We start from the raw sequence: 72089 nt of genomic DNA on the forward strand, positions 1-72089 counted from the left end.
CCACAATGGTTTTACAGGAGAGATTTTTCAATAGACCTTATTCTGACAGAATTTGCCTTTGAGGGCTTAATAGAATTGATACATCCTTCCATGCCTTGCTTGAATGAAGGTTCTTTGAAAATATAAGGGATTATTATATTAAGTCCATAATTAACCAACCGTCGCCTTATACTTCAGAAACCCTGGCTCTTTTGCTTAGTGATAAGGATCCTAAATTTACCTTTGCAATTACAAAATATGTTTCCGTCCTTTTAGCCTTTTCATCCCAAAAAGATAAGGAATAAGTATTTTCCACTGCTCAAGATTTATGAATCAATGAGCTTCTAGGGGAATAAAATGATAAAATGAAAAAACAGGTAATTGTTGTGTCCAGGTTATCTTAAGTCTGCTGCTCCACAGCAAGGATTCTCAACATTGCCTTACTACCACTGCAAATGCAGAGCTATGGACATTGGTGAGGGAGCTTCCACACATGAGTTTTTTCTGTGTCCTTTCCTCTGCCCTCCCCCCCCCCCCCCCGTTCCACATGTGCTCTGCAACATCTTGGCATTGGGTCTTGGGGGTGTAGGCATCACGGCTGCTGCAGCGACTCACAAGCCCATTTTCTGTTCTTCCTGTTTGCACTGCTCTATAGAAAACTGAAATGTATAACTGGCAATGGTTGACAATGGACTATTACATACAAGTAGTCTCTCTCTATAGATGTCATACATGTTCCCCATCACATTATTTTACAGACAACTGGGACAAAAGCTGCACACATCTTTCCCTATATCTCCCCAATGAAAAGGGCTAGAGATTTCATTTTTAAAGAAAAAAGACTGATTTCAAAGGAATTAAAATCTGCGGAAATGAACAGGTTAAGCAGGGACCAGTCTTTGCAAGTGGGGACACAAGAGGACTTGTGGAGGGCATTTCATTTCCACCTCCTCCACCATGTCCTTTCTCTTGCATCCTCATAGTCTCTCCCCTTTCCTGCTTCCTTCTCACCCACCTAGGGTTGTCAGGGATCCCAGTGGGCAAAGCGGGGGTGAAGGGAGCTTCGTTAGGACCCCTTACCCTCCTGATGGGTAGAGGGGGACCTGGACCCCTTACCTGTTGGATATCCTCGCATAAGTGCTCCCTGCTTAAACTTCTAATGTTCAGAAACCAAATGCAGTCTCTTGGATAATACTGTACAGTGCTTATTACAGGACACTGCCACCTAGCGTATTTTAAAGTGAGCCTCTTGCAATAGTGATAAGATAGTGATAAAATACTTATCACAATAGTGATATCACTATCACTATTAATATCACTATCACTATTAATATCACTATTAAAAAGAATAGTGATAAAATACTTATCACAATAGTGATAAGATAGTGATAAAATATATTTGTTGTCAAATATTAGGGGTGGAAGGAATGTAGCATTCTCATACAAATGAGAAAGGAAGGCCATGCAAGAAATTAGGCCTCCCTCTGCTGTACAGAATTTTGCTCAGAATTCCAACTAGTATGGAAGTTCCACAATTACATGAAACGACAACAAGATATTGCCTACTATCACAGCCTCATTTGTTGCACGTGAAGAGCTGTGCAGACAATTCTGCTATACAGAAGGGGGGAAATGGTTTCATTAAAGAAACTCTGGTGTAGACTTCGGGCTGGATCTGGCAACCCCATCAGTAGAAGAGTTACAGATCTCCCCCGTTTCCTCTTCCCCAGCAGTCCTTAGCTATGCAGGTTGTTGGGCTGCAGTGACAGGGGAAAGGAAGCAAACTCCCTTTCAGACCTCTTCCATCAGGAGAGGTGAACTGATGGAAGAGGAGTGATTCCATCCCATTCTGTTCTCACTGCAGCCCACCATCCTCCATGGCTATTAGTTCACACAGGTCCTGTGACCTTAGGGAAATCAACTTTTCTGGTTTAAAAAGAATGGATGGGGAAAAGGGAAATCTTTTCATGTGTTCCTTGCATAAGAGAATTTTGCTATGTCCAACCTTATGCAAAGTTGTATAAAAAAGGCACATGCAAAACAAAAGCAGAAGTCACTACTACTTGGAATTTTATTCCTTATGTGAAGAAACTGAAGAGATTCATCCATAGCAAAAGAATTTATAAGAACAAGCAGAGTAAGAAAAATGTGAATGGATTTTAATAGTTCTGTGTTCCTAAAATAAGCTCACCCCCCTTAAGCCACTGTCATGCAAAATAGGATTGTCCATTACATATTTGTCTCACCCTAAAGTGGCATACATGCTTCTCCCCTTCATGCCATCTTCACAAGCCTGTGGGGTAGGCTATGCTGAGTGTGAGAGACTGCCACAGTTAGCATATTGAGCATCATGGTAAAATGTTGATCGAACTCTGGTGTCCCTAGATCAGTCGTATGCCACAATGGCTTTCAGCGAACTCCGTTATGGAAAAATGGTTCAAGAATTCATACCATCACTGCAAGCAAGCATGTAGGTATTTTATGGGGTTCCTTGGGGCCATCTGCTGTGAAGAATGACTTTGGGGGAGCTCTCTAAATCTAAAAGGATTCTGGGCTGTTTGGTGATAAGGCATGAGTTCGGCATAAACCTAGGAATATCTGTAGAACAAGATTCATGACTCAAATCAGTATGGCAGATCAGTGATGCCCAGACTAGAAATTCATCTGAATTGGAGAGAAGGAAAACCCTGAGGATGGCAGATGACAATGTAAAATTTTGGCCTGGCTCACACATACAGATCATCATTGTTTATTGTACACTTGCTGTTTCACAACTGAATGTGTGAACTGATTCCACTGAAAAGCACTTGAAAGTCCTCTCTGAAGTATTAGATCTGTGATGGGGTTCTCTCATACAAGTTATCAAACAAACTATTTCTAGGCAGCACCAAGAGCACTCTCACAAAATCAGAGGGCCCATCTTGCCCCAACGCTGAGGACCTCCAAGCTTGGATGCCCTTGGACTGCCTTCTAACTCATTAGGGGCGATCTTGCTTGCTGAACAGCTCAACTACTTGGCTGACACTGAGCGAACGCATCCTAAGAAGGCAACAGGATTTAACAAAGGAGTTACAACCACTCTTTTAAAACGGAAAATAAGTCTGTGTGATCCTGTAGAGCAATGAAACCTGATTTTTTTTAATGTAACAATTGAGGAGAATCTGTTACAAAGAATGGAAGCTGGCAAAGACCAACCATACAAAGAACAAGGACTACAGGAGAGCTGGTTAAAAACAGGAGTTGTAAATCAGCACAAAAAAGACATTTTCCATAATTGCAGATAAACAAAGCCAGCAGGCCAATCAAAAAAGTCCCGTTAGACAATTTTTTAAAAAATATAGTTCTCTGAAAAACGTATTAATTTGAGGGGTTTCACAAACATGCACAATGCAGGTCAGAGATTTTTACAATTTGAATACGTTGCTTTAAGTGCCCACCAAAAGCAAAGCTCCAGCTTTCTGTTATCCAGGTATCCAAACATAAATGTAAATGATCAACAATCCCTCATACAGAGACTTGCCAGCTACAAATTCTTCTTTTCTACATAAAAGTTCAGCCATCATTAGGCAACAGTTTATTAACCCGCCTTTATAACCAGAGCTGCTTTGCCGCCTGTTCTTCATGGTAATTAAATATAGTTCTCCTAAATCCCATTCACACACTTGTAAGTTGTGGATACACAAATTAAGTTTGGTAACAGTTCATGATGCACCCACTTCCTCACATGGTACTCTCAGGATTAAAGTTGTATTCATCAGCCTCTACACTTCTCTATTTGAACTAATTTTTTTAAACGGTTCTGTGCTTTACAATAGCATCTTGGGGCCAGATCTGATAGAACCCTGGTTTGCCCATTCTAAGCATAGTATGGCATATGCACAGAGTGACCCATACAAATCAAAACTTACATAGACAGATCATGACACTTGTCAGCTCTCTTCAGTGTCAAGAACAAAGCACACTTCCATAAGGGACTTACTAGCTTGTTTGCTTAACTAGTCTATAACTTGCTACAGAAAATGATACGGTAAACACGATTATCTACTTTTCACTGATAGCCCAGGAAATGGCTGCCTCAGTGTATGGTCCAATGTGCTGAAATTCCCAGTGCTCCCAACAAGTTTTTAAATAACCTCATGAAGGTGCAGATAAATTCCTCTGCCTGTTTGCTCTGCTGGCCCTTCAGGCAAAAATTAAAAATGCAAGAGCAATCTTTATATAATCCTGGTAAACTATTCAGCTACATCATTACAATTCAGCCTTCCAGTGGGGAGGGGGGGGAGGAGAACCTGAAGGGAGAGGGTTGGGGGGAGGGGGGGGAACAGGTTTAAACCATGTCATAGTTCAAAAATGTATGGCAGAGGGAAAATCACACTAGAAAATAGCAGGGCTGCAAGCCGAAGAGCAGAAGTCTTTACACAGTCTATTGTGTAAGTTTGGGTCCTTTTGTTCCAGCTGAAGCCTTACCAAGCCTTCTTTCCATTTCTAGCCCTTTAGCTGAATTTTCTTACCAGTTTTTCAAATTCTTCTCTTCATCTCATCCCATTCACAGCACTGGGACTTTGGGATAGAATGTCACATAAATACCAAAGGGAACGGTTTCCTTGTCCTTAACTTTCCTTGTGTCGTGGCATAAATAGCCACTACCAAGGAGTTTTACTAGCCTAACTGGAACAATCTGGTCTAAAGATTCCAGTAGCTAAACTTCTAAAATAAGATTTGCACAGAACCACCAGCAACCTGGGCTTCTAGAAGATTATTTAATTATAAAAATCCACACAGAGACTATAAATCTCCAGTTCACACAGCCAAGGAAATATTTCTCATTCTTCTGAAGGAACCAAAACAAAGAGGACTCTGTGATCTTCAAGATACGGCTTGCTCTTCTTTGGCTACAGTCTACAAAAGGAAGCAAAGTAGCGTTAGGTTAGAGCTAAACAGGAAGCAGAAAGATTCTTTGGAGGGCAAGGGGGAAATCTCTCAAGATGGCAAGCTCTCCATTTCTGGAAAAGTAGATCCTGTATTAACAAGCTGAATAAAAGCAAAGCAGTGCATACTGCTGAGGTGGCCTCAAGAGGAGAGTTCAAAATGAGGTCTGCGTGCCAACCACAGCCACAGCTCCCAAGAGAAGTTTCAAATACTGTGAATGAAGTGAAGGGTGGGGGGAAAAATCACCCTTATTAGAATAGCTTTTAGATGTGCACTTGCCAACTAGAAGCTTATTGTTTAGTGCTCTGACTTTTCTTTTTAAAATGAAAGCTAACTGAAGATCTGGGACCTCATTTCTCCTGTATTATTTTATGATGTTATTTATTTATGTTATTTCTCACTGAGACACAAGGTGGACTACACAGTGTAAGTCAATACAATCAACGGCTGGTACATCCAAACAAACAATATAATGGGGTATGGATTGCAGAAATGTGAAAACAAGCATAGAACCAAATACAGATATGAAACACTGCAGAAACAAAACGTAAGTATTTTTACATGAACATATTAAATGATGTGGAAACTCTCAGTAGGAGCATATCTATACCAACAGACAGTACCCAGCAGTATAGTCTATAGGCCCTGCCCCTTTCCCAAGATATCTTCCAAGACCTATTTCCAGAGTTTAAAGCCCTCCTGAATAATTCAGTTTTGTACAGTTTGCAGAAAACCAAGAGAGTGGGAGCTTTCCTGACATCTTCAGGTAGAGGCCACCACAGTACATGTATAGGCAGTAACTGATGGGTAGCCAATGGAGTAACTGCAGAATGGGAGTAATATGCATGCACCACCTAGCTTCTGATAATAATCGAGCTGTGGCATTGTGCACCAGTTGAAGTCTCTGATTTGACTTTGAAAGGAGACCTATGTAGAGTGCATTACAACAATTTTATCTCAATGTTACCAAGGCATGAATCCAGGTAGCCAGATCAGCCATGTCAAGGTAGGGGGCCAGGTCTGCACTGGGAGAAGGCCATTTTTGCAGCTGCGTTTACTTACTTCTCTAGCAGCAATGCTGGATCTAATATAAACTTTATGCTCCTAACTGAGTCTGCAAGGGTCAACTGAATCCTGCCGAAAGTGGGAAGCATAACGTCATTCAAAATCTCCACCTTCCCAACCAGCTGTCTAGGATCAGTTTCAATTTGTTTGCTTTCAAGCCACCTGACCACAGCTGTCAGCCAGCAACTTAGGACTTTGACTGCATCACCAAGGGATTTGGATAGTGAGATAAAAAGCTGAGTATCATCTGCATATTGATGACATCCAATTCCACAGGTACAAATGATTTCTCCTAAAGGCTTTACATAGAGGTTGAATATTATGGGGAATAAGACTACACTCCATGGAACCCTGCAAGATAATTCCCTCGGTAAAGGTAGCTGATCATCAACAGCAACCCCCTGAGTCCATTCCATAAGGAACGACTTAAACCAGTGGATGTCGGTCTCCAAGGTGAACCAGGAAGCTCACTTGCACTGAAACAAAATTTCAGTTACTTCAGGTCAGAACTGACATCCTACTGGACCTTAAGAAGTCTTACAATACAGCTGAAGTAACCTGCTGTATTTGTTGGAAACATCAAAAACTATCTGAAAGCTAATCAGCAGGGCAGTGGAGGCACCAACAGATACTGTCACAGGGAATGTCTCCAAAACCAAATGCAGGACAAAACACAGATGGGTGGAAGTCTGGATTAAGATGCAAGAAGGATGCCCTAAACACAAGAAATGTAGGGAACTGATAGGTACTCTATGATTAGGTGTGGTTGTTTCTTTTGGGGTGGGTTGCTAATTAAACAAATATGTTTTGTTTAGTTCATTCCTTGCTCTTTTACTTTTAAGTTTTGTTCGGCTGCTTCAGGAAGATACTTTTATATAATACAGAGGGGGGTGCTGTTAGGTCAATTTCATTGGTTATTTATGACAGGGCTCAACAAATCCCAGGTGCCAGGTTGCCATGGGGCCTAGTAATTTTACTGTGAGACCAGTATTTTCAGAAACGGTTTTATTGTAATACCTCTTAGTGATCCTTGAAAATTCAACAGTTATTTATCATTTTACTTATCAGAATGTTTTGTTGCATATTAAATCATATATACTTGATTTTTAAATCATGTATGTTCTGAAGCAGTTTTCTTAACCTCTCTGAAAGTTCACCAGATGGTCAGATGAGCTCAGCATAGTTTTAATCTTCGACAGCCAATTAATGTAGTTAAACAGTAGATTTATTGCCTTTTAACTGTAAGAATTTAGTTATTTTAATCTCACTACAAAAATTAATGAGCATTATCAGATATATCTCAGTGCACCTGTGCTGTTTATCTCATAATCTTTTCGGGGATCAATAATTATATTTACAGGACTATCTCCTCTTAACATTTTAAAGATCTGTCTACGTTTGTGGATATCACACTTTCTGCAAAAAGTGCCATACAGAGAGCTGATTAGGCTTCTATTGAAGGCACTCAGAGAAGAATCTAGGTGAGGCATTTCTGAGTGCTTGTGTGTTGGGCTTAAAAAAAATAATAAAAACATTTCACAGCATTCTAAGACAGCTGAAACCTAATTCACTATAAACCTTATGTATTCAACTAGTAACAAAGTCCATTGTCAGAAAAAATACAACAGGCTCCAGAAAGGGGAGGGTGGGCAGGCGAGGATTGCCTCCTCCTCTGTGACTGATCCCGGCCAGGTGAAGGGGGGGAAGGCATTGCCATCTGCTCTACTACTGATCCCAGATGGATGAAGTGGGGGCAGGAATTGCCTGCTGTTCTGCGCCTGATTCCGTATGGGTGAGGGGGGGGGCAGGTATTGCTGCCTGCTCCATGTCTGATCCCCACAGGGTGAAGGGAGGGAGGGCATTTTGGCTGGCTCCGCTCCTGATCCCAGTCCAGTGAAGAGGGGTAGGCATTGCTTCCTGTTCTGCACCTGATTCCGTCCGGGTGAGGGGGGGGCAGGCATTGCTGCCTGCTCCACTTCTGATCCCAGCTGGGGGACAACAGGGGGCGAGCATTGCCACCTGTTCTGCTTCTGATCCCTGCTGGATGAAGGTGGGGGGCTGGCATTGCCACCTGCTTCGCTCCTGATCCCAGCTGGGTGATGGTGGGAGGGCGGGCATTGCCTCCTGCTCCACGCCTGATCCCAACCTCGGCTTCCTACCATGGTGCACTTTCTGGAGGGACGGGCTGCATTGCCTGGGTTTCCCTCCACAGCAGCGCCCTCTGGAGGCACACCTGGGTAGGAAGTGAGTTGTCAGGAACACGCTTACCCTTTTATATAGAAGATTTTTCACTTTGTGAGCTGCCTTATGCAGTTCTTGGAAGAGGCAGTGAATACATTTTCCAAATAAATAATAATGCCTATCACTGTCTGGGCCAAAACAAGTTGCCCCAGAAAACATACAAAATGTAAAATCAATTCTTATAAGGAGATAACACAAATACAATATTCAACATTAAGAATAAAGTCACAAGAAGAATTGTCTCCTTGCTATAGTTGGTTTCAATACAGACAGATAAGGGATCTTTATAAATCGGACTGTTCAAGGGGAGGAATAAGAATGGAAAATACAGAATTGGAAGAAGTAATGCTACAAGAAGGCAAGAAACAAATCTCAAAGATCTATAAGATACTTCTAAAATGGTACACTGAGGATGAAACAGTGAAAGTACAGATGGTGATGTGGGCAATAAATTTCCATAAAGAAATAGCAATGGAGGCATGGGAGCACTTGTGGAAGAATACAATTAAGATTACAACATGTACGAATATTAAAGAAAATGTATACAAGATGATATACAGATGGTACCTAACACCGAAGAAAATTGCACTGGGGAACGCTAAAATGTCAGATAAGTGCTGGAAATGCAAAAAGCACGAAGGATCATTATACCATATGTGGTGGACTTGTGAAGTAGCGAAGCAGTACTGGGGAGATATAATAGAAGTAATTAATGAGGTGTTACAAACCCAAATAAATAAGAACCCAGAACTGCTGCTACTAAATTTGGGAATGGAGAATGTTCCAGTGCAAAATAGAACATTGTTATTTTATATGACAGCTGCAGCAAGATTACTGTATGTGCAGAAATGGAAAGTGCAAGAAGTACCTACTGTAGAGGACTGGATTTACAAATTGCTGTACATGGCAGAGATGGATAAAATGACAAGAAAACTTAAAGACCTAGATCCGAGACAGTATTTGGCGGACTGGGCGAAACTGAAACAATTTTTGGAAAAAAAATGGGATGTGAAAGGAGAACTGTGGCAGTTTGAGAACTTTTGAAATAAGACATTTTAAACAGAAGAGAGAAGTGACTTTACCATTAAGAATTTATATCTATTTTAATCTAAGCTTGGATTATAATATAGCAGAAGAGGGATGAAATTTAGAACTGATTTTTTAAAGAATAAGATAGGGAGGTTATGACAAGTAATACCTTTATCACAGTATATGAATAAGGGAATAGTTAAACAAATATACTGATGGGGCATACTATATATACTATTATGTTGGTAGATTAGATTGTATATTATATAATGAATGTGCAGTATGGTGCTGTGTGCGGTGCCACATTGGTGGCAGGGTGCACAGTAGGGGTGTTAATACATATTATAATGACAATAGTATATTTGATAGAATATATGTTTAAAAGAAATAGAATATGTTTAAACTAAGACTTTTGTTATATATCATATCATATCATATCATATCATATCATATCATATCATATCATATCATACTGGTCTATATTGAGGGGTATAAGATTTATACTATATTGATAGTATAATTGATAGATGTATATTATACTGATAGAATATTTGATAGTATAATTGATAGAAGCATGCTATATTGATAGGATATTTGATATATATGATAGAATACCTGGGAAAAAAATTAGAATGTGCTTAAACTAAGGGAATTATCAAGTAATAAGAGGGGGTAAGGGTTGGAAAGCTGTTGGATAGAGAGTGGGGGAGGAAAAGGGTGGGGGATAGGGTTAATTAGATATTGAGGGAATGTATGTATTGAATTTGAAAAGTATACTCACCAATAAAAATTTTCTAAAAAAAAAAATGTAAAATCAATTGATCAACACCAACACCAATTGCCTACTGAGACACCAGCATCACACACTGATGGCTGCTTTCCACTGATGAGTTAAATCTGGCAAGTGTTCTGTAGTTGCACACATCTTGCAGAAGTACCTCCTTACAGAGGTAAGGAAAGCCACCTAATTGGCAAGTTTTTAAAATCATGCTTATAAAAGATGCTTTTTAAAAAAGGCCTTTAAACTTTGAAGTTGTCAGTGAAGGTTTGGGGACAGGCGCTGGATCGTTTTATTATCATTGGTTTGAGCTGTACTGAGTGAAGGAAGAAATACAGATCTCTCACACATATACACACACTGACGGCAGGAAAAAGGGTTATATAAACAAAATCAGAAGTACCTGCCGCAGGAACTGTTTGCCTAGATAGGAAGTTGCCAGGCTGGTCAGATTCTTCCTGCTGCCCACTTTGCACCGGATATAGCCATAAAGATTAGCTCCTTGTAATGTTACACCCAGGATCACCACTGCCTATGAAAGACATAGCACAAAACTGGGGTCTTACTACAGTCAGCCCACAGAGGGATTAGTCTAGTCAGGCATTTACCAGACAACCAATTGCTCAACTCACCAACCACTTCACTTTGAAGGAAAAGAGGGCGCTGAAAGCAAAGATCACCCAGAGCAACGGGCATGTGATCAGTCCTAACCAGAAGATTCTGGACTCTGCCTCTGATGCGACTTTTTTCCCTGGAGTAGATGCCTAAAAATTTTAAGAAGTAAAACTATAGTTGCACAATATTAAAGCTCAAGAACTCAGTGCCATTTGTTTCCTATAAAAGACTACATGGGCTTCATCTGTGTGGTTTTTTTAAGCAGGGGAATGGGGCAAGACCAGGTATCAGCTGTTGGTTACAAGAGACATGTATACATACAAATTCAGCTGTTGGTCAGAACCTTGTGTGTTCTGAGTGGTCGGCAATGCAACTCTCTCTCAGCCCCGATGACCATCATCACCAAATACACATATATTTAATGCCTGTGATAACAGGGAGATATTTACCTTCCTAGCTTCAAACACCCACTGGCTCTTGCCATCATCGTCAACCTGGTTCCACCAACGAAGGCCAACCATCAACCTCCCTGTGATATTCTAGAGCGAGGGGGCAACAGAGAGGATGTGAACTTACAGCATTGCAGAAACAACCATACAGTGTTCTTAACTAAATGTCTAATAATGCTCATCAGTTTTTTGTTTCATGCACATAGCAGAAGAGGACCAATTTTCCCATTTCTTCCATGCTATTCAGTGATGCAACCAAAGGCAGCACAAATATAACTGTACATGTATTTGCTGCTCTTCTTGCAATACTAGTCCTTTGAAACACGCTCTCAGCAACCCCACGGGGGTTGATTGACCTGGACACTTAGTTACCACACACCACCAGAGAAGTGGCAGCACATTCGCACCCAAAACAACTTGGCTATTGTCTTCTCAAAAGGACCTGTCAAGCCCACTTGTTATTTTGTGGTTGTCAAGAACACAAAGGACTAGGGGGGCCTTCGCAAAGGACCACCTATCCCCAAAATCGATAGATGCCACCTGTTTCCCTACCAAGCCCTAACTAAAAGCTGGGGAATAAAACCTCAGGTGTTACCGAACAGTACCTGGGGGTCAGCTGTGCTGAGCTCTGCCAAAAAGTTACAAAAGGTAGCAGAGGGCCGAGTTTGCTCAAATATGGTTTTCAAATTGAAGCCACCAACAAATAAACCACCACACAGAAGTAAAATATTATATTTATTAAGGTAAATACTAAAATACTAAATCTTAGTATGCAAAAAAAGGTAAAATACTAAAGAACTAAATATTCTAGTACCTAAACATACCTGACATGATCTTACGCCAGTCTAATGTATTATCAAAGTTTCCAGGATTTAAGACAGTTTTAAATCCAGGTGGCCAACGGTAGGGATCCTGGCTGGACCCCAAACTTAGGACAAATTTATTTATTTATAGCCTGCCTTTCTTGCTGCAATTCAAGGCAGATTACACAGGCCAAAACGCTCAACAGCTGTATAAGGATTGCAGAAATTTGAAAAAGCAGAAATCTGATACACAGCTGAAACAATGCCAAGACAAAATAGGAGCATACTTACAGCAACAGACAGTACACAGTAGTATAGACCACAGTCCCCATCTCTTTTCCAAAGCATTTATCTGAACCATTTCCTTACAGCACAGCCCTATTACCTGTATAAAAAGCCCTCCTAAATAATTAAGTTTTGTATAGTTTGTAGAAAGCCAGGAGAATGTTACTAGACCTCTTCAGGTAATGGGAGCCACCATAGAGAATGCACATGTATGGGCAAAACTGAACTGTCCATTTTTATCCCATATTCCATAGCTACATGAGGTGATCTGGTTTACCAATCAGAGCTTGGCAATGATGTAAGAGGATGATACTCCACAGTGGTGACATGCCTGAAGATTATTGCACTAGCTCCCTCCTGAGAACCGAAAGCGAGTTCAGATAAGCTTAAATGGATAGAATGATCTCTGCTTTGTATCTCCCATCCTCCTACCCAGGGCTTTTTTTCAGCTGGAACACAGTGGAACGGAGTTCCGGAACCTCTTGAAAATGGTCACATGGCTGGTGGCCCCGCCCCCTGATCTCCAGACAGAGGGGAGTTGAGATTGCCCTCCACGCCGCTGAGTGGCGCAGAGGGCAATCTCAACTCCCCTCTGTCTGGAGATCAGGGGACGGGGCCACCAGCCATTTGACCATTTTCTCCGAGGGCAACCCACTGAGTTCCACCACCTCTTTTCCCAGAAAAAAAGCCCTGCTTCTACCATAAATGTTTCTGGCTCCTGGACAGGTAACGAGCCTGCACATAACTCTGAAAATGCACTCACTCAAAATTAACAAGCATACCTGTAATGTTTTGCCATGTAAACTGTCTATTTTATTTCTGCTAATTAAGATAGGGTTTTAAAAGTACGTTTACTCTGAACAAAAATGCAGGCCTCTAAAGAAAGAAGGAGGTAGGCTGGATGGGTGAGTGAAGTGTGTTAGGATTAGATGGTAGCTGTATCCTAGTGGGCGGAGTGAATGGCAAGCTTTTAGAGAGCAGTTCAGTCAGTTGGTGTCTGTGAGAAAGAAGAGTTATTCCGTGAAAAGTATGCATGTTTGAGTTTGCATATAAAATCAGCCTAAGTGGCAACTGGGAAAAAATAAGACTTTGTGACTGAGACATTTTATAACTGTTTGAAGATCTGTACTTATCTTGAAACCATCGTGCTTATGAATTACTCTGAAACTATTATGCATAAATAAACTCTATTTCTGGTTAAGTAAAACATCTAGTTCATCTAGTTTAAAGTCTTTGGACCTGTGTCCCAACAACGTTTGTTCTTGTTCCCTTCTTTGATAACAAGCATGATGAAGAACCACCATACATCAAAGGAATGATTTACCTTCACTGCCCAGAAGTCACATGACAGAAGCAGGATGATTGTCACCACACAGGCAATGTAGCTGTTGCTGAATAATTCACAGAGTAAATAGACAAATACTGCGCTGACCCGGAAGAACAAATGGAAAAAGGAAGCTATTGGATGTCTGTGAAAGATACGGGAAGACAGCAATTCAGTAATTGGTTCATGTTTACTCAACCATACCCCAAACAGCTTAGAACATGGCTACAGCTTCAATCATAATTCCCACACAGTGGCACTTCATAAAGTCAGCAGTGTTGGGCCAGACAGAAAAAAATAATAGAGTCTATAAGATAGGTCATTACAAGAAGTGGAATCTCTCAACAAAATACATCAGCATCAAGTGAAAGAATAGCAACTTGATCAGATCTCTTTCTATTTAATGCAATCAGATCAGTGACCAATCTAAGATTATCAGTTCCTTGTCTACTTTGTATAAATCCTACCTGGTCTACATGCACCAAGGTTCTAATAACCTTTTGAAGTCTGTTAGCGAGAATGGCCATTAATATCTTAGCATCCATATTCTGTCTCATACATTTTGAAAGAGAGGGCATACAAGATGCCCGCAGCCCAACCCTGCATTTTCCTACAAACATTCCTACTAAAACAAGGGGACAACGCAACCACATGCAATGATGAGCTTGTTGTAGTTTGACATAGACTGTCTGATGCCACTGTGCTGCATCAGCACTTACTTTATCTTTGATTTCTTGGGCCTCCTGGACGTTTCATCATCAGCATCAAAGAGTGACACATCTTCCGTATCATCATTACTCTCCTGTGCAGGCAAGGATTAAAGGAGACATAGCATGCATGAGTAATGTGCCATCAAGTTGCAACCGACTTATGGCAACCCCAGCAAAGGGCTTTCAAGGCAAGTGAGAAGCAGAAGTGGTTTGCCATTGCCTTCCTTAGCAGAGTCTTTCTTCGTGGTTGCCCATCCAAATACTGACTCTGCTTAGCTTCCAAGATCAGGCTATACCACGCCACCTTCCCTCCCACAGGAGACATAGATCATCTCCTTTTTTGAAATGTTGTGTGCAAGAATCAAGTCAATGAAGTTTTAAGTCAGGAAATCTTGAAAAAAATCTACAGAATTTAAAAAGCCATGGTGGTATGAGCCTCTCTGTGGACTGATACATAACTTGAACTTGTATAGGAAATATTACCAAATTGATTAAAAATAGGGTGAAAAATATTCAACAGTATATCTAACCAACTAAAATTTTATTTGGATTACAACTAACTATGGGGCAACTTTTAATGAGGCTGAAATCAAGGCACATTTGCTTATTTTTAAGGGTATTTTTAGTTCTACTAGTTTAACAGTTTAAAATATCACATTTCCTTCAACTTTTACAATTCTATGGCTTTGGTAATATGCAAATGAGTTGACATTTAACCCACTAACCAATTACGTAGTTAAAATGCAGTTGACTAATCAATTATAAATTCTTTAACACAGAAGAGAGCTCTGTGCAGATAGCCCCATTTTAAACATCTCATTTTCTTTATGAGGATACTGTAAACCCTTGCCCCAGAGTCTCCCACATTTCAAAAACATTTCACTTATTATGGATAAAGAATACTTTTAGAGTTTCCAGAGGAAATTCTATGGGTGGACACCTCAATTATGAATAGTGTTACCTAGCTCAACAAAATTAGAGATATTGAAGTTACTGAAATTTGTGAAGGGCCACTGTACTTTTGAGCACATGATCCTTCTTTAAACCCAGTGAGAACATTGGTTTATCAAGACCAATATTGTCTTCTCTGACTGACAGCAGCCTTCAGAAGTCTCAAATAAAACCCTTTCACATCACCTGATCTTTTTAATTGAGCAGACTTGGGGCTTTTACACGCTTTTGTCTAACCCCATAATTCCTTCATTTCATGGTCCTCCGACACTGCGGTCTGCATTTTTTTTCTTTCAACGGTCACACAGAATGTCTACCTAACGAACACCTACGACCTCACACTTCTGAGAAAGCGGGCGCTAGACTAGTCCACCTCAGATTATGCTGGAACAAAAACCGGTCATCTTTGAGGTTCCTCAAGATTTATTTATTTTGACTGCAAGGGACGCGCTCGCCTACTCCTCTTGTCTAATTCTTTGGAAGTTTCAAAACAATGCGATTCAAATAAAATATAGACCACCTGGGGCAAAAGAAAAAGCGCGCACCCCGTGTGTTTAGCGGACTGGATGTGAGAGCAGAGAGGGTCCGTGACTGACGGACCCCCACAACTTCTGCCGCCCTTCGCAAAAGCCGTCCCCTCCCATGGATCTCCCGCAGCTCTCGGCCCTCCTCAGCATGTGGCGGCAACCTCCGACCCTGCAACGGCCAAAAGGACAACACCACCTGCTCCCCCTCCCATGCCCACCTGCCGCAGCATCGCTTCCGCCTCCCGCCACGTCACACCACCGTCCACTCCGCGCAACCGTCTACGTTTTCAGCACGCGACGCCCGCGCTGAAGGCTAAAGGGAAACAAACGGCATTTCCGGTGAAGCAAATAGAAAAATAGGCGGCGGCCATGATTCTGTCGGGCACTCTAGCCTCTAATATCTTTATGGTAAATGTCCTCTGTTTTCGCTCAGTTTGAGACTGGAAGTGTGTGGCGCGCCCTCGGTGTGCTTTGTTTTGATTGGTTGCTCTCCCGTTCGACCGAGAACGGGAAGTGCCGCTGGTTTCATTAGAGTTGCATAGATGGGGAGGTTCAGGTCGGCAGTGATTGGGACTCAGGTGCACCATGTCAGCATGAGTATTATTATTATTAATTGGAGAGGGATTTATTGGAGATGTATTACGTTGTTGAAGATTTAAAGAAACAATGTAAAACGAAACCCACGCATGCAGAACAGCTAATCTCTTGATTTATTGCATTAGCGGGAACTAGGGTTGCCAGCTCCAAGTTGGGAAATTCCTGGAGATCTGGGGGGTGAAATCTGGAGAAACCTGGAGAAAGTGGGGTTTGGGGACGGAGAGGACCTTGGCATAGCATAATTCCATACAGTCCACCCCCCAAAGTATCCATTTTCTCCAGGTGAACTGATCTGTGTGGCCTGGAGACCAGTTGTAATTCCAGGAGATCTCCAGCCACTACCTGGAGTCTGGCAACTCTAGCGGGAACTCCCACCAGTTCAGCCTTCCCACAATATTTCAATAAGTATTTTTTTAAAATTTAGCTGAGGAGTAGTAAACGAGCAGGGGAACAGCTCATGAAGCAATCGAGTTGACCATTATTTTGTCTGCAGCTCAGATGTTCATGGTTATTTGTGAGAATTTTTTCTTTGAGAAGCGATAGGTTTTCATAGGAGACGAAGCAGAAATCCATGATTTTATTATTATATGTGATGTATCCCACCCCCCTTTGCTAAAAAGTAGAAGAGACTTCATGCATAAAACTTTTTAAGGGGGTTTCTTTGGTTTGCTGTTTATTTAGATTTCATTGTTGTTTTTCATATTTTTGCATGTTTTAAAAATTAATGATTTGTAAATGCTTCCTTCCTGTTGTAGAAAAAGAGAAATAAACTGTCAAGTATTATTTTTATTTATTTATGCCTTTTATAGTCTGCCTTTCTCACTGAGACTCAAGGAGGATTACATAGTGTGAGATTAGTACAATCAACATCAAGGACATTTCCATACAGTGTCTGAGCCTGCTGATGCGGGAAGGACGGAATATAAATCAAATAAATAAACAAATAATAAAGGACATTTCCATAAACACTGCCATCAGTATCAAGGACATTTCCATACAGTATCAAGAAAATTTCCATTGCTTTTGTCATATTGCAGATGGGGGCCATACAGTGAAGGAAATACTTAATACTGCTGCAAAGATTTAAATCTAGTTCATTTGTCACCTGTTTCAATACCCACTCCCACCCACAACTAGCACTTGATTGAATACCAACAGATGTATATTTACTGCTTGATGTAGGACATTTACAGTAGTTTTTGATAAATAAATCATATGTTGGCCCCAGAAATCTAATTAAAGGATTCCATGTTTGGGCCGTTAGCAGAGTTTATCGTTTAGCAGTGGAAACATGATTATAGAGGATGGTGAGCTTGTTCTGCTGGCTGGTGTGTGTGCAGGAGAGAAATTAACATACACTTGCTTATATTTAGAAAGGAAATAAGAGTTCTCTATGGTAGGAACGCCATACTCTGATAAGAAAGAGGAGAGAGAGATGGTGTCTGGAGCAAAGCCAGGAAGAGAAAAGCGAGAGGGAGAAAGTCAGGAGGTGGCAATCCTGAGAATAGCAATCTACCTATCAAAGGATAGTCAGAGTAGTAAACAGAGTGCCCTGACCGCTCTATCTTTCTAACGCTGGCTTGTCCCCCTCTGAAACCTGAGGAAAGGGACAGCGCTGATTCCTCCTCTTCCAACAATTTTCAAGTTCTTCATACTCGGAATCTAGTGAGCCACAACCGTGAAACAGGAAATCACATGACAGCAGAGTAATTACAGGAAGGAGAACAAAAGTTATAACCTAAGTGCCTATAGGTAGGAGTCTGAAAGAGCTGGGACAGAAATACAAGCCAAGCAGTAGGAGGTATATCACAGGGAGGGATGAGGTAAGGTTCAGAGGAATCCTTCTCTACTGAAAGACCTTAACCTTGTTGTTCTGCAGCTCTTCTCAAAACAAAGGGCAGTGAAAAGAAAAAAAATGGCAGCTCTGTAAAAGCTTGCAACCCAGGAGGAGGGACTCTGTAGCTTATCTGATGGTCCCGATGTACATACTGAACATCACTGCCCTAGTCCATTAGTTGTAATTACTCATCCTGTTCGGCCTCTGCTGAACCATCTTATTGTCATCAGTCCTTCCCCTCGCAAATATGAAGAGGACTGAATTCTGTTCACACTTGAAATTTAGTCCACTGAAGTCCACAGGACTTACTTCTGACCAAACATGGATAGGATTGTCTGCTTGGTCTCTTTTTCTCCTGTATTGCAAAATAAAACCATTCCCTCCCCCACTCCCACCACCTTCATATATAAAAACAGACTTTAAATATTTGAATTTTGTTTTTTAAAAGTAATCTGCATCCAAGCCTGTTGCCCCAAGGGAAGCAGGGACAAATCCTGAGTTCTTCAGAATTTTGTGACAACCAAGTTGTAAGTAAGAACTTGCCAGTATATATATTGGTAAAATTAATCCATCCTATTTATAAATCTAATAGGTACTGCTGAAGGATTATATAACTATTTATTTATTTATGTCATTTATAGTCTGCCTTTCTCACTGACTCAAGGTGGATTACAGTGTGAGATTAGTACAATCAGTATCAAGGACATTTCCATAAACAATGTCATAGGATTTTACAAAGACAAAGCATTAGCAAGGATCCAATACAGAGTTGAAGAATTGCTGAAACAGAACATAATCAATTCTAGGACTGACATTAGATAACATGAAGCACATGTTAATATTATGTAATTGTTATGTTTTTTCTATATTGTTATATTTTTCTATCCATTATTGACTGATCTTACTGTTTTATTTATGTTTAATTGTGCATGAAGACTGTTGTCTTTGAGTAGTACAGTCAAAATAAATTTACAAGCTACACATAAACAACAATTACATACCTAAGAAGGTTTAATGTAGCTGCTGGATACATAAACCCTGTATGATGCATCGGAGCCCCAAAACTATGTATACTCTTTGAGCAATTATCTCTTGGAGCTCTCTTGGCACAAGAACACGCAACAGGGCAACTGTGGAACTGAAATTAAAGCCTTTCAAGTGACACTGGACACATTCGAAGCAAAGCTTATTGATTTTAATGGGTGAAGTTCAAGTGTGTGTTTAACTCTCTCACTGGTATCAATATGACTTTAAATACTAAGCCATCATATAATCAGGCGACTTGTATGTCTGACAGTCTTGGATGATTGGATTGCTTAATTTTTCTTTTAAAAGAAGGTAGTGAAACAAAGTCCTAAGAAAAGAAATACGGGCTCCAGATTTGGGTCATTTTTACTTTCCTCAACTTCTCCCCAGACATCTTGGTATTACTCATAATCCATACATTGTGTTTTCTTCTGTCTGCTAATTTCTAAACAGAGGGGAACTTCCATTTATTTAAAGCCTTGTGGCTGGCTGAGGGTTACCTGATCAGTCTTCTTGTGCGTTGCGCCACACAAGATCGGTGTTGAGAATGGGCAGCTAAAACCAATACTGTGCTTCCCTGGGACATGATGGGTCTGCTGATCTTCCTGTCAAGAAGATAAGGAATCTCCTGCCTGCCGATCACAAACTGGAAAGCCCGTTTTGAAGGGATGAATTTAAGGATGCTGTTAAAGGAACAGTATCAAATGTGTGAAGGCCCTTGCCTGTTCTTTCTGTGTGTGTTTGCCAGGCAAGAACAATATTTTGTGTCCAAAGTGAGTGAGTCACCCAAGAAGCAGGCTTAGTACACAACAGGAATCAGAGAAAACAGTTGTCATCGCAGGGTGTCTTTATTCTGCGAAAATGCATCTATTGGTCGTGCTCTCAGACAAGTCACTGGAAAAAAGCTTGCAAACAGAATCATTGTCGTGTCATGCTAATAAGCCTTTCTCTAGTGACCAGGAACAATTTTAAACATGCACATGTTTGTTTAGGGAAGAAAGTAGATTCCCCAGCTGAAGCCTGGGAAGCACCTACCTTATCAGCTATACCTGTATATAATTGGGTAGAATTTGTCAGAGTCTTCTGAAAGAAGGGGTGCAGCTGAAGGCAAACATTCAAACAGTCCCCAAACCCTCTTTTATCAGCTTTCTTCCTTTGTGTTTGTTTAGAAGAGCTAGTGGGTGCCTTTGAAAAGCTAAGTTCAGATGAAAACATTCTCTCCAAGTTCAGGGGCTGCAATTTTGCCCTCCTTGGTGAAGCCGTCTATTGGAAGACCTTTAATTTTCCTTAACCAGGCATGCTTACATTCTTTTTGTCGGTCTGCTATAACTTTTGTTTGGTTGGCTTGATACTCAAACACTTTAGTTTCTTCATACTCTTTCATTTGCTGTGGCGTCAACAGCCTGAATCCAGTATTGAGCCTGTATGGGTTTGGCATGCAGGTAACGACACATTTTTTTCTCTGCGAAACTGCTTCGACGTTGGGCTGGGCGATCTTCATTTGGGGTACTTTGATGGATTCATTGGAGCTTGTAAAAAAACCTATGAGCTGCCGCCCACCCACTGGTGGAGATGGGATCCTGGCATGGCCAGAATGTATCTTTGTCTCTTCTAACAGGTTGCTGCATGACTTGGAACGTGTAATAGATGGAGCGGGAATGAAGGACTGCACGTTATCCCCAAGCAGGGAGTTCTTTAAGTTGAGCTGCAATGTTTTGGTTTCATAAGGGGTGGAAATCCTATTGATGCCCAGAATGCCACCCGCAGCCTTCAGTTGTTTCAGCTGAGCTGATGGATCCATGTCTTGCTGCTTTGGGCTTTTGGGAGTCTGTTTCGGCTGGTCTTTCTGGAGCTGGGTAGGACCCCAGGCATCTTTGACTTTCATGTTGTATGCCATGTTGGCAGAGACTTGGTCAGCCTTGTAGGCATGATGCATTGTGCTGATTGCAAGGAGTGCCTGGTCTTTAGCTATGGGGGTGCCAGCATTCCGCATCTTCATGTGCTTTAGCAAAGCCTCAGAATTCTTGGTAAGGAAAGAGGGAGGGACTAGAGACTCCTGTTCTGATGCATCATCTGTTTCCATTAAATAAAAATGGAAAAGATAGACAAGGTTAGGCCCTTTGGGAGGTTATCACGAGGTGAATGCAGTGCTATTGAGAGAGTCGGAAATGCTCCTGTTACAGCCCTGGGCCTCTAGGCCTCAAAGAAGCTAGAGGCCTTAGAGTAAATTTCCAAGAGGCCTGACTGCCAATTCCCCTGCAGGCCTCCCACTTCCCCAGCAAGGGCCTGACTGGCAGTAAAAATGCTGCTTAGAGGCAAACAACCATACTCTGAGGTTCACTCCCCCTTCTCATGAAAGGTAGGGGGCGGGACAAAAAAAGAAGCCAGGCTCAGAACCACAGCCCCCACAACCAACACCAGCATCCTAACCAAGAAAGTAGTTCAAAGAAGGCATGCCTTCAAGCAGCAGGCACTCCACTGCAGCCCTGACATCACCACTAGCTACATGGGGCAGGGTGCAGAGACTAGTGCAACAATAGGCATAGTTCAGTGGAAAGGGCTCTTGGTTCAGTTTTCACAATGGAACAGGACAGTGGCAACAAAGGCCGCAGAGCTGATGTTTAGCCCCTGCACACCACCAGAAGGGGAAACAGAATGGCCCAGTTGATGGGCCTCCCTAGGGATCTGTTATTTTGCTGCCAATGCAGCACAGGAGCAACAGGATTTCCCTGCCCAAATCCCCAAGCAGTAGCTTCCACAACTTCTACTCTCAACCCACCAAGGCCCTTTCAGTTATTTTTTTTAATCGGCAATTTAATATCATTATAACAGCAGAACTGAATCCAGCACAAATAATCTAAGTCAAAAGGTCCTCATCTCAAATTATTTGGTACATATAAAATCTGAATCATCTTCATCATCATCAGAATCTCCATTCAGCAGCCTTGGTCCACAACTGGATAAAAGGAACATCCAATGCCTTTAATGTATCTACTATATTTACTGAAAAGCATATCAGCGCTTTTTTTCAGGTATGCCATAAAAAGGTGGGGTCATCTCAAACTCACAAGTTACAGTTATTCCCAGTAATTTTAAAAATTGCTCTGAATAACATTTTTAGGGGGTTGTCTTAATTTAAGGGTCATCTTTCTTTTGATTAATTATGATAACTGGTTTCCATACGCCAAAGCTCCTTACCAGAAGAGCCTTTTAGAGTTGATACAGAGTCCGAATCCTTTAGGTCACTCTTCCGCTTCTGTGACTTGGCAAGATAAAGGAGCCTTTTTCTCTCAGTTAGTGGAATGTCCTGTGATCCTATATTCCTGCGCATATACGGACTGGTCCTGGAATGAGGTACCTTCACCATTTCATAATAAAGGCCTGGAAATTAAAATAGTCTAAACTAGAATCCAGAGCATGCTTACTGTGAAGTAAGACCTATAGAGCTTCTGAGTAAAACAACGTGGAATAGGCTGTACAGCTACAGTCTTCAAATAACTTCACTCCATAGTTGTGCTTTTTAGATCAATGGGTCAGTGTTATAGTAAGCATAATAAAATCAGATCTGTTTCATCTGCAGTGCTCAACATTTTTCTGTAATATACCTCTTGATGGCTATTTTTTCCTTCAGCAAGTCTAGCTGACTTTAAAATATTGAACTTGTTTGTAATACCTGAACATTTCCTAAACAATTACTGAACTTGTTTGTCAAAGTAATAATACTTGAGAATTTTCTAAGGAATTAACCTGGATGTTATGGTTCTTATTGGTCTGATCTACAAAGTTTTACGCTATGGTATAGTGCATCAAATAAGAAAGTACATCGGGTTTTATCCAGTAATCTTCTATTTTATCCAGCGATCTTTGCTGCATTCTCCTCTCCTCAGCCACCCCTTCTAACTTCAGGAAAATTGATCTCCGGAGTCATGGCATTAATGTAAGCTAATAGCCCTATGATTTGGGAGGCTGCAGAGGAATATTTAGAGGATGCTAGAAATGCACATTCTTTATTTCTATCATGGAGGAATTCAGGTATGTATTTTTTTTCAAGATGCGAGAGGTTTTAAGCATTAAAAACAAATTGTGATAAAGGCAGAAGATGAAAAAATATTACTTTATAGTTTAAAATCTTATTGACTATATTGATAAAGCCAGGGCAGGACATAAAAGATCTCACTCTGTACACTTACGAAGCTGCCTCATACTAAGTCAGGCCATTGTCTCTCCAGGTCAGTATTGTCTATTCTGACTGGCAGTAGCTGTCCAGGGTCACAGGTAGAAGCCTTTCACATCACCTGCTACCTGATTTTTTTTGTTAAAGATGCCAGCGGTTAAATCTGGGATCTTCTGCATACAAAGCAGATACTCTCTCAGTCACAGCCTGAGACTGCTATTTAATTTTTAAAAATCAAGTATCAAAAATTTTATTAGAGAATTAAACTCTAATCCTTTTAACCTCTTATGTTTTTCAAGATACATAGAGGCTTTAGCATATCTGGTTATAGAGCTTGAAGAAATATACTGGTATGTAGAAACTATCATCGATTGGCTAGAGTGGAATGTAATTGAATGCCAAAGGATATATGGATCAAACGCAATCCAAAGAGAACATTAATCATGTGAAGCTGAAGATCTCCCACTACCAATGTACAGGAACACACCATTCAAGCAACCTACTTCAAAGTGTTACAAGACTTCATCCAACTTCAGTGACTTATGCATAGTGAGAGTTAGAAGTACCTGGAATGCCACAGGAACCTCTTGTGGACCGCTTAGTAATATAATAGGAAAGCATTGTCTCTTCAGGCTTGTAAAGTTTCCAGTTCTTCTTTTTGGCGATTGTCTTCCACTTTTGGAGTGAATGTGGAGGTGGCTTTACTGTGAATGGAGTCTCATCAACTTTGCTCTTATCTTTTTTTGTTATTACTCGGTCTGTTGGCAGTGTATAGTCCCACTCCACCTTCTCAAACTGGAACAAAACAACAGTGCCTTGTGCATTGATCAGCAGTCTAGAAAAGAGAGAAGAATCATAACAAAATATATTCTGGCCTCCAGACACAAAAAAATGCCCTACCAAAACTGCACAGTATTATGAACTCAGGAGTGTTGTATCGATCAGGCATTAAAATTGTCACCTTGTGGGGAGCAAAAAGTAGCAAGAGGTTAATTTGCTGCCGTTCTGCTTTTCATTACAATTAATGATCAAACACTGTAATGTAGGTAGAAGACAGTTAATTTAATTGCTTCTGATAATATGCCATCAAAATTACAACATGCATCACAACATGTAGCAAGGGGCATTATTGTGAGAACAACAGTACTGTTGGAACTGGGAAGCTAAGCAGTGATGCCTGAAGCTATCAATATTTTTAAAGGAATATTTTTTTAAAAACAGCATAGCTACCCATAAGACTCAAGAGATAAGTGAAAACGTATTCATTTTAATTCAGAACTTCATAATAGGAGAAGAGGTTTATAAAGTTTACATTCTAGAGGCAAGGATATGTAAAACCATGCTAAAATTTCAATATTCTTAGCAAAGAATAAAAGATAGTGCCAGGGAAAAATCCAGATGTCCACATTCATATGTCATGTGAAATCACAGTCAAGATTAACTGTGATTAATAAACTAAATCCAAAAGATGGTTTCAGTGTAGCGGCCTACATTTAGATGATCATATTATCCAGGGGTCATATCGTAGAAAAAGAGCTGAAGGAACTCATTAGCATAACTCATTAGCATATGCCACGCCCCCTTGACATCACCAGAAATGTGTAATTAGCATGACTGATTTGCATGTGCCACACCCCCTGACATCACCTGACTGCTTTGGACCCAATCCTGGCCATTCAGGGCCAAAATTGGGCCCAAAATGGCAAAAAGGGGCCCAAAAAGGCCATGATCGGGCCACTGCTGAACAGGAGAGTGATCCACCACCCATCAGAGGCCCGATCCAGGCTGTTTCAACCCCAATCCAGGATGAAACGGGTCCAAGAGTGGGCGGGGCCACCTGACATGTGACCTCTTTGGGGAACTGCTGGAACTGCGTTCCTGCGCATTCCCCCTCGAAATGAGCCCTGATATTATCCATAACATCAGAAAAGAACCAAAAATTTGTTGGCTCTAGTGTAATATATATATATATATCTTAATTTTTATTTTTTACAGACGAGGGACAGCTAAGCAGGCTGACAGACAGCCTGGTTAATGTATTTTATTGTGTTTTTTTCCTTTTGTTTATTATTCTGAAGTGTAAATAGTACTGTGGAGGGTGAAAAGGTGAGTAAGTGCATCTAAGCACCTCCTTGCCCAACGGCCTTCGCAGCGGGAGAGGGGGTTAACAGTCACCCACATTCTCCTCTTTATGCTTCCAGCATAAGGAGCTACAGTCCAGCATGTTTTCATCATATGACTTAATCTCAGTCCTGTTGCCTACACTGTCTTGGCCCTGCTCTGCCTTCTCATTATTAGACGTTGTCTTATGAGAAGCTAGAGCCAATTCCCTAACTATTCCTGGGACATTCCTTCTTGCTCTGGCATTGAGCAGTGCACGGGCTGTAAGTGGTCAGGTCTGGTATCCCAGGGATTATCCTGCCACCAAACAACTCATCTCCCTCTTCACCCTTTCTTGGCTCCATTGAGCCTTAGGAGAGGGTTTAAAGGGCTGTCCAGCTCAGGACTAGTTAGCACCTGAAAGACTAAGGTGGTGCTGATGCCACAGCCCGTGTCCAATTCTACATCCCATCACTGGAGTCAGTCAAGTGACTATTTTTTTAAAATTAAAACAATAGCTCTTAAAGGGCTCAGTGCCCCATCAGCAGCCTGATCCTAAGCAGAAGAAAACCTCATACATTTCAACAAGAGTTATATCTTTAGTATGCACACTTAGGGTTCCACTGTATATTTCTCAGTTAAAATACTGTTACTTATCCTATCTATGAATGTCACAAGCCTTTCCCCAGATCTCTTGGAAATGTATATAACTTGTTAAGGAGTGTTCTGGTTGCAACTTACCTGTTCTCAACAATACAGATGGACACCACAGGATCACCTCTGCTATTGGCTCTCATAACCCTCAGACAGGTCCCAGTCAGGAAGTTAAATATGCGTATCTTTCCATCAGCACAGCCACTGATGACTCTGAGATACAGAAATCCCAGATAAAGCACCTCCCTACAAACAAGGGAAGTGGCTTAAGAATAATTCTGAGACAATGAAACCTATTGCACTGACATTTCTGAGACAATGAAACCTATTGCACTGTGATGAACAAACAGTCTTCAGACAGTAACAGACATTACTCAGAAGTACCAGTTTGCTGTTTTGGGATTTTTAAGAAAAATCTATTTTTGTCACTAGTACGCTTTTTCTATTTCCTCATACATATAAGGGTGCAAAATATCCAGAAACTGCTTTCCCACAATCTGGGTTCCCTGAGGAGGTGAGAGAAGCACCCTCTTTAGAAGTTTTTAAGAGGGACTGTAAGGCCATTTCATTTGTGAGTAGGGTTACCAAACTCCAGGTGGAACCAGATCTGGAATTTCCTGATCACAGAAATCAGTTCCCCTAGAGGAAACGGTTGCCTTGGAGTGTGCACTTTATGGCATTATACCCCACTGAGCTCCTTCCCTTTTCAAATCCCACCCTCCTCAGGATCCACCCCCAATTCTCCAGGAATTTCCAAGCCCAGAACTGGCAACCCTATTTGCTTGGGCTTAACTTTAGAAGTCGTCTTTTGTGTGCACACTCCTGGAGAGGTGTGATTATGTCACTTCCAGGAAGTGGTATCATCACACCAGCCATGGGCATACACCTGCGCTTCACATGGAACTGATTCTGGCCCATTTGGGGCCAAAATTGGCCCCAACAAAACATAGGAGCATGCCCACACTTCAGGAAAAGACATGGGCCGATTCCAGATGGGCACAAATAGAGCGAGTGCTTTCGCTTTTTCAGCGACCTCACTCGTAAAAACCCGCAATTTCCCGTTCAGGCTTACCTGTGGTCCATGGCGCTCAGTTGCGCTCTATAAGCGGATGGTGTGAACGCAGTATTGCGGGTTTGCACACTTCTGGACGCTTCATCGCCGCGGAGAGGCCCTCCCCTTTCCCTCCTTCCTTTGCCGGCCGGCAACAATATTCCCTTAATTTTTTTTAAAAAAAAACGGGCGCCATTTGCACAGTCGCACATTTGCGCACATCAAACTGCGCAAATGCGCACAAATGCACAAACGCACAAAAGCGCACAAAAGTCGACGCTGCATATTCGCATACCTGCACGTTTGCGCATTTGCGCAAAACACGTAAAAAAATTTTTTAAAAAAACCGAAATGCGAACCAATGAAGGCCCCCGACATCAACTGTGACGGGGAGGAAACAACCAATCCCGGGTACCTCAGTTGGCCGTGCGAACATCCAGAAGCAGGTTGGCACGGCACGCTGCGAGACAAAGCGGATGGAGATGAAAGTGAACGCGTGGCCGGTAAGCGATTATTTCCGCAGGAAAACCGCAATTTCTGGCCATCTGGAATCGGCCATGGTTGCACCCCACAGGAACATGCCCGGTATGCACTTTTGTGGGTTGCCTACCACCGGCAGGTAATCGCTGGGGTGGGGGTGGGGTTCCACCTCCTGCTGATTCCAGCAAACCCCCAGCAAATCGCCTGCCATCGTCGGGCATCTGCTAAGCCTATGAAGTACTCAGTGTATGCATAACCTGTATTTTGATGGTATCCTCCTTGTGTTTTGAACTTTCTCATTGTTATAGGAATTTTGATGCAAGGGATGCATTTTAGGATAGGGTTTCCAGGTGCCCAGTGGTTGCGAGCAAACTCCCAGCAGTTTGTCCCTCTGCCTGCCAGTTCCTGCCAATCGGTGGAGGAGTCAAGCTGGCCAGCAATTGTCCGCCCCCACAGGCAGCCCCATCAAATAGGCATGTACGCCTCCGTGCCCCAGCTCAATCGTGTCACCTCTGGAAGTGACATCACCACATAGGGGCTGTAGTGTTAAGAATCAAAATACCAAACATAGCTTTAAGAATCAGACCAAAATACAGCAGAGATGTGCACGTGTGAGGATTTCCAAGGTAAGTATTTCACCCCCACACCCCGTCGGCCTCCCAATCTCCCACTGGTTGTCAGGGATACCTGACAACCCTATTTGAAGGGTGGCATTTCTGCCTCTAAGAGCTGCCAGCCTGCCTATTATCCCAATATACTGAAGTCAGTTAATCTCCAGAAGATACTATGTGAGGAATCTGTTATTTTCAGCCCCTGGTTACCTATTCCACCCTTCTGCAAAAAGTCCAACTGAATTCAAGTCTCCCATCTCCTGTCAACTACCCCCACCCCCACCTTACTCAAAGCCTGCCATTGCCAGCATTTGTTGCCAGCCCCGTCTACCTTCATTAACAACACTGGATGAGGCCTACTCCTGAAATAATCCTTGGGGCCTAGCTAGTCCTCCAATCCTTCTTACCATTTTCAGTTTCTACCAAACACACTCAGGCAGGCCCGCACCCCCACATCCTCTACTTGGCCTAGCCAAGGAGGCAGGAACTGTTTGTTCCCACAGGCCTTATTGCCACAGCTCACAGAAAAGCCCACCCACAACGATGAAACTACTTCTTTTGATTGGTTGCAGAAACTGCCTGTTGGGTTGCTCAACTCTGTCAACTGGAATATTCATAGTTAGCAGTGGCAAGAGGCAAAAATCAAACATGGGTCATCAACCAGCTGGTATTTTACCAGTCTAACCAGTAAACTGACTTCTGCAAGTTAATCAGTGTTGACATCTGAAAAGCAAGTAAATTCCACATTCTGCTAGGCTCTGCCTATAACCCACCAATGGGTTTCCACCAATGTGAGAAATCCCCACCCGTTTCTTTCCAAGAGCAGGAGGGGGAGAAAAGTAAACAAAAAATTGCTATCATGCCAACAGCATGCCTATATAAAACCTGGAAAGATGTCACACCTCTCTAAGAATCTGCTTTTACCAGAGAGTTTCTTGCAATTATGAGAGATGTGACATGCTGCCATGGATGGTGCTTTCCTATGTACTCCCCACCCCCACCCCCAGACGTGCCTGGTAATCTTACTATGGGCCAAGCTTGAAGTGACGAATTACACTTGAATGGCAAGTGAACAGACTCACATGTATTCCTCCCTGTTCATTTGCGCTCCACTTGCAATTCACTTGATCACTACGTATATTCCTCCCTGTTCACATGTATTCCTCCCTGTTCACTTGCGCTCCACTTGCACTTCACTTGATCACTACGGGCCAAACTACAAGTGACGAATGACACTTGAACGGCAAGTGTATTCCTCTCTGTTTACTTGCCCTCCACTTGCTCACCACTCGATCCACTTGCCATTCAAGTGTCATTTGTCACTTGTAGCTTGGCCCTACGTGATCGAGTGGTGTGCAAGTGGAGCGCAAGTGAACAGGGAGGAATACATGTGAGTCTGTTCACTTGCCATTCAAGTGTAATTCGACACTTCTAGCTTGGCCCTCAGACCTCTCAGATTCTTGTCAAGTTTAGGGTTGCCAGGTCCACCCTGGCAACCAGTGGGAGGGAAGAGGGTGACACTGTGTTTATTTAATACATTTTTGCTCCACCCTACTTCCAAGGAGCTTATAGTGGAATCACACTAACCTCTCTCCCCTCCTCCATTTTACCCTCAGAAGAACCCTCAGGGAGGTTAAGTTGAAGGAGAATGACAGCCCCAAAGTCAGCCAGTGAGTTTCATGATCAGTGGAACTTGGCTTGCTAATGAAACATGATTGGGCAGTTTATGCTTTGGCTCTTCACCCGATCCACTGGAAGAGATCATGAAAGGTATTTGCAAAATGGATCTTCCTCCCAAACCAAATGCTCCAGAGGAGAGGGGATTGCGGCAGTGATAGGGAATCAAGGGGAAACAGGCAATTTTACTTGACTTTCCAGATTTTTCTGCCTTCCCCCATAACCTACTAATTTACACCATGCCACCACTTGTTCAGGTTCCACTCAGGAGTTGGACCAGTAAGTAGAAACCAAAACGGGCAACTTTAATCCCTATTTTTTCCCTCACGCATTATTCAGACAAAAATATGTTGAGCAAATGCTTTTGCTAAGTGCTAAGAAATTTAATAGGACCACATATCCTCTAATGGCTAAAAGTATATTGATGCACTAAACATGAGGACCAAAAGTTAGCTAATTTCCTTTTAGGCTATTCAGAGATACAGAAAGTAACCTTGGTTCTACAAAAGGAGCACATACATGCTAATTTATGGTGCTGAGCGGGGATACACTTAACTAGAAATTGGCATTGGCTCCAGTATTGCTCCTAGCAACAGTATTACTTTGCCATGCATTTTTTAAGCCTGCCAAGGAAAGGAACAGAAATGCAGGACAGTGAGAACCTAGAAAAAGGGGGAGATGGGAAGAGCAGAGAATGGAGCATCTTTGTAGGAGGCACAGAAGAAGAGAAGAACAATCTTGTTTCCTTGTAAACACTTCAGATCTCCAAAGATGTGAGCCTTTACATCACATACTGCTGAAAAGGATCTTCTTTGCCCTAATTCATTTCTTTTGCAACACCAATGGTTTGTATCAAACTAATTAGCATGTAAATACAGCATTCTGAGTTAAAGACATACTAGAAAAACTTAACAGTGCCATGCACAGCTGATTTGCATCCTTCTAAGTCAATTCGATTCACCAGCTGCAGCATGCCATGCAAAATGGTAGCCATGTACAATGTGCACCGCCAGCACCAGGGTTTCTGGCACCTGTGGCCACCCTCCCGTGCATGTGCGTGCACCCAAAAACTGCATGATGACATCATCACACAGCAAAGCTGGGCCCATTGGCTGGCAGGTGGCTGGGGCAGTGTGAGGAGGCTTCCCGCGCTCCGCATGCCACCCCAGCTGCCTGCCATGCCTGGCCCGCTGCTGCTGCACCTGGCTGGGTGCGTGTAGTGGTGGCGGCGGCAGCACGGGGCTGGCCGGCTGCAGAAGCAGCTGTGGGCCAGACACGCAAGCTCCGTGGCATGCGCCTCTGCCCCCGGCACCCCTTCTGGTGCCCCCTCTGGCCCTGTGGTGCCCGCAGCGCCCGCCTCACCACCTCAATGGTGGTGCTGGCCCTGACAATGTGGTGCCCTCAGTGTTTATGTGTATGCCTTTATGCATATTCCCACGTTTTACAATTTAACTTCTAGAGTCCCTTAGAAGGAGGGCTGAAACGTAACTGTATATGTGTGAGAGAGAATGGCAGTGTTATCTGAGAGGCTCCCTTCACAAAAAGAAAACTAGGATGACAGAATGATGAGCTTGAACAGAGCTCCCTGATGTGCGAATTTTCAACAGGTGTATTTTGGATGTTGAGAAGCAGTTGAATAAGTAATTCTACACACATTTGTATTCTGTATAATCCCAGAACAGCTGTACCACATGAAATATGTTGTTGATAATGCATATCCAGTGTAACATTATGCAAAGAGCAAACGTGCAGCAGCTGTCTTGGGGGAGGGGGGGGGAGAACACACCAAGTATCAAAGCCATCATGTGCACTAACTATGGTGACATCATTATGGGTAATTTTGAACTCTCAGCTTCAAAGAGGTCATTTAAAGTATGAAGAAGATGCAAAAGCCCGCAATTCATATGATCAAAGGAATATATCTTCATCTTTTTTTAAAAAATGAAGAAATTCTTAAATAGTGGAGGAATTTTAACTTAGAAAACAAAGGTAATAAGCAAGGGCCCTATAAAGATTTACAAAATCATGCATACTACAGAATGTAACCAGAGGAAAAACATTCAATATATCTCAAACAACCAGAATGTGGGTTTACCCAAGCAAGCTAATAAGCACAGTGATACCAGTTAAGATTTAGACAAAGGGACGTTCTTCTCTATGCTGCATATAACTACACTCAGGAAACTCCTCAGCTGACCACTGGTTTGGCCTATACAGCTAAATTCTAAACATGTTTACCTGAAAGCAAGTTTCTATCTGAGGTTTGCATCCAGGTAAGTGGGTCTAGGATAGCAGCCTTAAAAGAAAAAGCTTGACATTTTAATTTTTTTAAATGCAGCTTCATATATACAATATTGAAAATAAATTAGTTCATATTTCACTCTTCTATCAACGCATATCATACTCATTGGGTACACCTTGCTACTAGCAGTTACCTCCCTATCTCTCTCCCCCCCCCCCCCCCCCGCCCAATCACTATGAGAACCACGGCTAAGTTTCTTGTGAAGAGGTAAAACTGCTCAACAATGGTAATAGAAAGAATTGTTGAAAGTGAGGAGGCATATTTCAACTTGTAGAGACACAACATCTGTATATTCTACAGTAAGATCTTTTAAGATGTACTGCTCTATGTTTTTACTGCATTGAAGCTAGCAGGTTAGAGTCTGTCTACACGGTACTTCTTATACAAGGAAGCTCAAATGAAGGGAGACGCAATGTTAGCTGGGATGTGTAGTTTAAAAAGACAGAACAGAAGGCTCTCAATTTCCACTCTATAGGAAGGTAGTTTAAAAAGACAGCTGGCAGAGATGCTCCTCAAAGGGTTTCTTAATGAGATGAAATTAACAAATCCTTTGAGGCTCTGTCTTTTCAAACTACCCTCCTGGGGAGAGGGGAAATTGACAGAGCCTTCGGCTTTTAAACTATGCCTCCCAACTAACATTGTGTCTCCCTTCACTTGAGCATCCTTGTGTAAAAAGTATTCTGTAGAAAGACAGAGAAATCTTGAATAGTACAAAAGCAGAAAGCAGACTCATGCTGTAGGGAAGGGATGTGAACAATGGGGGAGATTCAAGTGTTCAGCTTGGAGACTGTTTTTCATAAACAGTACCCTAAATGCATTACTACTTCAGCATACATTAAGAACTTTAGAAGACACTGAGGCAATGATTGCCTGTAGCCCGCAGAGTGCAATAAAAATACCTACATGGGGTGTCGAAAAGCCATCAGGCATCTTTTGTGTTTTCCTAACATACTCCATCCCAGGACGTAGCCATCATTGCTTCCTGTCACAAGATGCCAGTGATCAAATGAGAGGCACCTCACAGGGCCTAGGTGTCCTTCTAAAATCTGGGAGGGGGGAAAGAAACAGTCGTTTTCTTTGCTGTTTAGGTGCTTCTAGGCATCACAGGATTCAGCTAGCTTATGCATTTCATCATTATGACTAAAATGTTTCAAAAAGGAAGCCATGAATGATGTCTGAAATAAGGAATACATGAGATAGAAGTGCCCTGGTTGTAGGTCTTCTGCAGGCACCATGTTGGTCACTTTGTAAAACAGGATGCTGGACTAAGTGGATCACTGATCTGATCCATCACGACTCTTCTTATGTTACATATAAAATATGGAAACAAGGGTCAGTTCTGCATCCTTCAATATCTCACAAGTCAGGAATTGGGGGCAGGGCTAGCACAAGTCACTATGACAATCCAGGAACATAACAGCTTGTTCTGGTTGCAACATTTTCATGAGAAAAGCCTGAAATCAACAAATTCCCCACAGCTTAGTCCCTCTTTCTCTTCCTTCTTCCCACTAAGTTTCAAATTTACTGATTTTCTTCTGTGTTTTTCAGGAATCCTTTCTAATCTATGTGTGCCAACAGTGTGTATTCTTCCCTGGGCTTTTGCTGCTGAACCCCAAACAAAAATATGTAACATTCTATTAAAATCAGTTTCCGTACTGGACTAGAAGGCAACCAACATAACACCAGTATTTAAAAAGGTATTCAGAAGGCACACAAGAAACGACAAACCAGTCACTTCTGTTATAGAATTAAAGCTAGATAGAAGAACAAGATTTGCTGAAGAATAGTCAGCATGGCTTTTACAAAGAGGAGGTCCCCCATCACGTGTTTAGAATTCTAGGATTTTGTAGACAGGGATGATCAAGTTGATATTATATGTGAATTTTAAAACTTTGACAAAGCCTCTCACCAAAGATTCTAATAAAACAAAATGTGGAGCTAGTTCTCATTTTCAACTCTTAACAGATGAACGGTTGACCGTTGGGATTTTCTAGGTCGCCTTCTATTGAGTATCCCTACAATCAGGAAATGCTGGAGAAGCTTGATTTCTCCCTAACTTGTGTCCTTTCCTATGCTTCCAGCATGGATAGATCCCCATCAATATCAGCAAGAGCAGTTCCTTGTCAAAAATAACAGTTGGCCAGGCTTTTTCCTCCCCTTGTTTTTGCTGGAACTCCAGTCTTCCCAGTAGCTCTGATCCAGCAAGGCAATTCTTATGCAGGTGTGCCAAACTTTCCTCACACAAGGCCCAGTTTGCAATATGGCTTTTAGGCCTTTACCAAATATCGGCTTGGATTCTGGACAATGCAATTACCCCCATAAATCCTCCCCCAGGGTTGGGTCAGTGGACTCCTGGGAACAGCCTAGAGATCTGTAGAGGGGCAAAATTGGCAACAGCCATTTCCAGTTATTCTGCTGATATGTTTTCTATCATCAGAAAATGTAGTTAGGATCCAAGCCATTGTTTCTGTAAGTATTTTTTATTTCCCTTTAAAATCAAATCCACTTTGATCTTTCTTCAGAAAGGCAGACTATAAATGATATAAAATAAATGAAATCAAATTTCCCTTGAGAGGTGGTTATGGAAAATAAGAAAAATTAAACACTGGTGTGATGAATAGTATGAAGTCCATCCCCTTTTACCTGTTCTGCCAGTCCCCTTTTTGCCCTGTTAGTGCAGTAGAGAGAGACAGAAAAAAGCAATCAGGGTCTCCGGAGCATTTGTAGGGAGAGGGGACTGGGAGGGGATGGAAAGAAAATGAGAAGTAACTGTCACTTGGACAGATAGAATTGAGATGTCCTTTATTCAGGTTGGGGATTTGGCTGTCTCTCACAGTCTCTTCAGGTCAAGACAGACTGGATCGGTGTGGTGATCTGGACTGGCACCCACTGGTTTAAAGCTCACAGATGAGAGCCAGTGTTGTATAGTGGCTAGAGTGTAGGACTAGGATCTCAGAGGTCCACATTCGAATTCTCACTTTGCCTTGGAAGCTCACTGGGTGACCTTGGGCCAGCCACACCCTATCAGACCAACCTACCTCATAGGGTTGTGGAGAATAAACTGGAGGAGAATGACATGAGCTAATTTGGGTCCCCATTGGGGAGAAAGGTGGGGTATAAGTTATATAAACAAATAAATAAAATATGTAGACTTTCTGACATGGGGGAAAGCTAAAGGGAAGGCTCAGGTGACAGGTCTGCAGGTTTAAAAGCTCAAGTGTATTTTTAAATAAGCTGGGAAACCTGAGGGAAACTTGGCAGACTTGCCATTCAGAACATATTTTGACAGTTGCTAGCTAACTCTCTACCCTGAAACGCTGTATTTTGTAAGGAAACTCTAAGCTCCATATATTAATCTCTCAATAAGTTTACATTTATGTATAGTTGATCATCATGAATACCCAATACTTCCCAGAAAAATAAACTTATGTTAAATCTCTGTTCTCTTCCTTGCTATTTTGGGCTGACAATGTTATAACTAGGTTTTACCAAGGCAGGGGAGATGGTGCCTAAGAAACGCTGTTATTGTTTTACCTCACAGGTGGCAAACTTTAAAGAACTCCAAGCACTTGCAGCCCAATGCATAAATATTTCTCTGGCTTTTCTGTGCTTGGTGTGTGTGTCAGGGAAACAAGGCGTGTGTGTGATAGTCCTCAAGTATTTCTAAAAGTCTTACATGCTACTATCAAGAAGACAGTGGGACTGTACTGAGTGGGAGCTTTTCCTTCCAAAACTGTATTCGTTCCTGCTCATGCCATCCCAGCCAGCTACAGTTGGTATGTCAAAATACTATGAAAGTACCAATTTATTATTAATTTTATCTTAAATGTGTATATTAATACAAGATATTGAGCCAACATAGTTTTCAGTGTGACATTAGAGACGTACCTTGATCAGTAGGCATGACTGAACATGCCACACTTTCACCAGGCCTCTGTCACAGCAACTCACAACATGAATGTCATTCATTTTAGCAGCCCAAACTATACCTTTGTGCCTGAAGGTCTTAAGGCATTTCCCAGTCTCTATATTCCACACTGTCAAAAAGAGAGAGAGACACACACACACAAAATCACAGGTCTGCACATCAGGAAGGATTGAGCTGCATATTCAGAAAGGCTGGGGTTTTAGTTGTTTACCAATTGGATTTTAATTTGCTTCTTTTGCAACAGATTTTTAATCTATAGTTAACTGTCTCAACACTTTCGGGGAGGGGGTAATCTAAATATTTAAATAATTGGAAATCCTTGATTGAGTCTGCCCTTAAAGACAACATGGAAGCTACAGTTGGTACAAAACGTTGCATCCAGACTTCTGTTATGCACCAAGAGAAGCTCGCTGACTCACCAGAGGGCTGTATTGGCACCGAGGGCAGGATGCAGTGGAGGCGTGGTCAGCCCGGAAGAGGAGGAGCGTCCATCTTTCCTCCGGTCCAGCCACATGGTCGGCATCATTCCTTCTGGAGCCTTGGCAGGAGCAGCATGTTCCCACCCACCCTCTGCTCTCTGGGCTGAAGAGGGGGCTGTCACAACTTTATGGGTTTGGCGGGTTTGAGGCATTGGGCTGGATCCCAATAAGGTGAGTGAGCCTTTGGGCAGCTCACCCTGATGGATTAGGAGGCAATGGCGGTCCAGCATGGCTGGCGGCAGAAGAACACTTGGTGTGGTGTACCAGCATGAGGCTGGCGTGATATGCATCGGACAGTGGGTGGGCCTTCTGATGCCAATGGGGATCCATGCCCGTATGCCTGACCAATGCTCCATCTAGCTGTAATCAAAGTTGTGGCCATTCCAACCCAAGAATGGTGTCTGTGTGTTGTTTGCTGGAACTCAGACTGACATAGCACGTAGGTGACGAGTGGAATCTGCGTATCACTCCCTTGCAGTGGACATTTCATTGGTTATCAATCAGTTACCAGGTTCAATTCAAGGTGCTAGCTATTTCCTACAAAGTGTTGGACCCACACTGCTGTAGAAGCATCTTGCCTGTTATGTTCCACTATGCCAGCAACTGCTCATTCACGTGCATTCTCTGTGGTGGCTCCTGCATTGTGGAATGGTCTGCCTGAGGCTGTTAGGAAGTCCCTCACGCTTCTATTGTTTCACAAAATGTGCAAAACAGAATTGTTCAGGAAGGCTTTCTTACAGAAGGAACAAAGTGTCAGTGTAATGGTTCAGCACAGGAGATTACTTTTATTTTCTGTACTGATTTTCTTGTTGCCTTAAACAGATACATTTGCATATATTGTTTGTCCCCTCCCCGCCCCTATAATTGCAGCCCAACTGCATTTTTTCGTAGAATCATAGAATAGAGTTGGAATCGGTCTTACAGACCATCTAGTCCAACCCCCTTCCCAGTGCATGAACAGCCTAAAGCATCCCTGACAAGTATTCATCCAGCTGCTCCTTGAAGACTGCCAATGAGGGGGAACTCAGAGTCAAAACACGTGAGACGCATAGACAAGTGTCAGATTCGGCAAGGATCCCTGAGAATTGTGGTTTAAAAAAAACAGCCATTCAATGTGATTCTCAGCTGGGACTTTTTCTCTCTCTCTCTCTTTCAAAAATCCTCTGAGAGCTTGGGATGGGGATGGGGGAGTGTGGGGAATGATGTAACAAGAGTCAGGAAAAAGGCCGAGGTGTTTTGTGAGTGAGAGAGAAACCCAGTCCCTCTTGTACTTCTTCTCCCGGCACAGTCCTGTTAGCTCCCGCCCCGGAGCTCCCGCCCCAGAGTTCCTGAAGGAAAACCAGCCAATTTGATTTTTGAAAAAGAATCAATCTCTCCAGTCTCTCTTTGAGAGAATGTCTTTGAAAGAGAATATCTTCAGTTGAGCGGCTGTTATTTGCAAGAAAATCTGCTTCACTCAGTTTTCCTCCCGTTGCTGGGGGGTGCGTGGGTGGGTTAGACTACGATTCCCAGGAAAGCTTGTGGGACCAATCAAATGCTCTTCACATGAAATTCATCTCATGTGTTTTCATTCTTAGCATATCCTCAGGCAGCCGGTTCCACTGCTTTATTGAACTCCAGATAAACTACATCGATGGCATTCCCTCGATCTGGTAAGCCTGTCACTCGATCAGAGAAGGAGATGAGGTTTGTCTGGAAGGACTTGTTCGGGACAAATCCATTCTGACTTCCCTATATCACCATGTTGTCCACCAGATGCTTGCAGACTGATGCCTTTAATATCTGCTCTAATATCTTCCTGTGGACAGAGATCAGGCTGACTGGCCTGTAGTTCCCAGGTTTTCCTTCTCCCCTTTCTTGAAGACTGAGATGACATTTGCCTTCCTCCAGTCTTCTGGCTCACCATCTGTCCTCCAAGAGGCCTGGAAGATGATCGACAAAGGGTCTGCAAGCTCTTTTGAAAGTTCTTTAAGCACTCTTGGGTGCACCGCATCTGGCTCAAGGGATTTGTACACATCCAGTGCGCAGCAAGGTGATTCTCCACAACTTCTCTGCCCATGTCAACCAGCACCCCCATAGCCATGCTTTGCCTACTACCACCTCTAGGTGGGCAAGTTCTCTCCTTCAGGGAGAAAACTGAAGCAAAGTAAGCATTCACCCTTTCTGCCTCCTTACTGTCCTCTATTTCTCCATTTTCATCCAAAAATGGGGGCATTGCCTCCTTTACCTTATGTTTGTTCTTCATGTAGCTGAAGAACGTCTTTTTGTTCTGGCAAGCTCCACTGGGGCTTTGGCCTCTCTGAGCTTTGGCCTCTCTGACAGCTGACCTACAGTGCCTAGCTACCCTAGATACTCTTCTTTGGATGCATTTCCTTCCCTCCATTTCTTGAACATCTCCTTTTTCCTCTTTAGCTCATCACAGACCTCTCTGTTCATCCACATTGGCTTCTTAGATCTTCTACCTCATTTCCATCTTGCTGAAATGGTGATAGCTTGAGCATGCAAGAGCTCTTCCTTTAGGAGAACATACCCTTCACTTGTTCCTTTCCCTTCCAGCATTCTTGTCCATGGAATAGCTCTCATATCTCTAAGTTTATTAAAGTTTGTCCTACTAAAAGCTAACCTGCTCATTTGGCTACAAACTCCCTTTGTACTCCACAGCAAAAGGAACTCTAGGAGGACATGATCACTTCTTCCTAAAGTTCTCACCACTTTTACCCCATCAACCAACTCTTTCTAGTTGGTTAATATCAAGTCCAGTGTGGCCCTTATTGCTGTCTTCACCATTTGAGAAAGGAAGTAGTCAGCTAGCAGATCAGGAAGTTGCATGACCCTGGGCACGTAGGGTCTCCCAGCACACATCATGGGAATTGAAGTCTCCCATAACTACAAGGTCCTGTTTCTTGGATACCGTATTAAGCTGCTTACAGAAGGCAGAATGCACCGCATTTCCTTGGTCTAGGGTTGCCAGCTCCAAGTTGGGAAATTCCTGGAGATCTGGGGGGTGAAACCTGGAGAAACCTGGAAAAATTGGGGTTTGGGGAGGGAAAGGACCTTGGCATGGCATAATTCCATAGAGTCCACCCCCAAAAGTAGCCATTTTCTCCAGGTGAACTGATCTCTGTGGCCTGGAGACCAGTTGTAATTCCGGGAGATCTCCAGCCACTACCTGAAGGCTTGCAACCCTACCTTGGTCAGATGAACTGTAACAGACCTCAACCATAATTCTGCTCATCCTTCCCTCCCTTATCTTCACCCAGACACTTTCCACTCTTCTTCTCCAGTATTACCTGACAATCAAGCCCTTTCTTCACATACAGCACTGCTCTACCTCCTCTATGACACTTCCTGTTTATCTTGAATAACACACCCATCCACTACTGCATTCCTGTTGTGGGAATAATTCCTCCAAGTCTCTGTAAAGCCCACTAAGTCATATTTTTCTGTCTGAATTTGTAGATCAAGTTCCTTTTTATTGCCTAAGCTTTGGGCACCAGAAGGCCTGGTATATAGGCACCAGAAGCCTTGCAATATTCCTTCTCTCAGACCTGGCCTTCCCAGGTAGGCCTCTGCTATTTGCTCTCCTTCTTCCCTGAAATTCCTATACCAGTTGTATCCATTAACCACTACACCAATCTGGCTCTAGAAGTGGGCTCTAGTCCACAGAAGCTTATGCTGGAATAAAATATGTGAGTCTTTAAAAGGGCAACAAGACTTCTGTTCATTTTCCTACAACAGATTGACACGGCTATTCTTCTGGAAGTAGCCTTTACTTACTTACATTTTGCAGTGCAGTCTTTTGATCCAGAAACAAATTTGTTCTTGTACAAATCCAAGCAAATGATGGTCCCTTTGTGACCCATAAAACTTTTCACACATGCTCCACTGTTGATATTCCACATCCTAATCAAGCGATCACAGATCAAGCAAGTGAGAACAAAGAAAAATATTCTGAAGTTAATAAATTATTGTTGACTGAGGGATGCTGACTGAGACAGCAGGATTTCACTAGCTATTGATCCATATCTGAGCATAATTCAGAATACTAGTGCTTATTTCAAAGCTGTAAACAGATAGTTTAAGGGACTGCCTTCTCCCATACAACTTGGCCTGACTATTAAATTCTGCTTCAGAGTCCTTGCTGTGCTTGCGCACATTCACAGAGGTAGAGCAAGTGGCTCTTACGGACAGGATCTTCTATATGGCTGTACCCATGTTACTGAACACCATCTGTGCCATTATCTTCCTGGTAACTTTTCTGCTAAATTTTAGGCAACCAGTTTCAAAATTCTCATTCATCCAGATATTTGGCCTCATATTTTTTTGAAATGAGCCAGCCAAAATATTTGATTTCACTTTTCTAATTTTATTAACTTATATATTTGTTTGTTTATAGTCTTCCTTTCTCATTGAGATTCCAGGTGGATTACACAGTGTGAGTCAATACAGTCAGTTCCAAAGACATTTCATTAAACGTGTAATACGGTATATACATGTAAATTTGCAAACATTTAACCAGCAGAAATCCAATAGAGAGTTCAAGAAATAGAACATAGGCAACACCAAGACTGACATATTAAACAAGATAAGAACTATCCTGTGGGATCATACTAACAGCCATAGTAGCATAGTCTATTATATTTACAGCAGTAGTAAAGTCTATAGTCACTCCCTATCATTTTACTGATGCAATGCTTTGAAACTGCTTCCTTATCTTACAGCCTTCCTATCCGAGTAAAAAAGCCCTCTTCTTGCATTATCTATATGTATGTATTCCTCAAGATTTTTTTATTACCAGTTTTTTCCTGCTTTATGGCAGTTTTGTTGCTGCTGACTTTATTGTTATTTTGTTTGTACTGATTTTAGCTTTTTGTTTTTATTGATTTTTCTTATTCATAGAATTATTATTATATAATATGCTGTATCTTGTACATTGCTTGGCTTCAAGAGATGATATCAAATCATTTAGGTAAATAATATGAATTTATCTACCTGATTTGTGTAGTCACTCAGAATGGTTACACTTTCTTTTTCACCATATATTGTTTGGGAATAAGGTATGATGGGGCTGTAATGCAACAGAGAGATATCTTACACTATCACGGCTTTAAAAAGTGCTATGATCCTTGCAGTGGACTAGAGATATTCTTTGTTTTAATTGCACACAGACAAAAAAAATGAGATAGCATGTCCCTTCTGGAATTTACCAACGGATGTGAATCACTTGTTAATAAGACCTTCCTTCCTTATTCTCTCCTCCTTCAGGCAGCAAAGGCCCAAACAATACAATCCTAAGTCCCAATGAACAGATCTGAGAAGGATTCTCTGAGTAGACTTGCTTAACATTACTATCACAATAAGCTATGGGAAATGACTGCTTCTCAATGATGGAAAGGAAGATCTCTAAACTGGCCTATTATTTCTCTGAGGTTGGGACTTCAAACAACAAACAGCAAGTTAGTGGTGGTGGAAAAAATAGTGAGAACCCTGACCTCTGGGCAGTACAATCCTGAGGGCTGCCACAGCAGTGACAACCCGCTACTGATGCAAAAGTGGCACCACTGGTCCTATGGACATTTCACATAAAGAAAAAACAGCATGCACCCCCCTCAAGACACAGATGGCACAGCGAACAAACCAGAGTCCATAGAAACCCAAGCAACATCCACCAATCAGACAACGGCAGCCAATGATGACCCTTGTGAGTGGCACACACAGCCAATCAGTCAACTGCCCCTCAATGTCTCTCCCACCCACCCACCCTCAATCGATGAAGAGCCATCAGACAGGGAGGAAAGACCCAGCAATTGTACATCCCCGACAGAGGCACATGGCCTAAGCCCACCCCCTCCAAACCATAGGGCAAGGGCACCCATGTGGCACAAAGGATATTGCCCCTTCCCCAGCAAGGGCCTGACCTGCAGCAAAAATGCTTCTTTCAGGCAAACAACCAAACTCTGAGCTTCACACCCCATTCCCATGAAAAGGTAATGGGGGAGACAAAAAAGACAGAAGCCAGACTCAAAACCACAGCCCCCACAACCAATACCAGCATCCTAACCACTGGGCCAAGAAAGTAGTCCAAAGACTAGTCCAAAGAAGCCATGCCATCAGGCATTAGGCACTCCACTGCAGCCCTGACATCTCCACCTGCTACATGGTGCAGAGAGACCAGTGCACAAACAGGCATAACTCAGTGGAATGGCACTGGGATAGCATGGCCAGGGCTCCTGGTTCACTCTTCACAATGGGACAGGACAGTGGCAAACAAAGCCTCAGAGCTGATGTTTAGCCCCTGCACACCACCTAAAGAGGAAACAGGATGGCCCAATGGGATCTGTCATTTTGGCTGGGACAGCCCTCCACAATTCCTCTATGCTGTATTCTTGTGTCCAACCTAGGTCTGCTTCTGCACCACCAAGTTGCATGGCTTATCAGAACTTTGAGGTAAGTGTGGGGGCCAGAGACTGTCACCTTCCATATCAGCTCAGCCACACACTCCACTCAGACTACCCACTAGCAGTTTCCCATGCAAGCTGTACACAGCAGCCAGCAAAGTATGCAGGAGGAAGGGGGTGGGCACCAATATGTAGAGTCAGCCTGCATGTCACCACTAGTCCTCTGCTAAGTTTTGCAAGTGGACAAAAGAGAAATCCAGTGGCACCAGAAATACCAACAGCGATTCCTGCGTGGCCATCCTTGAGTCCAAACCCCCCAACCCCAGACATATGAAGGAACAGCCCTAAGAGGAAGTCACAGATGGGGTGTGTGGCGGGGCAAGGAGGGGCATGAAGCTAGTTTCATCTGCTCAAAAAGAGACAGAGACAGAGTTGTAGAACACCTCAGATTGTGTTGAACGGTAAATCATGAAGAGGTCTGATGAACTGGGTTACCATCTCCCTCTGTCTAGCGCCACTGCAAGCTGCTCCCAGGGGCCATGGGAAGACAGGCTGAGCTGACCCTAGCTATAGCATGTATCTACGGATGAAAAACTGCTCAAGGTAGGATGCTTCACGAGCTAGGTTGGAACTGGTAGCGCTCTAAATGACACTGATCCTTTGAGGAAGTGACCTATAACTGTAACTGCTCCGTCTGCTGGTGCATAGGGCTGTGTACCTGCAAAGCAATGAGTCCCAGGGTTGCTTAACCAACTGATCCATGGAGCACAACGTAGCAGCTGCCTGCCATCCCAACCCAAAATTGTTCCCCAATGTGGGACTGCCAGCGTCCCTGCCCCTCCCTTACAGTCAGCGTTCCTGAGGACATTTTCCTGGGTACACTACCCCATTGCATGACCTAAGGCATGGAACAGGTGGGCCTGGCTTAGATTGCCCTATAGACATACACTGCAACCTTTGGGTGAGGGAGCTGGCATTCTCCAGGAGGTACTACAGCTCATGCAGAGGAAACAGGGGAGGCACATTCAGCCTCCCAGACTGGGACAGCTGGACACTAGCTGCTGCTCACCTGTCAGTGCATGGTTAACCCTTCAGGTTGAGGTTCTGGAGATGGGGTACTTGTTAGGGTTCTGGAAGGAGACACATTAGCCACACAGTATGGACTTTGCTCTCCCCCTTACTTGTTAATATTACTTGTTCCCTCAGTGGTGCTATGTGCCCTCTCTATACCTCTCCTGCTCCCAAAGTGCAATGCTGTATGCTGTAAGTATGCGTGTCAGAGACCTCCAAGACAGAGACCCGTTTCACGCACTCTAAGGGCCAAGCTACACATGACGAATGACACTTGAACAGCAAGTGTATTTCTCTCTGTTCACTTGCCCTCCACTCAATCCACTTGCCGTTCAAGTGTCATTCGTCATGTGTAGCTTGGCCCTAAGTTAACCATGGGGAACCTGATTGTGGCTTATGTGGTGCTGGGGTGTGTGTGATTGGTTGCAGCTATAGTCAGCATCCTGTGCTCTGCTGGGGCTTTGTGGGGGGGCCCATGTGTGTTGTGGGGGGGGATGGTGCTTGGCCTTTCCTCTTTTATTGGCACCTATGGGCTATGCCATAGTTTCAGAAGATGTACATTTTTACTGGTTTTCGAGGGTATGCCTAGATTAATGAACCAACTAATTCCTGCCACACTCCTGGGTTTGCCCCCTTCCCTGCCAGCACATCAGCTTGTGCCAGCCTTGCTCCAGTGCATTACCACACCGGTATGTGTCTAGAGCACAGCACCAGCAGGACACTCCATTGGAGATACACCACATCGCACTTGATTGCTCCCTGTAAGCTTTGGGCTTGGCCTCAGGATGGCACTGAAGATCAGTTCCCAAACCTTTTAGTAAGATGGCATCCACCAATTGAATGTGTCTTTGTCAAAGGTTAACCTTCCAGTTCTACCTTCAGGGCAGAAATGAAGTTTACCATGCTCCCAAGGCACTTAACCAACGCTCCCATTTTCTGCAAGGGTTTATCTACTCACCTCTTAGATGCATATGCTTAAATAGCCTGCCCCCAAAAGCTTCATATTCATGGGAAAGAATACAAAGTTAAGCACTCTTACATCCAGTGAAAATCGTGCACATAAGTTGCATTGTTTTCAATAAGATCTATTTTTTAAAATGGATTACATATTGTATAGGGTATTTACATGCACTAAAAGAACATTAGTGTTGGAATAGGTGACTCAGCACACCTTGGACATCGGAGGGGGGTGCTGCATATCTCTCTGAACATATATGTAACTCTAGCAATCTGCCACTGTTTTGTCGAAGGTGGGAACGCCTCCTGACTCCTTCTTTCCTCTATGCCTCTTGGGAGATTTCTCTCTCTTGCCTCGTGGCCTTTCAATGAGAAGGATCTTAGCCCCATGCTCCGCCATGAAGGCTCCTTTCCCACAGACTTACAACTCAGCCTCGCCGCCTACACTTTCAGGCCGTGGTTTAGAATTAGGGAATGTAACACTTTAGATTTGGATCTTTCCCTTTTACTTCAAGATATTGCTATGGAAGGAATCTACTTCAATAAAACTGTAAGTTCTATCTTTCTATGATTTTATCTCCAATTAGTAGTATTAGCGCTGCTTACCTGATACTGAGATCAAAGCTGCCACTTAGAAGGAATCCTTTCTTCTCATTTAAGTATATGGCATGGATCCTACCAGAATGGCCAGAAAGGAGAGGACGGACTTCCTTCACCTCATTCAAATTCAGAAAACGAATTTTGCGGTCCACAGAACCAAAGGCCACCAACTTCCCACCACTGTAGTGAATCACCCTTCCTGGATCCACACTGAGAGAAGAAGCAGAGGCTGAAGAAAGAATTTGATTTGGCAGTATCAAGAGGAGGAAAAGTTGCAAGCCTTGCGGTGAAAACATTTGGTCCTTCCAGCTATTTTTATAGCCCTCTTAGATTTCAGCTACTGACGGACCTACTACTGCATCAGCAAGATTTGGTAAAGTGGACTGCTGCCAAGAGAGCAGGTTTCAGCTCCGTTGATCTGACTCTGCAAGTACTCTGTCTCTCTAAATTATGCAATTAATTTTTTCCTACATTTTCATATTTTTCATTAAGAAGACGAAAACAAAAGTTTGGGGGAATATTTTAATTTTATAAACATGATTTTAAGGGGCGAATCTGGGCAGTACTTGCTTTGGTGTACAACTACTAGACCCCTAATGCTTTGTTTCCTGATACGTCTGCTCCAGTGCAGACAGCTTGTGAGCAGTCCATTCCTACCCCACAACTCTATTGCGTTCAAAGCAAATTTCCAATGACTTCAAAGCTCCTCTTGAAGTGAAGCCAAGAAACCATTGAAAAATTGTTGGTATGCATTACTCCCTTCAGAGGGCCTAAAGGAATTTATTCTATGAGGGATACCACATGGAATCAAGCCACTAATCTGAAAAAGGAAAGGAAAAGAGGGCTTTTGTATTTCCAGGCCTTACTTCCTTTCTTATGGTGACTACAAAAGTAATTAGCATGCAGATAGCTATGTTCCATGAGAGCGAACACACGCAAACATGCTGCGCAGAGTCGGCAATGTTGGTAGTTCTTGCAGTGAATGCATTAAAATCCAGAAAGGTTATTTATGTTAGATATGCAGCTCTAGGTATCCATGAGTCAGGGGGAGATCTTTTTAGGGTACAGGTATAGGGGATCAGGCTGCATGTGCCAATTATTTGCAACACACCATGGGGTGAAGAAAATCTTGTACAAGCGAATTTATAATGGTGGGATACAAAGGTGACATTACATGTTGCATGTTACTGGTGTCTGCCTTATCCTTTGCAACGATGTGACTACTTCTGGGTCTGCACCTGGCTTCCTGTTTTTAAGAGTTGAACAGTGAATCATCAAAAAGTAATCAACTTGTCTTTGTCTGCAACTAAATGTCAGCCTGTTACAGCAAAATAAAACAAAGTTCAGTAGCACCTTTGATATGGAGTATTATCCCATTCATTGGGGAAGCGTGTACTTTAAAACAGGCACATGGAAACTAAGAGTCTCTTTGTTCCCAAGCAACACATTAACCACTAAACCACAAGGCTGTATTGAGATGATTATTCTATCTAATAATCAATCTCTTACAGGTAATCAGTGGTCAAAAGTTTATTTATTCCAGATGTCAAGAGAAAACCTTGTTTCCCATCCAGATCACTTAATATTATCTTCCAAAAAATTTATTAAAAAGCAGTCTAACTACTCTTGAAATGATTAAATAAAGAAAAATCACAATAATACAAAAACACTCACATATGCAGGGCTTTTTTTCAGGTGGAATGGAGTTCCGGAACCTCTTGAAAATGGTCACACGGCTGGTGGCTCCGCCCCCTGATCTCCAGACAGAGGGGAGTTTAGATTGCCCTCCAACACAGAGGGCAATCGAAACTCCCCTCTGTCTGGAGATCAGGGGCGGGGCCACCAGCCGTGTGACCATTTTGTCCAAGGGCAACCCACTGAGTTCCACCACCTCTTTTCCCAGAAAAAAAACCCTGCACATATGTCAATGAAATTTGATTTAAAAGGCATACATGACATCACTCATCCTATCTATCTTAAATTTAAAAGATAAAATATGGTTTCTATGTGTTTTCAGACCACAACCCAAATCTAAGAGATGGAGGAATTTTAGGATGTGGCTACCTTATATAAGCCCAATAACATGAACCTCACATGACCGTATTAAACCATCTAATTTGTTTCTTCTAAATGCAAGATGTAAGATTCCTCTGAGCATTGAATGACACTTTCTCAAAGAATACTTGTTTCAAACTGTGTTCAGCTTGCTCTTGGATTTATGCTGGGCATTCATTCTCAAGGATGGGTCAAAAAGAACATTGCTGAAACAGTAAAAAAAATGTACATTTGCAGATATTCTCAGGCCTACTGTGTTCAAGAATCTATACTATTAAGGTCAGAGTCCATGACACCTTCAAGACCAATATTGAAATAAATGTTGTTAGTCGTTAAGGTGTCCTTGAATTTCTGTTCTATTTAACTGAATGTTAGCCAGTTGATGGTGCCATTATTTTAGCTACCATCAAATTACCAATGGTTTATGGTAGTTAGATATGTTGAGAGGACTCTTTGCTGTGGAGTTAAATCCCTGTCTGCCTGCTCCAGATATTATTTTGGGACTCAAAATTCCATCTTCCATAAAAAGAACAGCATTTAATATTTTTAAAGAATCTTAATGTGATCTCTAAATATCATTATATCTCCACGTTTGATGCTGAGAATGTAAAACAAAAGCATTACGTTTAAAAAGTATTACTCTTTTGGCTTCAGTTTTGCAAGCAAGTTCCTTTTCAATCAGAAGAAACAATAGGGAGGATAGCCTCCCTGCTCTTGTCAGTCTCTGTGTGAGAATGGTGTGACCCCCCCCCCCCAATGTTCTTTTCACCTGTCTCATAGGGCCATAAAAGAGACACAACTTGACAGAAACCACATTGATTGTGCAACGAGGAATAAGTGTCTTTGTGAGTTGTATTTATGGAATGCACACATAAAACGTACAAATAAAGATAAATCTTTCAAAAGCTAGTCCCATGTGGGCCAAATCAACCCAACTTTTAAAAATTGTATTATTTCCTGACACAAAAAAGTGACATTTGACTAACCTAGGAAGTGGCTACAGCTGAGACAGGAATCTAGGATGCTTCTTGGTTGGATGAATAGGTGGAGGGGAGGAGCCAGCCCTGGGAAGGAATTGGGAGGGAAGCCAATTTAAGGAGGATTTTAAATAGCAGGCCAGGGAGGATGGAGTGTCCCTGGTCAAGCAGCACATGAGAGGAGAAAGTATGGAAAGGAGGAGAAATCAGATGGTGCGACACCCTTCCATCATTAATCTGAGTCCTTGTGGCTCCTTTGCTGCTGGAAAGGTCATGATGGAATAGATGCCATGTGGTCTTGAGGAAGGGGAGCATCACATTCCCTCATCTGCATCATAAAAAAATATAAAACTTCAAAACTAACTCTTAGGGTGCTAAAAAAAACCAAAAAACTAAAATACGCTTTTCTATTCACATGAGATTAGCTTGGAAGATTTGTGAGTGTGTGAGAGTGTATGTTTATAGTGAAGGGAGCACTGTTATTAGGTTGCACTTGTATAGAAAGGCAACAATAAATATATTTCATTTGTGGATGCAGTTGATTTAAATTTTAATATATTTATAATGCGTCTTTTTGTGCCTAAAATCCATTATCAGCTGACAGCTTCCCAAAATTGTCCAAAAGTGGACCCAATGAAACCAGAGACTAACAATGGTCTGGAATGGAGGGAATTGGTTCATCCCTAGGAAAAAAACTTGCTTCACTGTATACATACCTCTCTCTTAGTACACGTACATTGTAGCTGCTACAGAAGACATTCCTCTCTTCCAGGTTGACATTATTCGTTAGCTGGCCATGATAAGCCTCATGCATGTATCCATCCTCCTTGGAACCAAGGGAAGAACAATGGTGAGTAGTGATTTTATTTATTTTTATTTATTTACATTATTTATAGTCTGCCTTTCTCAATTAGACTCAAGGCAGGTTACACAGTGTCAGTCAATCCAATCAACAGCTGGAACATTCAGTAACTATGCAATATGGTATGCACTTCAGAAATCTGAAAATATAATGAAAACAAGAATGGCATACAGTGAAGTAAGTGTCTTCCTACTTGAGCTGGCAGAAGGCTTCATCCTCCCTAGGGTTGCTACATGCTCGCTCGAGGCAAGAAATCTTCCCACAAAAACTATGGTTTTATCACAGAGTTTCTAATGATTCCTAGAGAGGTGTGATTTCACTTCCAGATTTTGACCAGAAGTGATGTCTCTCCTTTTGCTGACAACTGCTTCCTCAGTCTCCTGCTGGTTGCTACCTCAAAGGAACATAATGCCATAAGAAGAGCCCTGCTGGATCAGACCAGTGGTCCATCTAATCCAGCAACCTGTTTCACCCAGCAACTGACCAGTTGCCCTGGAGGAACAACACAACAGAACACAGAGGCCAAGGGCTTCTCTTGATGCTGTTTCCTAGCACTGGTTTTATTTGTTTTTTTGCTTGTCCACAATGGAGGCCCAAAGTGGCTTACATTATCCTGAGGTTTGCTGTTTCTGAACTGAGGAGGTTCCATTTACTCGCCATGGTAAGTAGCTATTGGTGGTTCTATCTTCCATGCTGGTTCTATCCTCCTCTGACTGAAGCCCACTCTAGCCACACCTGGGACACACCATGTCAACATAACCACAAAACAGCCTCTGCAAACTTCAGCTGTTTTTCCTTGTTGTGGGACTGGAAGAAGCACGACTTGGAGAGGACACAGCTCCTCCTTCCCATGCTCAAGGCAGAGTTTCCATCAGGGAGGCGTTCACAGAGACAGCCGTCAGTAGCCAGATAATTGGGCGGAGCCCAGGAAGTTGCCACCCCCACCCAGTTCCAGCAGCATGCAAAACCCCCACCAGGCACCTGAGGAGGCAGCTTGTCTTTACGTCCTTTCAGTGGAATAATTTCACCATCTTTGTTTATTTGAGGAATAGCAACCTTGACCACTCTAGCATAGTTGGCAATTGCTCCTTTAGGACACAGTCCCTGCAATACACAAAAGAGAGGAGGGTGACAGTGAATGTTAGGCGCAAGGCAACTCAGTGTAAGGATTTGAATTTGGGTCTCCCAGTCCCACTTCAGCACTCTGGCCTGTATACATACTGGTTCTGCCTAAATAGTTCACTCGTGCCTCTGAATAATGAACTTCTACATAAGCTTAAATTTAAACCAGGGCTTTTTAGAAGTGGATGCAATTTGCTTTATTCATGTGCAGACATGAGAAAAAGGAGCATCAATCAGGAAAATCTTGGAAGAGAAAGTATAATTATTTCAAAAAGAGTCCAGTAGCACTTTTAAGACTAACCAACTTTACTGTGCATAAACTTTCGAGAATCACAGTTCTCTTTGTCAGATGCGCATCTGATGAAGAGAACTGTGATTCTCAAAAGCTTATGCTACAGTAAAGTTGGTTAGTCTTGAAGGTGCTACTGGACTCTTCGATTTTGCTACTACAAACTAACACAGCTAACTCCTCTGGATCTATAATTATTCCCTTTCTCTTGCTACATAGATGAAAATCGAAAAGATTGAGCTGGCCTTGATTTGGGCTCCATTTGCTACCCTTCAGTGCAATTAGTGCTGGAGTTCACTGCACAGTCTGGCCTTCCCAACCGCCAATGTTCTGGCTCTGGAAGAAGAAACAAGCATCTTTTCCTGACAAAGGCAACCTGCCTTGACATCCATACAACTGGCCTAAACACAGCTTCATACTGCTGTACTTTTGTGCCTCTGCATGGGAGGGCAGGATCATTCTCAGTGACTGCTAGAGGTCTTCAGCTGTGCCAGCCGGCACCACCTGAAGTCTCAAATACAACAAAACAGAAAAACAAGAAGTTGAGGTGTAAAGCATGTCTTGTGAAAAAATGTGATCCCAAAAAACTTCCCCATGTTGAAGTTGAAAGAGATGGTACTCTCTTGGGAGTCATCTGCAAATTGGTGGTTTCATGAAAATGTCATGTTGGCCTTCAATACCTTGTGATACATTGCTCATAAATGCATATAAATATCACACGTATCTTTCCCAAATGGCAAACATGAGGAAGGAGTTCTGCTAACTGCTCTATGGTAACCAGGAGAAAAGGAGGGTCAGCTCAGTACCTGAAAGAAGATAATCTCAGTTTGGAGGGCACGATTGGCTATAACGTCATGCCTAATCTCTTTCACTAGGAAGGCCCAGTGTGGACTCACATGGGAACACTGGATAAGGGTCTTTGAGTCTAGCATTCCTAGACGACAACAAGGAAAAATTTGTTAATCCATTGCAACAAAAGGGAAGCATTGGAGAGCTGTGGGAGGGAAGGAGATTCTTACTCAAAATACGCTTGGACAGATGGATAGGCAGGCTGCGAATGAAGTCTATGCGCATGATAACCTTCTGAGAACAAGGAAGCGCATTGGTGAAATCCAGTGAGACCAACAAGTGGTCGCTTTCATCCTCACTCTCAGATAATAGATCGGAGTCCTTTGACCAAACCCTTCGAATACGTGGATGGGCTGTGGTAAGGAAAGGAAAGTCAACGGGTCATTAAAAGGTGGCTGTAAGAAGGGCTGAGTTTTCTTTCCCGAATGAAAGGCAGCAGCCCCACATGAAACTAGTTAGTGGGAAGGAATCATTTTGATGGATCTTTTCTCTGCCTTGCTGCTTGCATATTCCTTATTAAGCTGGTCAGAGGGCAATGGTTCCAGTTGTGCACTCCTTAAAACTCTGAGGGAGTGCAACAGAAGAGTTTTATCCCACTGTCTCACCCCATCTTCATGTTCTTTTCAACATCTCTCTCCTCTATTGCTACACTGTCCTAAACATTCTACAAGATGTGTAACAGAAGCAAAGTGTTCAGTAACCATGCAGGACTGGGACCAAAGATGGGCTTGGCCATGAACTCACTGAGTAGCCTTGATCAAGGAATGACCACTCTGCCTTGATTTGCATGTAGAAATCAAGGTTTATTAGGGGGTTTTTTGGTTATTTTTTGATTGGCAGAAAAAATGTAAACTAAAACAGTGGTAAAATAAAATATAATGCCCTTTTAAATTGACTTATTTGCCGCTTTTGTTTCTATGTTTTGATGTTGCTTTTGTGCTTTTCTTTATGCTTTTATCTGTTATTTTACCATTGTGTTAACATTTGATTTGGGGATAGTTGAAAGTGTCAAGTCTGATGACCCCACTGGGGTTTTCAAGGCAAGAGATGGTTTGCCATTGCCTGGCTCTGCATAGCAACCTGGTCTTCCTTGGAGGTTTCCCATCCAATTATTGACCAAGGCCAGCCCTGCTTAACTTCCAAGATCTGATGAGATCAGGCTTATCTGGGCTATCCAGGTTAGGCCAATATCTGATTAGTTAGTATGAATGCTAATTTTTTTAAAGAAAAGATTATATATATTTTAGTGCTGATAATATTACCATTTTGACATTAGTTTAGAACCAGTGAAGCATCAGTGGAAGGCAATTATTGATTCAGATTTTCCATACTTCCCACTTCCCCAAGCAACTTCTGAGACTTCCAAAAGTTGATGCGGATGTTGAATAAAAAACTGAGCAGCCCATACTGCAGTGAGGAGGGAGAGCTAAGCCAAACTATCTCTACATTGCTTTTGGGTAAATGGCATCACTTATATCAATGGAAACTCCGCTGTTTGAAGGGGGAAATGGGGGCTATTTTGCCTTTTTCACTTGCAAGCACTGGGCTCTGTAAGTTTTTGTCAACAGGCCAAGAGATCTCCAGTGTCAGTTTGACACCAGTCTTTGGGGGGGGAGGAGTTTGAAGTTGTTGGGAGAAGGGGGGTAAGGCTGCCAAGCCACTGGTAGGGGCAGAGGATCCCCTGACTCACCCAATGCTGTGACGTTGCTTCTGGGGGAAACCCAGAAGTGACATCAGTCCTCTCTAGAGCTTTCCAGAAATTCTATATCCAATTTCTAGAGAATTAGGCTGATGGTTACCCCTGTATCCCAACTTCCCCTCTCCCACTGGTTGCCATGCCAGACTGGCACTCCTACATCTGCATGGAATCAACCCTGTTTTCAATGATCCCTGTGCACCTGCAGTCTTCTGGTTGACAACTTCTAGCTATTTGCCTTCTTAAGGTGACAAAAGAGCCTGTTCCTTACCTGTGGTGGCTCCCACCTTGTGGAATGGGCTCCTTGAGAGTGCTGTCCTCAGAAGTTTTTAGAAGGCACTGTAAGACTGTTTTATTTGTAAGGGCTTTCCATGAGGTTTGAGCTACATGATTTTTCTTGAGGGGACGGCCTGATGGGGCTTTATTGTATTTTGTATGTTTTAAAATCTGAAACACTAACAGTGCAATCCTAAGAAGAGTTACTCCAGTCTAAACCCATTGATTTCAATGGACTTAGACTGGGCTAACTCTTCATAGGACTGCACTGTAAGTTACCTTGAGCAACAAGGGAAAGGTGGGGCATAAATATTTCAGTAAACAAACGGACAATTGATGATGTAAGCTGCTTCAAGTGCTATTGGCAGAGAGTGCAGAGTAACAACAACTTGGAAAAATTACTAAATAGCAGTGATCTGATTCACAGAGTGTTGATACAGTTAGATTAAGGAATTTGCACATTTAAAAGTACCAGATGTGAACAAATAATACCAAATAGTCTGGTCTTCCCTGAAGAAAGATAGCTTCCAAAGGCTGAAGAACCACCGGAGGGAGATGGAAGATCATTCAAAGCATGGGAGCCAGATTTCTGTTGTTCTTGTACAAAAAGCTTTTCTTCTTTGGATTTATCTTTATCTTGCAGGGATGGAAAGAGGAAATGTTAATTAAAAGCACGGAAATCTACTCACTCCCCCTATAAAGTTGCCCTACATAGGAAGAAATTAATGTCTCATAGGTCTGCATTCACTCCCTTTGTGCAGTCAGGGTGCTTGAGATTTAGATGTCAGAATGAATTAATCTGTGCTTTGGTCATTGCTGTCTCATGTCATGCGCAGTAGTGTTCTGTGACTTTCAACAGGTTATTGGGCTCAGATATTTACAGTGCCCTAAAGTAGCTTCATCCTTGGAGGTAAGGCAGCTTATCGTTCTGTGGAAGGCACCGGAAAACCGTTTTCCAGTAATGAATTTTTCCGCTCAGGATAGTCTCAGTCCATGACAATGGAAAGGAAGTGATGTGGAAAATGCTAGGATGGTTAGGATTTCTTTCATGTAGCAAAGTTTGATTGCTAGGCTTTATTTTGGATTGGGCCATCTGTGCAAATGTTAGTGTTCCACTCAAAAGCCAGTTTTTCTGTGTGCAAATAGAGTGTTTCCCAGTCTTTATTCTTGTCCTGCCACAACCACAATCGAATGTGAAACTTAGTCAGATACCTGGTATGTGTTCATTATATCTGACTTTCCAATCCTAAAACAATGGTTTTTTGAACAGGATTCCTCAACCTCCCTTGTTTCCTTATTCTACTGCTGAATGGTTCTTATTTCTTAAATAAATTCTTTGCATCTTTGGCGGAGCGAAACAATACTCTAAGTACAGTAATGCACTCAGTGGTCCCACCTTGGCTCTTTCCTAGGTTATTCTTCCTCTTGCTTCTGACATACTCCTTGAAACCTCAAAATATCTTTCCATAAACATTCTTTTCCTACAAGTGAAACTCAACTAATTCTTCTGAACCACAAATTATTTGTTTTTATATCCCCTTTATTGCTCTCCTTGTCCTTTGTGACTTTATTTTTTTTTCTTGAACATTGGTGCCTGGAGCTAGATCTACTTGGGACTTAGGCTGAATTGAAAAGTACTATTAAATCTTGAGGCCTGAAAATTATGCTGCTGGGAACATAACCTAAAATTTTGTGTCTCTGCACCATAAAATTTGCCTGTCTTCAGGTTAATCCATTGTAATTCCTAAATCTTTCTAAGAATTTCCACTACCTGATCCACCTTACTACGACTGTGCATTGTACAACTTTTCACACTGCCATTATAGGCTTAGTTCATACATAGCCTCAACTTTTAGTTGTACATTAACCATGGCATGGATAAAAACCCTTGGCTTGTATTGCACCATCATGAGTACAGCCTTGACGACTGTCCAGGTAAATTAATAGCACCTGTTTGTATAGTCCACCCACTCCTTTTTCATGGAGGATAATTATGTAAATGCAACTAACACAGAGACATGTGTATGAGCCTGAACTGACATTGAAGGTTTTATGAGCAATGAGGGAAGATGAACCCTTCCATGGATCTCACACAGACTGTGTCCTTGTGACAATTGTTGTCAGCAAAATCTTAGATAAAACTCAAAGATGTATCTGATTATCCTGGATCTCAAATGAGCCACATAAGGGCTTTGATTATTGAAGCAAAAAGCTACAAGCAGTTCAATGGAAGTTGTTTATCAGATGGACCTAACATCATTACTCTGTGAAGTTAACAGTGCAATCTTAGACAGAATTATACCCTTTAAAACCCACCAACTTCAAAAGATTTTCAGAAATTACACCCTTCTAAGTCCATTGAAAAACATTTTTATGTGAGTAAGCCTTGTTGCCTAAAGTGGGACTTTACTTCTGAGTAGACCTGCTTAGGCTTGCTAAGTGACCTGTACTAAGCACCTCACTCTGCAATTAAACTTATGAATGCCAGTGTGCCACCAAACCTGTGGACCCCCCCCCCCCCCGCGCCCAAATGGAAACATCTTTTGACTTTGATGGTTGACTGCAAGCTATGAATCTGTCCTACTTTGATCTCTCTAGAGATAAGGGCAATCATAAAGAAAACTATGCCATTTCTGTCATTTATTATTTTGTTACCTAGAAAAGTGTCAGAAACAGTTCCCACTGCCCCCTCACATTTCATTGTTACCCATTGTCACGTTTTTGGTGGTGGTCTTCACATCTTTGGCCAACAGGATATGGATCAGGCTAGCAGCCATAAACAGCAGCTCTGAGTTGCACATCTGCAGCACAAGCAGTGTGTAGTTTGCTTTGGACCAAAAACTGGCATTTAAGAACCACTTCCAGAGGTCTGACATGGACTGCTCCAGTGTCTTTAGATTCAGTGCCCGATCTGAGGTGGAAGAACTTTGGAAGCTGGAAGTGAGAGAAGAACGGCTGTAAATGAAGTCTTTGCCGTTGGTAGGCTTTAAGAGGTTCCATGTATATTTCAGCAGATCCTGATTTCTGAACCTTTTTATGATTCCCACTATAAATTGTCTCTGAGTAGCAGCGCTGGCTCTCGTGAACCATTCTCGGGTAGCAAAAATCTTCCATGACAAGATACAAGATTTGCAGCTGTGGCAAACCGGCACCAAGTCAGTTTGCTTCTTACATCGTAGGTCAGGAGTGTAATCTAGTTTATATTCCAAGAGGTCTGGTATGGTTGGTTCGGGCTTCTGTAAAATCTTCATAGTGCCAGCCCCAATTTCACAAAAAAGATATAAGAGACACAGACCTTCCTAGTTATCCCCATTTATACTCTTCACCCATAAATCCCCTTCTAGAGAAAAGACCAGGGTATGAAATGAGAGAGAGAGAGAGAGAGAGAGAGATTACAACCCTTCTGTTTGTAGAACTCTCTCTTTTTTCAGAACTCCTAGGAGATACTGTTACTACTGTAATTCTCCTAGAATGTGCACAACATAGAACTCCAGTAGCTACCATAACGTATTGTTTCTAATAGACTAACAGCAAAATTCTAAACCATTGATCTAGGATTGCATTGCAAAGGTGCTGTTCCTGTATCTAGATTTGAATAAAAAGATAGGCAATGGGTATTTTTTAAGACTGAGGTCCCATTGTTGTTCTAAATTCATGAACACAAAGCCTCAGAGAAAAATAGCCCTTAATCTCTGTCTGAATCCACTGGATTCACTGGAAAGGGTGCTTATGACTGTGTGTATTCTTCAAAAATGAACCATACAAAGCAATAAGTCAGTACAAATATACACTTTCATTTTTATTATATTAAATACATTCCAAATAAATATCAGAAACAGATTTATTGAATATCTGTAAGAGATCTTGCTCACATAGAGAGATGTAACTGAATTATGTGCTGAATCTCTGAAAAGAGAAAAAGTAATATATGTATAAGAATTCTACAAGTTACAATAGACATACAAATAATTTATGGACCAAGCACATGCATATATCACTGAATCATCACCCATAGTAATTGAAGCAGAGGAGCACAGTTTAATAAAAGCCTTTACTGACTACTACTCCTGAAATATGTTACTCCTAATCTTATTGCTATAATACTATGCTTATTTTATGAACCAGAAGTTACCAAAGATTCAAGCAAGTATTTGGCCCCTCTGTATTTCCAGCAGCCGGCATCCTTTGCACAGCCCAGCGGCTTTAGTCTGGAAAACTAGGACAGAGAAGATGTGTACTTATATATTACTGACACAGAGATGGCAGGTGACCCTCTTCTAAATGTATGGAACACACTTGTAAAGTGATTTCATGCTATTTTCCCTTTCCTCTATGCAAAATGCAAAGATCTCACATCAGTTAGCAATGAGTATGCATACTAGAGATGGGCACAAAATGGGAAAAAAACAAACCCTGAGAGCCAAGCTACAAGTGATTAATTACTCTTGTCACTTGTAGCTTGGCTCTTTGTTTTGTGATTCGTCATGTTCCACGAAACATGAAATTTCACGAAATTATCCCATTTCATGAAACGATTCATTAGGTTCGTGATTTGTCAGATCCTAGGGTCCTACAACAGCCCCCTTCATACCCAGAGCTGAAAAACTTACAGGGAGACTTCAGCAGGCTGTCCTACAGCCACCCTCCAAGTAGCTTTCTTCAGGCTCTCATTGCTGACTTTTCCCTCCCATCCTCCTGCTTTCTGCCACTGTTGGAAGAAAAGTCAAGTGGAGCAGATCTACTTGGGTTTTCCTCCCTTCAGGTTCTCTTTGCTAACTTTTCCTTCCTGTCCTCCCACTACTCTGACATGCCCTCCCCCCTGCCTCCAAGTTCTCGAAGGAAAAGCTGAGCAGAGCAGAAATCTGCTCCGGGGAGCCTGGGGGCTGGGGTGGGTGGGAAGATATGTCAGAGCAGTAGGAGGACAGGAGGTAGAGAGTCAGGGAAGGGTTCCTGAAGCTAGCAAGCAGTGAGTAGTGGCAGAAGGAGCTGCTGAGGCTGCTGCCGCCCGCTACTCCACCATCCTGTTCTTAAAAACAGAGAAAGGAAACAGAGAGGGGAAGGAGTCTCCAACTAGAGTTCCCAGGTAAACTTGCACAGAACTGCATTGGTCAGCTCTCAGGTTGGCAGGGAGAGCTGCCTATCAAGGTTAGGTAGGCTAAGATTGGGGTTTCCACGGCAACAAAAGGTCTGCAGACATTCTGGGCCTATGTTACCTAGGGAATCAATGCATTGGTGCCAGCCTGTCTGGCATCATGAAGCATTCACTAATCGAACGAATCAGCCCCAAAAGTCATGGATTTTGTGAAAAATGCAGCCCCACAAAAAGCGTGTTTGCGATACACGAATCGGCCTGATTCGTCACGAAATTTTATTTGTATTTCGATTCGTGCCCATTTCTGATGCATACATCTATAATGTATCTGTGTTATGTGCCATGCAATCGCTTCTGACAAGGCAATGCTATGAATTAACAACCTCCAAAACGTTCTATAATTAACAGCCATGCTCTGGTCTCACAAACTGAAAGCCTTTACTGAATTAATCCATTTCATGTTAGGGTATCCTCTTTTCCTACTACCTTTCCTAGCATGATTGTCTTTTCAAGTGAATCTTGTCTTCTCACGATGTGCCCAAAGAATGATAACCTCAGTTTTGTCATTTTAGCTTCTAGGGAGAATTCAGGCTTGATTTGATCTAGAACCCACTTATTTGTCTTTTCAGTGGTCCATAGTAGCTGTAAAACTCTGCTCCAACACCACATTTCAAATGAATCAGTTTTCTTCTTGACAGCTTTCTTTATTGTCCAAGTTTCATATCCTTACATAATAATGGTCAATACCATAGTATGAATTATCTTAATTTTGGACCCCAGCAAGAGTTTCTTATCCTTATAATTATACATAGATAATAATTAGTATTTATAAATGCACAGAGTTATTGAGCAACAGGTTGTATTTCATGGCCATTTGGCACTTTGTCCAGAGGCAAACCCATATATGCCAGCCAACCTCTCAAAGCTTCCTTCCCAAATCCATCTTATATTCTTTCTCCTCTTTCCTGATGTTGCAACCCACATGGGAGAGAGGTTTGCCCACTTCTGGTCTCCAACCTACAGTTTGCTGCTGCTGTTCTGCTCTGACAGTGGTAAGCTCAGTAAACCAAGTATGGAAGAGTCTACCTCCCTCATTTCTTTCTACCCTAGCAGTTTCAGAAGAGCCTGGGGCACACTGGAAAACAAAGTTCCCAGGAAGCCTGAAAATACAATGTCAGGCATCTTGGGAATTACATTTCCCAGTATAAACTGGGTGCTTTAGGTGCTGATGAAACAGTGAAGAACCAGGAAGGAGGGATTAGAGGAAGGGAAGGAGAGATCCTCCCCCCTGGTTATCTGGCTGGCTAGCTGATCTGTCACTTAGCCTAAAGGAGCGATAAGCATTGGTAAACTGGGATATGATATAAGTTGAGCAGTGCAAGTTCAGGAAACTCACTGTGTTCTTCAAGACATCACTGGGAGAGCAATGGGATTCAGACCCTCCTCACAAAAATCAAACACATCCTTGGAATAGTCCATGCTGTATACTTATTACCAGCGCATAATCTGTGCAGGTAATAGGTTCATATCCAAGTCTGATTCTGAAGCAACTGTATTGTCAGTGTTTTAGTACAAATTCCTCCAATTATGTAAACCCTCTCCTGTCCCACCACATCAGTATATTTTCTGCCACGAAATCACTTTGGTCGTCTAATGGCTTGCATTTGGGGATATACACCTTTCTTGCTGTAAGCCTTATAAAAATACCCCAAGTCCTTCTCTGCATCATCTCCAACCAGCTGGAAGGTGAAGGTTTGGAGTAGAGTGCTAAAGAACAGGAAGAGTTCCATCCAAGCCAGTGCTGCACCCGGACATGCCCGTTTTCCTGGGAGAGGAAAAAGAAACATGTATTATGGAGTGGAGTTGGGGGGAGCAGAGGGTCACAACAACCAAGAAGAATGAGCTATATTTCAGTAATAGGAGCAATCATCAACTGGCGCCCACAGCCCTCAGTGTGCATGGGTACATGGCTCATTGTACTTTTGATCTGCCAAGTGAGACAGACCAAGTGGGCTCCATCTTTGTCTCTGCTTTTGTTTTAGTGGGAGGTCTGAAATGAGACTATGTGGAGGGGGGATAACTGCCCACTGGAGATACAACAGAATCCCAACTCCAGCCTATATTCAACCTACCCCAGGGGAGGAAACTGCTCTTTGTCCTCTGTAATCAAGGATGATACGAGTGCTTGCACTCTGATCCTGGCTACAAACAAAATATTGGCTTTTCTGCTATTGAACTAATCAGAAATGTGTTACGTTGACACTGTGTGCAAAAGTACGTTTTATATGAAGCTGGAGCAGAATTTCCCTTAAGGATAACCCAATTTCACTGCCTTTGTTTTACCTCCTGCTTCCTCTTTGAATTCACATCCCACTGTTCTGTCATTGCGCTTCTCTCTCTCCAAAGTTTTGAATCATAATACTCAGACCGACACATATTACTGAGGATAGTACAACTAATTAACAGAAAGGTGTGATCAGTGATTTATGAATCAAAGTTTGCATTGAAATAAATTTGAATCAATAAATACTGAAAGGTTCCTCCTCGTTTCAGCTTAGCCTTTTGATAAAGTAACCTGGGGCTACCCATTAGCCTGTAACAGATGTTTAAAACAGATGGCACATTGTGTTGAAGTTGGAACTCACCAGTTAAAGACTATTTACTATCAACCTAGGCCATTTCCACACGGCTTACCTTCTTCCGGAAAACAGCGTCTTCGCACGTGAAATCGTGCTAGGAAGACGCTGTTATCATGTGAAATTGCGTGAGAAGACGCTGTCTTCCGCGATAACAGCGTCTTCTCGCGTGAAGACGCTGTTTTCCGGAAGAAGGTAAGTTATGTAGAAACGGCCCTATTTTGGACTTTGCAATTCTTTGTGTTTGGCTATTACAACATTGTATGTAAGAGTATATATTTTGTAAATGCACTCATAAACAACCATATTTTATGTTCACATGGGATATATTATATAAAGTACTTTGCTTAAGCTGTGATTAGCCTGTTTCCAGTGGTTTGCTTATATTACAATTATTACACTATATATCCTTTTTGTTATTGTGATCACTGGCAATTGGCAGGAGGTGGCAAGCCGCCCAGCAATGACCTGCCACTGGCAGGGACTTGGGGCAAACCGGCAGTGTGCACACTCTTGGCTGGATGCAACGATGTCACTTCTGGAAGCAACATCATCATGGGTCAGCCAGGACTGCACACATGCAAAGATCAAAGTCTGGTAAGTACCACCCCCCACACACCAGTTGTCAGGGAGACCTGACAACCGTATCCCCTCACTACTTCACAAGAGCCCCCTAGACTCAAAGCCACCTGTCTGATACTTACAGGAAACACATTGTTAGCAGTCAGACCCTATCCTCATGCTAGAAGGGAAGTTTATGGCTATGAGAACCTCCCTGCCTAATCTCATCAACACCCTCCTCTGAATCTGGCAGTCTGGGTTGCTGATGCCAGAGGATTTGCAGTTTGTGAAGTGCTGAAAATGTGGGTTGCTAGCTCCAGGTTGGGAAATTCCTGGAGATTTCAGGGTGGAGCCAGGGGAGGGGAGGGACCTCAAAAGGGTATAATGCTTTCAGTCCAACCTCCAAAGAAGCCATTTTCTCCAGGGGAACTAATCTCTGTTGCTTGGAAATCAGTTGTAATACCAGATTTCCAGGCCCCTCCTGGAGGTTGGCAACCTTACCCCCATAAAACCATCATTGCTACAGATTTTATGAAGTGTGTGTGTGTAGGGGGGGAGGAATGTATCAGCTTACCTTCACTTCTGAATGCAGCCCTACCACCAGAAGAAAGAATGCTGCTTCTCTTCCCCCACTGAAGCTTCTCAGTTTATGTGCTCTTACCAGGGAGTAATATGCATTCACTTAAATGGGAATTACTTCCCAGTAATTGACTGTAATTCTAAACACAGCATACTCACTAGGGTAGTAGTAGGGGACTACCTTACAAACATTGGGTTTCTGTCCAAGAAACCTCAGCTAGGCTGGGGCTAACAGAAAAGACAAACTAATAGTGGGGGAATCACATGGAAGGGGGATCTGATTATCCCTTCCATTCCAGGGCAGGGCCACATCCCAAAAACCATCCCTTTGGCTGGTCTCTTTCCTTTTTTTGCTCTCAACAGGGCTGCTGGCTGCCAGGACTGATGGCCCCTTCAGCCTTTACTGCATTGAAGTTCAAGGTTGCTCCATGGAAATTATCCTGGTAAGATTAATGGCCAGTCCTCCCCTGTTCTCTTGATTTCACTTTGCAGTTTTCTGTTACACCTCTATGCAACCGTTAGTGCATTTTTTTCTTTATTGATGTTACACACTACGCAGTGCAATCCTAAGCACAGATACATCAGTCTAAACCCATTGATTTCAATGGGGTTAGACTGGCATAACTCTTCTTAGGATTATCCTGATTAAGTCTCTAGCAGATAACCCTGTACTTATATACCACTCTTCAGGACAGATTATTGCTGCATTCAAAGTGGTTAACAAATCAGTGTTATTATTATCTCAACAACAGACACCCTGTGAGGTCGGTGGAGCTGAGAGAGCTCTAAGAGTGCTGTGACTGACTCAAGGTCACCCAGCTGGTTTCAAGCAGAGGAATGGGGAATCAAACCCAGTTCTCCAGATTAGAGTACTGCTGCCACTATTAACCACTACACCTAACTGGCTTGGGAAGACAGTGCCTGGCCTTGATCATCTGCAGAATGAAATTAATGAAATTTTGTTGAACTTTTCTTCAGCCCTTCCTCTCTTTGAATTTCTCTTTTGATCAAAATAGAATTCATTTTTAAAAAGGCTCCAAAGTACTAAAAAGAGGAAAAGAAATGGATTGTTGGTTTTCATGGAGAAATTGGATAAATGCTCGAAAACAATGCTAGATAATACTCTGAAAAGGACTGATACCAATCACCACCACTCAATACAAAATTTCAAGAAAGACCTGCTAGAAGAGCCAGTGGTCTGTTGGCATAACACAACTACATGTATTCCCCATAGTCAAGTCCCCCATAGAGAATAATGGCAGACTGATGTTGAAGGTCTGCAAAGGAAGCCTCCCACACCTTGAAAAAGAAAACAAATGGAAGACCACAACGAGAAAGGGTGACAAATGCAGAGTTTTCAACAGAAAGGTCAATATATATATAATTAATCAGTTACTGTAAAAGTAGGAAAACAAAATGAATGCAATAGTTTTTTTTAGGCTAGTGACCAGCTGGAGCTCTCCTGCTGGCTGCTGTTTGATGGCCATTTTAGGAATTAGTTGAAAGTGCTGCTGATGCACAGAGAAGGACCTTTGAAATTTAAGATGACTTTAGATTAGAGATAGCAGTGCTTTTAAAAAAAAGAGATGCCAAAACTCATGATGTTCACACAGCACAGCCCTTTTGCCCTGAGCTTCCTTTGTTAATATTCTAAGTGCCATATGGAGCAATTAGCTCACTATTGCTAAATGTTTGCGACAACCTCCCCAATCTGAATGGGATGGCCAAAGGAGGTGTTGGAACTGAGTTCTGCTGCATTCTGGCAGAAAAGAAGCTCTGAGAGGGAGAACTGTGGTTCTGTGCAAATTTGGTGCCTTTGTTTATATAAACCACTGCCATAGGCCCTTGTATACATTCCCCATTGAAAAATAATTGTCCCACAACTCCAGAACCCCCCCTCCCAAAATATGGATTTGAATCCATTACTCTTAGACAAGATAACATGGCTCATACGTTGCAGGTCATTCATTACCTCAGTTCCCTCATCAGCCATGTTGCTTAGATCCATTTAGACAATAGCCCAGTCTTTCCAGCTCTTCCCTACCAAACTCCCATACAAAACTCCTTATTTGTTCCTCTTGTCTACTTACTCTAGATCACAGACTCACTGGGTTTGTGAGTCTATTTATATGGCTATGTAAATGCAGATCCTGCCCACAGCCAACTCAAATCAGGTGACTCACCTCAATCACCAGACACAATTGGGTTGAGCTACATTTTTAATCCTCCTCCAGAAGGAAAAAGTAGGGAGTTTCCTCTGTTTCAATTTGGTGTTTCTCAGGGCTTTTTTTCCGGGAAAAGAGGTGGTGGAACTCAGTGGGTTGCCAGCATAGGGGGCAACTCTTGGCGGGAGGTGGTGCCCCTGGTACCACATGTGCATGCACAAAGTGCACGCATGTTCCCAGGGCCAATGACATCACTTTGGGTCAGCTGGAACAAGGGGGGAGTTTTTAAAAGTTTAAATCACCCTCGGTGAAAATGGTCACTTGGCTGGTGGCCCTGCCCCCTGATCTCCAGACAGAGGGGAGTTTAGATTGCCCTCCATGCCACTCCAGTGGCGTGGAGGGCAATTTAAACTCTCCTCTGTCTGGAGATCAGGGGGCGGGGCCACCAGCCATGTGACAATTTTCAAGAGGTTCCACCTCGTGGTTCCACCTCCATTCCACCACGTTCCAGCTGAAAAAAAAACGCTGGTGTTTCTTCTTTGCTTGGCTCTCATCCTGCCGACTTCATGTTTGTCCTCTTTCTGCTGTTCATCTTTCAGTTTCTCCATAGCTTTTGTTCCTCATCAGTTAGCTATGCTCTGTTTACATGCACTTCAAATTCTGAATGTATGGTTGCTTGTTGGTGTGAGTTGAGGAATTTACATTATTCCGATTTCAAAAGGAACATTGTCATAGTACTTCAGGCATGCTGCACTTCAGAGAACTTTTTCTTTGCATTTTAAAAATCAAATTGTATTCTGGTGCACTCTTTTCCAGTAAGTGATTTGCATGCGCATCCCAGGTTCAAATAAAGTTATGAATTTTTCTCTGGATTTTGGCAGTATAACTATTGAACAAATGGTTGTGAAAAGATGCAGGAAAAATAGATTCCTGCTCAAGAAGAAAGCTAAGAAAGTGAGAAAGAAACAATATATTATAAAATACTACACTGTACTTTGGGACAAGAAAACTTGCAAATTATCACTCTCTCTCTCTTCAGAACGTGCAACCAACTATCACTGGACTCAAAGTGAGATCCTAAGCAGAGTTATGCCAGTCTAAGCACATTGAAATCAATATGCTGTTCAAGCAACTGAGGGATTGATAAATACTGCCCAGCACTAAGAGAGTGCCTGCCTCCAAGCTTTTGGTCTGCTCTGCAAAAGCCAACTTTTCCTCTAGAACAAGTAAATCTAATCCCTCTAGAGCATTGGTCTTCCTGACCAGCATTATCTCTGTCTTCTCTGGATTCAGCTTGTTCTGCCTTATTCACCGAACGATGGTCTCAAAAGCACCAGTTCAGAACCAAGGCTGACATAGCTGGAGGCTTAGATATCAAAATATAGAGGTGGATATCATCTGCACATTGATTCATTATAATGACATAGAATCAATTCATTATAGACATATGCAGCATTTGTTTTTACTAACAATATGCTACTTTGTTTTTAAAGTACTATAAGATTTCTAATGCTTTTTAGTACAACAAACTAACATAGGCCGTTTCCACATGTACCGGCATAGCACTAACCTCTCACAACAAGGGCGTCTTCCTGGCAGGATTTCTGACATCATCACACCACGAAAACGGGATCATGGTGCAATGACATCAGAAATCACGCCAGGAAGACGCCCTCATTACGAGAGGTTAGCACTATGCCAGTACGTGTGGAAACGGCCATATTAGTTAGTTCCCTGGCCAAAACTCCTTGAGTAACAGCTTGCTGCTGAAGCTGGAAGCTCAATAGGCAAGTCAATAATGTGATTGGCGAGATAATAAAGTTATGATCTCATAAACAAAAGCATTTGTAGACCAATGAATGAATGGAGGATAAGGACAAAGACACACACGCTGCAGGGGCCTCGCTGTTTGTGTTTCAACAGTAATGACAAAGTTCAGTGAAAAAAACCTCATTTGTCTAAGATCAGGTATAGTTAAAGTTCAGCAAATGTTTACCTGACTCTCCTGCCTCCAAGCTTGAGATGTATTTACTTTAGGTTTTGGTTGGTGCCATTCAAGGAAGGGGAGACTAGAAGAAGAGAAAATAGCAATGAAGAAAAATCTACTTGGGTTTCCTCCAACTGATATCTCTGAGATGAAACTCAGCTGTGGTTCTTTCCCTCACGAATTTGCAAAGGTAAGAAGCTAGCCAACAAGCACAGGCAATCAACCTACAACAATAATACTAAAGATAAGAAGATCCGTGTTCTTACTTCCCCTTCACCCATTACTTCTCCTGCAACAATAGCCTCCGCAAGCTGTGGAATGACCAATGCGCTCTCCCAATTATGATGACCAAAGTATAGAGTAGGTGAACCATTTCCCATCCCCACATGTATTATATCTCCTTTAAACAATTCAGTGCAGACTAGGTGAAACTCCCGTATCCAAGGAAAATATGGAAGAAGAGAAAATCCATTCCCCAGTGGAAAAAAAGGAACAGCTCACTATCTGAAAGGGTCAAAAGAGGCTGTGGAACTGTCATTCCTTCTCAAATGCATGCTCCAGTTGAGCACAAACAAGGGAGTGATACAGCAAACAATCTGTTGGATTGGATCCAGCAAACTGTCAGCAAAAAGGTGTTGATGGCTGCAGAACTTTCAACTGACTTCGAGTGTAAAAGTCTGGCCATGAGAAAAATACTTGATGAGTTGGGCATGTAAAGATATTCACTACATGACTGAAAGTACGCTCTCTGTGAGCAAGAAAATACTTTTAAACAGTTAAGCAGCGCTTCCGCCTTAAATGTTGTAATGTTGCAGTAATATAGATTAAAGCACATTACAGTAAGCAGTACAAAGCAGTACACTTGTATTCTAGGTGAACTTCTAAACTTAGCATGAACTGTCTGTGTTTTTTTTTTCCAGAATGTTAGGCAATCAAAACAGTTGTGCTTTCACCTTTAACAGCTAATTTAAAATAGTGGACTCTATCTAGATTACTGTTCTTCTATCAGAGAATAGACCAGTGGTGATCTACCAACTTTTTCTGTCATTTCTCACAGATTTATAGTTTTGTTTTGCAAGCTGAATATAATGTCGTTTTTGGCTAATTAGAAGGTTATACAATAGGAATTATGAATATCTAATGAAGCATCAAACCAATCATAGTTTGTTTGTTCTATCACATGAAAAAGCTCTTAGATATTTGCATAAGATAAACTATAAAATATGCAAATTCAGATAGTATATTAGAGTTCTGATTGGAAGAAATTGCGTAAGAATCTTATCTTTGCATTGTATTCTATGGGAATCATAATGCATTTCACAGAAATTTTGATTATTTTAAACTTAGAGTTAATTAGTAAAAGTTAGCAAACCTAATTCTTATTGCCTTTCTGTGTTCTGTTTTTGTGGGATTTATATTAATAACCATATATTTTGATATCTTGCTTTGTTAAAAAAAACTAGAGTGTCATTTCAATAAAGGAAATACACTCTAGAAAGGTGTCTGTGTACTTTGATGAGAAGGGGCAAAGCAAAAAGGACCCTATATAAATAATGTACTGATAAGCAGAATTGTTCAAAGAACAGTCCTGTTTGACAGACCTTACTAATTGCTGAAAGCTATCCAAGAGTCAAAGATACATCTTTCTTTTGAGATAATAGGATCTTTAGTAAAGTGCAGACAAGAGTCCATTACAGTAGAGTTACTATTAGAGTTATGTATAACCTCCCTCTCGACATTTTATGGTTGGCTCTGCTCCCTGCGACAGCCATTCTGTGTTTGGCTACTCCCCCTGTGGCAACCATTTTGTGGTTAGCTCTGCCTCGTGCAGCAGCCATTTTGTGGTTATACCCACCATCCTGTGTCAGAATTCCCAAGGTGCCTGCAGGCTGAATAGGCTGGGGACCCCTGCCATACAAACTTATCACATATATAAATGAAGTAAATAAATGAAGGTCAAAAGTATAAATAAAGTAAATAAATATTCTGCATCTAACCTCCTCCTCAGGAAATACTGCATTTTAAATTTGCCTAAAGGCTCAGTTCTACTGGCCCTCACATATAAAGCCCTTCATGGCCTTGGACCATCATATTTGTAGGACAACGTCTCCTCCTATGCTGCAGCAAGATCACTTCACTTATCTGAACAGGGCCTTCTGCAGGCACCATGCTGCAAATTGGAAACATCAACAACTACCTATACATGTGTTTTGTGGGATGCCTTGCCTGAAGAAGTCTGGCATTCAGCAAACCTTCTGGCATTCAGCAAACGATGTGAAACATAATTGTTCAGGAGGTCATTTTTATAAAGGTGATAGGGCTATATTACAAATGAAAGGTTCCAGACGTGTTTCAAGGAAGGGAGTCTACTACTGTGTATATGTGTTATCTGTAGCTGTATGCATTATCTTGTTCTCAATGCATTTGTATTTCTGCTTATGTAATACCATTTACTGCTTGCATAACATGTCATGCTTAATACTTGTGTTTGTTTCAGATTTCAAAGATCCCAGACCTATCACATTGCTTATTAGCTGTCTTATCTTACCGATTGCATTGACTTATATTGTGTAATCTGTCGTGAGTCTCAGTGAGGAAGGAGGAATGTAAATAGGAGAGGGAATTGCAAAAGCTGAGCTCTTATGCCCCCTGGTGCTAGTTTTGTAAGTATGCAATCAGACAAATATCTCATGGAAACAAAGATTCTGTGCATCTGATGAAGAGAACTGTGGTTCTCGAAAGCTTACACTACAGTAAAGTTGGTTAGTCTTAAAGGTGCTACTGGACTCTTTTCTATTTTGCTACTACAGACTAACACGGCTAACTCCTCTGGATCTAAGATTCTATGAGATATATCATTCTACGACATATGTGTTCTGGCATATATTCTGCTATATGCCAGAACACGTCTCAAACACACAGTAAAATCTGCATCTCTTCTCAGAAGGTGCACTTGGTTAAGGCTACAGAAATAAAATTTCTGGAAAATATAAAAGCTAAAGAAAAATGGACTTCCTTGTCAGGTGGCTTTTTAACAGACCCAAACAGAACATTTGGAATAATGTAGGTGTGTACCTCAGTTCACAGCTGGCAAATAAAATAGCCAGGCATATTTATAAAGTAAAATTATGGGCATAAGTGTTTGACTGATAATTATATAGAGCTGTGAGCTTCAGCATAATCATATAAAATAGTGATGAATGGGAGATTAACAGATGCCCCACAAACACCATGTTGACGTCAAATATTTATTTTTATTTTCCCTCCCAGTTCTCCTCCTTTTTTTGCACAGTACTCCCCGGTGAAACTTGTTCTTATACCACTAAAATAATTTCATGTTTTGACACATTGCAATCAAGAAATTGTCTTCCTTTGGAAGAACACCTTACATTTTTTTCTGATATCTTTGTTCTGGCTTTGCCTTCATTTTCTTTTCCTGCATTTGCTTCAGCCCCCATTTCCTTGATTGCATATTTGAGGGAAGGAACATTTAAGTACTTCTGTTCTAATTACTCTGAATACTATGAGAGCCACTGTCTTCACTCCTTCAACACTTTTCTGTCACAGGACTGCACTGAATGTCTAATCGCTCATATGGGGGGGATATTATTCTTTCTGTAGTCCCTCCACAAAGATATAAATCAAAGCCATCTCCTTATCATCTCCAACCAGCTAGAAGATGATGCAAGTGCCCCCATCTGAAAATATCAGCTATCTTAGAAAGATGGCTAGGTTAGACCCCATAAAGATTAAGAGACAATTGATGCACTAGTTGTCTCTTTGTCTTCATTTTGCCTTGGTGCGGTTCCTCTTCTTCTTCATAGGTTAGACACCACATCATGGAAACTTCATCACATGCAGCATTTTTACAAGAACAACTGCCCACAAGAAAACTGTGGCATAGTCTCTGTATAAGGGCTATACCATTTCACACATTTCAATCAGTCAGTGTGTTAGTCAGCCTGAGAGCAATGCCAAGACTAGCTCAAAAAATGACTTGTCAGCTGCAAAGAACAGCACTGTGATCACCAAGAGATTTTACAGAATAAGGACTACACAGTACTGTGTTGCCTAATGTTATAATGCAGCTTGGAATGACACACATGAACCTTCCTTACACAAAATAGTAAAGAGTCCAGTAGCACCTTTAAGACTAACCAACTTTACTGTAGCATAAGCTTTCGAGAACCACCATTCTCTTCATCAGATGCATCAGAGGGACTCTTTACTATTTTGCTACTACAGACTAACATGGCTAACTCCTCTGGATCTATGACCATGGAAAGTGTCCTTATACAGGAGCTATACACTTGGTTTACCAAGGTCATCACCATCTTTTCTGACGGGCAGCAGCTCTCCGGGGTCTCAGGCAGAGGTCTTTCACATCACTTGTGACGTAGTTCATTTACCTGGAAATGCCAGACACTGAACCTGAATCCTTCTGCATCCAAATCAGCCATTCTACCACTCAGCTATGGCCCCCATCTTGTGTTCTTCAGACCATTTCTTCTTCCTTTGTACAGTCAAGACGAATGTGCCTGCTACTTTACAGGGAGGAATTACCACATTTACCTTTTTTTCTAAAAGATATCCTAACAATTGTCAGTAAGGGACTCTCAACAGGCCAAATTTGGATGTACAAGTTAAATAATTCATTCTTTACCCTGCCACAGTCCCTACAAACTTTTGCTGACCAGGAGATTGAAACTGGTCAGTGAGGTACCAGAATAACCAACAGATCAAAAGGCATCCAGCCACTTCCATTGTGAAAACAAATTTGTTCACCTTTACTGAATTTACAGTATTTATGACTGCAAGATTTGGGTTGAATTCCTTTTACTAAAGTTCTGACTGTTCATCCTTACATATCACCACCTACTCAAGGAGTTTTCCACAGGGAACCCCCTATCAACATAACAAGGGCCCTGCATTGCTGTAACCTGCTTGCGGAGAGGGCAGGATATAAATCAAATAAATAAATAATAATCATAATATTTAATTTCATCACATATAGTATGGAACTACTTTTTGAATGTGTGTGTGTGTGTGTGTGTGCGCGCGCACGCCCCAGAAACCTCTTGTGTTGTGGACTCTGCTGGTTGCATAACTGAATGAAATGGTGATGGCATAAATATTTCAGATCAGAAAATGGGTTAGCAGTAGAATAATAATGACTGGAAATTGTAATTGTGATGAAAGGGAATCTGTACACATAATAAACGGGTCTTTTTTCATACAAGTAGCTGTCCATGGTACTCCAGATATTATGGACTGAATGAATTCAATTAATTTCAAGCACAACACCTGTGCTGTTTA

The 72089-nt window shown here is 42.2% G+C and overlaps 2 protein-coding genes across 3 annotated transcripts; both read right to left on the bottom strand.

The window, feature by feature from the left end:
• Nucleotides 1–3101: 3101 nt before the first annotated feature.
• Nucleotides 3102–15987, bottom strand: TVP23C (trans-golgi network vesicle protein 23 homolog C). Its single transcript, XM_054977699.1, has 7 exons — nt 15904–15987; nt 14217–14299; nt 13498–13642; nt 11086–11175; nt 10654–10785; nt 10425–10553; nt 3102–4878 (listed from the first exon to the last, which is right to left on the bottom strand). Exons 1-7 carry the CDS (start codon nt 15913–15915, stop codon nt 4846–4848), a joined length of 624 nt encoding a protein of 207 aa, XP_054833674.1. The 5' UTR covers nt 15916–15987; the 3' UTR covers nt 3102–4845.
• Nucleotides 15988–19175: 3188 nt separating this feature from the next.
• On the bottom strand, nt 19176–57073 carry FBXW10B (F-box and WD repeat domain containing 10B). Of its 2 annotated transcripts, none has more exons than XM_054975254.1 (14): nt 56461–57073; nt 54246–54389; nt 51952–52134; nt 51739–51866; nt 50503–50625; nt 49376–49485; nt 45634–45837; nt 40383–40504; nt 36083–36231; nt 33098–33240; nt 26161–26319; nt 23886–24154; nt 22344–22526; nt 19176–21218 (listed from the first exon to the last, which is right to left on the bottom strand). In XM_054975254.1, exons 1-14 carry the CDS (start codon nt 57002–57004, stop codon nt 20347–20349), a joined length of 3333 nt encoding a protein of 1110 aa, XP_054831229.1. In that variant the 5' UTR covers nt 57005–57073; the 3' UTR covers nt 19176–20346. The 2 variants fall into 2 exon arrangements, with proteins under 2 accessions (XP_054831229.1, XP_054831231.1); XM_054975256.1 differs by having other exon boundaries at nt 56448–56523.
• Between the last annotated feature and the right edge of the window lie 15016 nt (nt 57074–72089).

Source organism: Eublepharis macularius, chromosome 4, assembly GCF_028583425.1.
Source record: "Eublepharis macularius isolate TG4126 chromosome 4, MPM_Emac_v1.0, whole genome shotgun sequence".
NCBI classification, from domain to species: Eukaryota; Metazoa; Chordata; class Lepidosauria; order Squamata; family Eublepharidae; genus Eublepharis; species Eublepharis macularius.

Coding starts and splice junctions, on each gene's coding strand:
- FBXW10B (XM_054975254.1), bottom strand. CDS start 57,004: ATGAAGATTTTACAGAAGCCCGAACCAACCATACCAGACCTCTTGGAA. Junction 45,838..49,375: donor GTACGTGTACTAAGAGAGAG/GTATGTATACAG, acceptor TTCTTCTCTCAG/TGTGGATCCAGGAAGGGTGA. Junction 36,232..40,382: donor AAAAGACTGCACTGCAAAAT/GTAAGTAAGTAA, acceptor TCTTTTTGACAG/TGTGGAATATAGAGACTGGG.
- TVP23C (XM_054977699.1), bottom strand. Junction 13,643..14,216: donor CCCAAGAAATCAAAGATAAA/GTAAGTGCTGAT, acceptor TATCTTTCACAG/ACATCCAATAGCTTCCTTTT. Junction 4,879..10,424: donor GCAAACAGTTCCTGCGGCAG/GTACTTCTGATT, acceptor TTCCTTTTGTAG/ACTGTAGCCAAAGAAGAGCA.